At 45.6% G+C, this 66,834-nt stretch overlaps 1 protein-coding gene across 1 annotated transcript; it reads left to right on the forward strand.

Moving 5' to 3' along the window:
* The first annotated feature begins 17,357 nt into the window (after nucleotides 1-17,357).
* On the forward strand, nucleotides 17,358-48,472 carry LOC146584825 (sodium- and chloride-dependent betaine transporter-like). The gene is made up of 15 exons (XM_085324127.1): nucleotides 17,358-17,383; nucleotides 17,697-17,881; nucleotides 21,403-21,537; nucleotides 22,900-23,040; nucleotides 24,911-24,998; nucleotides 26,633-26,765; nucleotides 29,480-29,614; nucleotides 31,624-31,727; nucleotides 33,143-33,267; nucleotides 33,653-33,765; nucleotides 35,214-35,351; nucleotides 36,846-36,948; nucleotides 42,740-42,840; nucleotides 43,923-44,093; nucleotides 48,308-48,472. Exons 1-15 carry the CDS (start codon nucleotides 17,358-17,360, stop codon nucleotides 48,470-48,472), a joined length of 1,863 nt encoding a protein of 620 aa, XP_085180253.1.
* Nucleotides 48,473-66,834: the final 18,362 nt, after the last annotated feature.

Here is a 66,834-nt window from a genome sequence, read left to right on the forward strand (position 1 = left end):
GTGGGTTTGCATTTTCTTCATGCAAGTGGAGGATGATGGGAAAMTCTCCCTCTTCTCCACAGGTCTACGTCATTTTTGTGCTGACTGGCTTCTAGGTGCTTTAGAGACAGCTATTTTGTTTTTTCTGCATATGGGAGGAAGGCTGCACAGTTGAAATGGGATCTGCATGTCAAGTCAGCTCATGTAGCCACAAACAGGGCCCCTTTTTTCCAGGCTATCTGGGCAAAAATAATCAAAGACCTGATGCTTTCAGTGATGTAACCTCAGTATCTGAGGAGGGCAGCCAGAGGACGTGTAACCCTGGGAAGCTGGATAACTCTTGGGTAACCTTGAGAAAGCTGAAATCTGGGAAGAGCTAACTGACTGAACCAAGGTGCTTGGCTTTTCAGAGTACACATGGACCCTGGTGGACGCTGGTGTGCGGCTCAATCTTCTGGGACTGCTGAGAGCATCTAGTACAGGGAAATTAAAGAAGAAATTAAAACAATCCATGCAATTAACCACAAGGTGGCCTCAGGAATTCACCTACCGCTAGGAGCTCGGCAGCAAGGTGCAAGGCAAATTCCTCCCTTGGATTTGCAGCTGGATGGCAGAGGGACACAGGGCACTTGTGAGCTGTGAGGGTGGTCCAGTCTGCCTGCCATCCACCTGCCCCCCTGCATCTTGGCGCAGGGAATTGCTGAACATCTAGCTTCCTGCCTTGCCGGGTAGCCAGGGCTGGGATGCGTAGATATTTAGATCTAAGTCTGATTGGTAGGTGGTATGAGTTGCTGTAAGAAAGGGTTCAAGAAAGGTTAGTGAAGCCCCTTTTCTCCACTGTGGTGTCAGCTCTTACTTTTCCCRAATGGAGTTTAACAGAAGTTTTTCTGTTGGCTTTTTGAGTGCATCATATCAGAAGTTTCAGTAGCAGATATTTTTATCTATATAATTCTGATCTTAAACAAAGCCATACTTTCATTTTCCAGTAGTATCTATAGGATGTTATCACCATCAAGAATGTATTTAAAATGTAGTGGAAAACAGTGATTGTCCCCAGTCACCTCTAAAATATGGGTGGTGTAGAAAGTCCTCTGGACTGCTTTTAGGCAAAATGGGAGTTATGCCTTACTTTACTTCAGAACAGTTTTGTGTCCAGTTGGCTGCACGGTTGATCTGACTATATATGAGACAGGAAAACTCTCAAGCCTTGCTCCTAAATGACCTAATTTCACTGTAAAATTTAGATGAGATAGGCAAGTCAGATAAGCAAGAAAACTAAAGATTTTGTAGGACATTCTTAAAGAACTGTATCTTATTTGTAATAGAAGTTTAGGACAAAGTATTGGACCTCTGATGCCTGGCTTGAAATATGAGTCAAATATATTCTGTGTTATTCACTGAGCATATTGAAGTGCTATATTCAAAATGAATCGGAAACTTTCAGACATGACTTTTTTTCATAGCATTTTTTAAGATCCTATGGTTAGATCACAGCAGTAGCATTCACCAGTGTAGAGTCAGGAATTTTCATTGCATGAAACATCAGTAATACTGCTCTCTTTGCAGTCTATGGAGTTTACTATTACTCATACCTTCTCCATCTGGGGTGGCTCTGACATCACTTTAGCTAGGAGAAATGCAGTTCTTGAAAATATCCTAYCTTCAGAATTCAAAATCTGCTACTTAACTTGAGAAGTGAATCCATTAATTTGATGAAAATGGAGATGATTTTTTCTTTATGGATTTTTTTTGTTTGTTTAAAGTGAGAAGTTTACATGGAGARTAAAAAGTCCCTGAGATTCTAACCTGGGTTGTTAGTACTTGGAAAGAATATCTGACCTTTCCATCCATCGGTTCATGAAAACCATACTGTTTTTCCCACACTGCAGCATTTGTATCAGTGGTGCTTGGGGAAGAGTCTCAGCCCTCTGACCAGTCAAAGAGACACTGGTGATACTGTCTTTGCCTTTCATGGGGGAGGTGCCCTCGTTGCTAGCAGAACCAGATCTTGGAAATGGACCTATGATTCCATGGACCAGGCTACATCTGCTCCACTGGGAAGCAGCCCGAACCCTGGCGTTCCCAGAGWTTCTGAATGGATGACATCTGCTTGCCACAAGGAATAAGAAATATCTTTCTGAGGCTGTTGAGAATCATGCCGTGTTAATAATATTGCAAGTTGAGATGATAAGAAAGGTGAATGCATGGGGAGAAGGCAGGGAATGGTACGTAAGTGGAGAAAACACGGTAAGATTAACATCCTACATGTGGGATATTTAATCTTATGAAGCAGAGATCCCCATATAATCTGTCCTACAAGCCAGTGCAAATAAGCATATCACCCAGAGCAGGGTATTTGAAGTTAATGTGGTTAACAGTCTGTGCTATGGGGATCTACATAGCGCAGATAAGAGGAGTATATGTGGGGAAGCACAAGAAAGGGTTCAAAAAGTAATTGCYTCAGAGAAGTCACCTAATGACTTGGTACCATCCTTTTCCCATCTCCCCTGTCCAGAGTTGCATCATTTGACCAGCAACATGTTCTTGTCAGTTCTCACAGATCACTCTTGTTATTTGCATCCCTGTGAGTTCTGAATCATAGATGTTTGCTGTCACAGCACACATCTTACTGCAACTGGCTCAGCAACCCAGAGAGGAAAAGAGGAAGCAAGCGAGTATGTACTTGTATGTCTTCTCTCTGCCACTTTACTGAGCTGGTCTTGGTCTCTGATCAGCAGTGAGTGTTGCTGTTTTACTCAAAGAGGATGTTAGACAGCAGACATCCTCCAACATTTGTAATTCTCCATGTAGACCACTTGTATTGCCACCTCTGACCACTTGTCATTGCCTTGCCCTCTCCTTCTGTCYGTAGATGCTGTGGAACAGGAGATGTCTCACCTCCACATATTTCTGAAGGTAGAAGCATTTGGCAGGTTCCTCTTCTGCACTCAAACAAGAGGCAGGTGATGAACACCATGCTAATAAGAGGCACGGCTGACCCCCAGTTGCGGGTGGCTCGTGTTGACTGTCGGAGCAGATTAAGGTTCTAGATGGCCTAATTAGCACTTGTTACTTTGGTTGTGTTCGCTTGTGATTAGTTGTGGTGAAATTGTTGTAGAAAGTCACAGGCTTACTTAAGCAGAAATTAGCTATAAACATTAAATTATAAAAATGCCTAGGGGAAACTCTTCTGGTTCTTCTAAAAATATAGCATTCAGTTGGCTAGGCAAATTCCTGATTAAGCAAGCAGCTGTGCTGTGTCCACAGGGGAATTAGCATTCCTCCAGTTTCATTAACAAAGGTGTCAAAACATGGGATTATTCTAGATAAGTGAGGACAGCAGTGGCTTCTCCCACAACTAGGAGCTGGCTGCTGGAAAGCATTCCCTGTTTCTCCTGGACGCTGGCCAAAGAGGGTGCCTGTAGGTGTCTTTAGGATGCAGCAGGGACACAGCTGGGTAGAGATGCAGAGACCAAGCCATAACAAATATTTGCAGCAAAATACCCTGGCACCATTGTTAGGGCAACCCTTCCAATCCTGTAAACTCTCATTTGCATGGGAACTCTCTCAGCATCACCCTTAGCAACTCAAAAAGCAGCTTGAAGGAGAGGTAACACCTGGAGTACATGCCATTTCCTGGCTTGGGCAGCAGGAGCTGCTGTCCATGATGAGCAGAGTGTGGGGGACCAGGAAAGGTCCTAGTTGCTTGCAGTGCTGGGGAGAGGTTGTGTGGTCACTGCGGGGCTCCTGCAGTGCAGTGCAGGTGTGAAAGGGTGTCATGTGCATGCGTGGGTGGAGGAAAGTGGTGAGTCTGTTGCAGAGACTGTGATGACAGTATATGACCAAATGCCTTTTAACAACTGCCTCTTGGTTGTTAGAGATGCTGAGATGCCAGGCGCAAATGCAGCCAGGAGCCGAGGGGCRACACTGCAAGTCCAAGTGGTGCTGCTCTATTAGCTGAGCCCCCAAAAGTCACTGAACTGATCATCAGAGAGGGGAGATGCACTGTACAGCCTGTGACGTATCAGTGACCCAGGGGTGATCTGTGGGGCTGTGGGCAGCACAGTCATGGTGAGGGCTGGTGGTGGCAGGCAGCCATCAGGACCACTCCAGGAGGGCTTCTAGGAAGATGTGTCAGAGCCAGCCAAATGGGAGGAAAAGGYGGGGAGACCCAAGTAATGGAAAAAGCATGTGGGAAGAAAGATTAAGGAAGAAAAGGATGTTAAGGTGCACTGCTAGCTGTCGGGCAGTGAACAGAGCAGGGATGAGAAGGTCTTTGCTGAGATGCAAGACTTTTCTGAGGCCGGGGTTAGCAGTCAAGGCAAATGCAGCTTGGGSTAATCTGGCTGAATTGCAGCCTGCAGCCATCTCTGAACAGCGCCAGGGTTTGTGTCAGTGGGCTGCAAGCAACACTGTGGGCTGACAAGCTGAAGCAAATCATTTCTGAGGGGAGAGAAGTCCCCCCCCCCGTGCTGATAGAAGAGGATGGAAACCRGTAGGAAATGTTCTAGATGGGCAGCTGCAGGGAGTAGATTCCTCTGTGCAATGGGGACAACAGCKTTTTTCCACTTGTTATGCTGCCATGTTCTTGTGCACCTTGTGTTCGCTCTGAATCAGTAGTGTCCTGCAACAGCTMGCTCTGTTTTGATCTCTTGGGATGGCCTCCAGGGAGCTCAGTGGCACAAGTAAACCTGTCTCAATAGATTTGATCCACAGGGCAGTGGGGTTAATACGGCTAAAAATGGCAAGCATAGCCAAACTTTAGTCACCGGGCAGGCTGGGATCTGCCATGTGGTGAGTCTATTTACACCAAGGCAGGGAAATACCTATACCTTGAGGCTGTGTGCAGAGTTATTGGTATGATCTACTCGCTAGAACTGTGCTGGATCTTGGGTTTGGCACAACTCTTCCCTCAGTTTTCCTGACTGTAAAATGGAATGCTGAAATCCCTTCATCCGTAAAGCCCTTGGAGATGCACCAGGCTGGGCACTGCCTCTGCATCAGAGTTATGTACCTAGAGGGCCTTTCAGCTCYCACCTGAGACAGGTTTGTGTGGGTAGCCCATGGGAGATGCCAGCGGTGTATCTGACTGTGTTTCTTGGCCTCTGCAGCCATGGCTCAAATAGCTAACATATCCTGTTGTAACCCTCTGGATCTTGCTTTTTATCATTCAAGAAACATGTTCAGAAACAGCAGAGAGCATCAGAGGGACAGCAAGACCATGACCCTAGCTTTCCTCCAGCCTAGGACAGGAGCAGACCGAGGGCTTGTCCCAAGGAAACCTTGCAAAAGCAAGGGCAGGACCTGCCCATTATGGGAGCCAGTGGCCTAAGCACCTCCTGAGCTATTGCATTGCCCCCTTTCAGGGAGCCCACTGCAACCTGGCTAGCTCTGAAGGCCCAGAGGGGTGATTTAGATGCTGTCATGATGACTACCCCTCAGCTTGTGTGAGAAGGAAACCGGAGAAGATGGGTCCAGCAGCTTGCTGGAAGCAACCTCATGTTGTAGGACTTGCTTATGCGATAGCAGAGCTCGTCTGCCAGCCCTCAAGCAATGGAGGAGGCAATATCAGAGCTGAGCCCACTGCTGCCTGGTTGAGGGGATCTGAGAGGGTTTTGAATGTTTCTTGAATTTGTTATAAGCAGCTCTCCCATTTTGGTTCTGGAGCACTCACGAATAGCCTTACCCACATCCTCCCTGAATTGTGCTGCTAGCAGGGCTGCAGCCCACATCTTCCCTAGGCTCCCTGGATAACCTTATTTCAGGATGCCCTTCTCCAGATTTGCATTTATTCCCCATGTGGGATCTCTTTGGGCTATTTCTTACCTGTATTCTGACCTCTGGGCTTGCCTGTGACTGAGCCTATATCTCTTCTCTTAGGTTTGCTTGCAAATTGTGTCCTACTGGGTGATTCCTCTGCTGTCCAGTGTGGGAAGCTGCTTTTGCCTACCGCAACGGCAGAGGTGGAGTCTGACACGGGAAAACCTGCTTGTTGTTGCTGAGTGTTCATCTTCCTTGGGGATCTCTGCTGCAGAAGTCAGATTGCCACTTGCTTTAACAGGCCTTTTCTCTAYCTGCACAGTAGTACATCCCCAAATACCTGACCAAGGGCTGTCTCTTTCAGCAAACATGGCAACTGGTAATCAGGGAGTGCATTACCCCTTCTCTTGTACTTTCCCAGGACTAGGCTAAACAGGATCTTCACATCCCTGCAGCTGAGCTGATCAGAAAATGATTTCTTTTTTTAAAATCTRGGCAGGTACACTAGTGCCTCCAAAAATGGAGGCTGCCATGGCAGGATAAAGATGCCTCATGCCTGTAGCAGGATTAAAACCATAGCAAATTATTGACTGGTAAGAAACTCTAAAATTTGAATTTTGTATCTTCCGGGCTGAAAAGTAGAAATCGCAGCCTTTTTCTGTGATTGAGAATGATCCTTGCATATTTTGTTGAGATAAAGATTTCATTTAGGTCTTTCTTGTTTTACCTCAATGTGGCAGGTCATTTCCCATCAACAGTTTTGAAAAAACTGTGGTGTACCCACATCTTCAGTGCAGATAAATTGAGTTTTTAGGTCAGCTCTGCTTACCTGGTCTTATCTCAGTCCTTGTTTCATACGCGGACAACCTATATTGCACCTTTTCACCAACTACACTGGTTCATACTGGTATCCCTGGCAGGATGGTCAGCAGTCCTGTCCTTCATCTGTAGGGACTGCAGCAGTATGATACTTGTGCATAGCCAGCATGTGACATTCATGATTTAGTCTTTCAGTATGTAAGAAAAGCCCCCAAGCCAAAAGACATTATCCTTTGGACATTGACTCTGGTCCATGCAAGATAAGGAGGCTTGCCAAGGAAGAGTCATAGTCTGTCTGATCTGTTACCCCAGTCCTGCTGCCCTTACAGCTGTGCTCCCAGACTCAGGCTGCTGGGATGGGGTTGGTTCATTCAGARCTCTCTGGTCCCCGGAGGCAATACCCAGTACTTGCCCTCAGCTGATCTGCCTGCTCTTTGGGCTTCCCAACAAGACAGGCTCGGAGACCAGGCTCCTTAAAATTTTAGCTGAAGTAGTAAATAAAGGCACCCCAGAGTATAATATTTTCTCCTACTTCTTGAAATTCTTACCTCAGTGATTTATCCTGATGGAAGTGCCAGCTGTAAGTGTTGACTCTCTCAGTGTTCCCACATGTCKCTGGCATCATTCGTCCCTGGGACAAACTAGCGTGCTCTAATATGACCTGGTTTGCTTACTGTTGGTGCCTATGGAAGATTTTACTGAGAAGCAACATTACAAATGACCTCTRTATAGTGTGCAGGCACATGAACCTGCTGCCTCCCCCTATAAGGTGGTGAAAGCTTTTGTCAGCTCTCAGGTTCTGCCTGACAGGCTTTCTACTATGGAGACCGGGAGGTGCTCATCTGGTGAGCTCGGACATAGACAAGCAGATCAGAGCATGTACGGGATATGTCCTAACTCTGATCTTGTGTGCTGCTTTGATTTAACCATACGGGTCCATGAAAAGGTCAGTAGGAGTTTGGCAAACATGTTATTAGACAAGGCAGTAGATGAAACAGCTATTTAAAAAAAGTTACTGAGCTGAACTGTCTTGAGAAAAGTGGCAGAACTGGAATGTCTGTTGCTAGTATTGGTTGTGAACAGCCTTGGAAAAGTGCACCTGGGGCTGRCACATGCATACCAACAAAGCCTCTGGGGCAGAGGGGTGGCTGTAAAGGTGCACAAGAATGCTTCCTTCTAGCAAATACGACCACCCTGTCAAAACAAACACTCAGACAGTGTCTCTTCTGGCTGACAGAGCTCTTGAAGGAACCAGGTTTGCATTTGCAGTGTATGGTACAGATGGGGAGCATGAGCCTAGGACAAGCTTTAGCCTCACCACTTATTTACTACCTTTCACTGTGTCTGCCTGATGGCACCTGGGATCTTTGAGCTTGACCACTAAAGCAGGTTTAGTGTAACTGTCCCAGGAGCTGGAGATTGTTYGTTCTGTAGGTTCCCAGAATCTTTTAAGGGATTCCACTGTCTCATTAGGATATTTCACTATCTCATTGAAGTGCTGATGGGGTGTGTGGCCGGTAGGTTGGGCAGAGCCATGGGGTCTGCAAGGCAGGATCTCCTGCAGATCTGGAGTCTCTCTGCTGACTGCCATCACTGCTTTCTACAAACTTTGGACTTTTGCCCTGTCTACCTGTGGCAACTTTCTTTTCTTGCCTTCCAGTCATGGCCACAGTTCAAGTTCTGGTGAAGTGTATGTTGTAAGGGAGCTGGGGAGAAAGTTCTCCCTTCMCAGTGCACCTCCCAGTCTGCCGTCCCACCACCCAGATGTAAACTGAATGATAATTTGGCAGGGAGAGCTGATGGAAGGGGAGGGACCAGAGGAGGAGAGACGCAAATCTTTATGCTATCTCTTACTGTCTTTCTGAGGTTAGAGGCACCTCAGCGTGCCTTTTGCACATTCAGTAGATTCCCTGCCTGGACTCTTGTGGGACAAGGTTGCCTGAGGGGTACCTGTGCTGGATTCAGGTGAGTTGGGTGCTTGCTTGTTGAGCAGGTCTGGCTGGATGTGCATGTCAGGCTGGGAGTGCTGGTGTCTCTGGCTCTCTCTTGGGCAGCTGCCGCACGTCAGTTGCCTGCAGTGCTTGGGGAAGCAAGTCACCAAATCTGCAAGTGGAAAAGCTTCACAAAGTGAAGCAAAGGATGAGTGAGCTAGAGGATGGGGAGCAAATTATCTGTCTGGATCAGCCCAGGGAAGAGGTTTTTCAATTATGGTTCCTATTAGATAGGTCAGGCAGCAACACAGCCGGGGAGTGCCAAAAAGCTAAAGAGGAAAGGGATGCCCGAAAGATAGGTAGTTGGTACTGGAGGTTGCAGCAGCTGAGAGAGGGAATGCCTAGGAAGCAGAAAGATTGGGAAGAGAGATAAGAGGGGATCAGGTAGGGATGGAGACAAACAACAGCACTGGGTAGATGAGAATATGTGAAGAAGGAAAGACATAGGGCATGAAGTAGGCTGTCAGCATTTCGTCCCCTGAGATCAATAGGCAGTGACTCCCCCAACCCTGTATTGATCTGTGGAGGGACTGGCTCAGCCCTGATGTATGGGCTTGGGGGCTGCAGCAATGTGAAATATGTCCGGGGTCAATTCTCTGTTCATCTTGCCCTAGTGGCTTCTTCAAAGTTGTTCCAGTTAGGAAKGAAGGACTGACCTGGGGAAGCGAAGTAAAGGGAAGGGAAACAGTGTGGCTCGTGCATGTCCTAACCTCTGGGGATCTGCAGGCCTTACTTGTGTACAATCCCAGGCAGGTCACGTAGGGATTTCATAACACCTGATTCATGTCTCCTTAAATCAACAACGCTTTTTAAGTAATCACTGCTAATCAGGGCTTTCATCCAATCTCATTGGAAATGCCATTACCCCAGCTTCTCCTTTTTGACAGCCGCTGATATGAGGGGCTGAACTTTAGACCTCACCTTCCCAGCCTTGCAACAGCCTAGTTTTGGGGCTCGGTGAGGCAGACGAGGTCCTTGCTGAGGGCAGGCTCAGGARCCCTGTCTCTCCCTGCTGGTGCTCTCAGGAAGGGCTGTAAGAAAAAAAAAAAAAAGCGTTGATGTCAATGTCTAGGGGCAGGTACAGCTCCTCTCAGAGGGTGAAGCTGTCCCACAGTCCCTGTTGCATGCAGTGAACGGGATTGCACATGTGTTGCAGCAGGCACTTTTAGTGGGGGCTTACAAAACCCTTAGGCACATAGTCAGCATGTGCCTCTGCCTGTCCCAATCTTATACGACATATCTGCCCTGTGCAATACCAGGAGATGGCTGAGTCWGCCCAGGGCTCAGCAGCAGTACAGGTAGTTGCAGAGCTGGGCACTGAGCAGGATCCCATGGTGCCATGCACCCTGAATCAGGCTGAACGATAGCCTGGAGGCAGGCAGTGGGCTCAGCTTGGGCTGCTGGTTGATGGTCCTGAGCTGTAGGGAGCCCTGCTTGAGGAGAAGAAGGCTGCTCTGCGATGGCTGCATGTGCAAGTGTGCTGAGAGGTGCTGGGCTCTGCCAAACAGGCAGATGGCTCCTTTAGCTCTCCATACTGAGAGGAGTAAGACACATTTTTGTGCCACTACCTTGCGGGCTTTTTGGAAGACTTTTACTCGAGTACTTTTCCCCTTCTTGTCTCTCTGTGTGCATCCTCTGGGCTGTGGTTTCAGGATGTTACATAGGGCATGCCTGCGTGGGAGAGTTTAGCTAGAAGCATCTACAGCAGTGTGAAGCCAAAGCCTCTGTGCTGCCCTCGTGCTTCTGGGTCTGAGGCGTTGGCTCCGTACAGCACTGGCTCCTCTGCCCACCTGCCCCAAAGTGACAGCTTTGGTGAAGGGAGGGTGACATTCAGCTTTTAGGCACTGCAGAGGTTAGGGATTTCCTTTGGGCCCATGTTCACCTGCACAGGGTAGCTGCTTTGCTCTCCGTGCTCCCTTCATCCTGCAGCCTCCAGGCTCAGGCTGGCCTGGGTCAGCAGCAGGCAGCTGAGCCAGGGCTGATGTGGGCCAGAATCCTCCCTCCTGTCACCTGTTGGCCTGCATTCAGGGATTTTGCTGCCTCAATGCAGTAGCAGCCCCATTGGCCACCATTTCCTCTTCTCTGGACTCTACCCCTTCTCTGGGGTGCCTCGGGGCCATCCAGTGGGTCACTGCTCCCCCGTGCTTTTCTGTGTGGGTCACTGGAGGTAGCCTYGCCCCTTTCTGTGCCTGTTTGTTCAGCGGGTCACTGGAGCAATGTCACTTTCAGCCTCTGTGTCATTCACCTGGCTCTGCTCTTTTGGCAAGAGGCTGTGCAGGCCCCYGTGCTTCAGCTGGGTGCCAGGGCATCTCAGCACACCAGACACAACCACAGGACCTCAGCAAGATGTGTCTGGCCATCCGGTCTTGTCTCAGGAGGGTCCTGGCTAACAGGGACCTGCCAGGGCTGGGCTGGCAGCTCTGTATCTGTAAGACATGTACTAGGGGACCTGTCATCATGGTGCTCTGAAAGAAGGATGTATCCTGCTACCATTGCATGCTATGGGACCTAGTGCTATGTGATAGTGGATATGGCCAGGATATGGCTGAGTGAAGATCTTGAGCTTATTAGTTTGATGCAAAGGCTGAAGTGGGAGCCAGTTCATATTYACCTCCCCTTTAAAGACCTCGTTAGCTAGTCTTGATTTTTTTTTCTAGGCTAAAGTAAGAAACCTCCTCTGTATCTCTGTAGCCTACAGCAGGGCTGGCAAGCCATCGACACTGACAGAGATTGAACTAGCACAGAGAATAAGCTGCACTGCATTTAGTGAGTAATTTGGTGCGGGCCATCAGAAAAGACCAACCTCCGTTAGGTACGTGGGAGGCTCTCCTGCTTTGTTAGCAAAAGACAGGAGCCATTTGGTCCCCTTCTCAGCTGGCTGTGTATGCTCTAAAGGATGAGGCTCTGTAATCTTTGCAGCTTGTATCACAGATGTACATGTCATTACCATATTTACAATTGCTCCTTATCTCACTCTTTCTGGCACCAGTAAGCAGTAAACTGACTGACTGCAGGAGTGTTGCTCTTATTTCTTCCTCAAGAAAATGTAAGCAGGATCTGATCCTTTTTTACAGCCTCCTGTGCCCCATGAACCTTGCTGAACAGATGCTTTGAAAATGCCCTATAGCCCACACAACTTGCAAGTTAATTAGAAGSTGTAAAGAAACCATCTAGCTTTCATCAGTTTGAAATTAAAGGCATTTTAGTTTTGAATGCTGTCCAGGATCTGATCAGTTTTTCTCTTGCAACATGTTTCTTTGCCCTTTTCCTTTTAGCAGTTGGAGTGAGCTGTTCTGCTAGCAGTGTTTGGGTTTGGAAATGGCTGTGGTTAAAGCAGCCAGCCCCATTCACCTAGCTGTTCTTAGACTAGCTGAAAAGTATTTATTCTTACTKCTAATATTTTTCTGTCCATCCTGCAGATATGACCTGTTCTGGAGGCAACCCTCATGCACTAATCTAACTAGGTTTATTCCTTAAGCTGTTCTCCAGCACTGCTGTTCCTCACACAGTCTTTATTTTCTCTTTCTCCTCCCTTAGCGGCCCCTCCTCATGCCATCAAAATGCAGTGCAAGATTTCAGCTGCCGACTAACTGCTGGCTCATATCATGCGTGGAGAGGACTGGAGAATTTTTCATGTCCTCCTGCTCCTTCTTTTGTAACACAGCACAGCCTGTTTTCCTTCTGATTCCTCCCTTCCCACCTTAAATCACAGGTTACATGCATGGCTGCTGCTTGTTCTAAAATAAAACAAAACATATAAACATAGTTCAGCTGTCTGCAGCATCACCTGCAATCCTGCCTTGTGGTTCCTGCAGCACCTACAAGCGTCCAAAGGTGCTTTAAATTGTGTTTCCTGTGATAAGCATTACCTTGTGCTTTTTAACGATGTCTCAATTGCTGTCTCATTGTTCGCTTCGGAGATTTGTCTTCCTCTCATTATCTTGAGATAAAAYAGCAGAAGAGGTCAAACGGAGGATGTTAATTTCCCAGCAGTAGGAGCTCTTGTGTGACAGCAGGCGCAGTCAGATGGCTCGCGGGAAGAAACACGGCAGGTGAATCTCTAGCGGCTTCTTTCTCCAGTGCCAAAATCCCAGGCAGCTGCTTTCTCTTCTTTCTCTGGTCCGTTGTCTCACCTGAGTAGCCAGCCATAAGCCCTGGATAAGCCCTTTTCACTTGGGGGGGGGGTTGAGGATACCACTGCTTTCGTTCTCCTTCAGGGTCCTCTCTTTCTAGTTCCTACTTCCCCTCTTTAATGGTAGCTGTTCCCAAATAAAACCATAAAATATTATTCTCCTGCATTTCTACACGGTGCTTTCTGCACATCAGACTGAACTTATGAGTACACAAAGCGCTTTAGATGCATCCTCAGTCTCCCTTGCCTTCTGCGGCCCTACCTGAAGGATCCTTCAGTGGCAGGTGCTGAACTGACATAGCAAAAAATCATGAGCAAGGGAAGACCTGACTAGTCCATTCAAGTGTTGAAGAAGAGAACTTGTTGGTGTAGACAGTGCTTCTGGCTGGCTGCAAGTTATGTGCTCATGTTTTAGTGGCTGCGAAAATCTGTGTGGATTCTTAGTTTCTCAGCATTAAATATCAAGAGTTAAAAATTGTGACTGGATCCACACAGCATATTCCACACCAACTCAGTTACTTTCACACTGAGTTGCCTGTTACACTGGGCAGGAAAGAAGCTCTCATTTTCTCTGTGTCAAGACAACAGGCTAGTTTTTATACTTGCAAAGGATGGGAGCAGGAGAAGGGGTAGGACTGAAGGACAATGTCAGATTTATCAGTGGGGAAAAATATCTGAGACTGGAGGAGTCAAAGGAGCGGGGTCCCTCCCTGTCTTTTTCTCCAAACTTAGGTGAAGASACAGCAGAAAAAGTGCAGACAGGCAATGAGGGGCAAAGCTTTTTCTTCAAACTCACATGTAAAGARCAGGAGAATGGGAGAAGAAAATGTCTTTGAGGGTTAGGAATGATGTAACACAGTGGGTGGCTGTAGCTGCCGTGGGAGAGTCAAATTGTTCCTAGCTGGAAACAAGAAGTTATCTGAGTCCCCATCTGGCCTGAGAACATATAGGGCAGGGGCACAGTAAGCTTAGATGTTTAGGAATAGAGTCAGAAGGTGTGTGAATAGGTTTGTTCTTAGAAACAGCAGGCAAACAGTGGAGGGAAATACTGGAGATGTGTAATGCTGTGTGTCGCTTGGCCTGGGAAGGGAGAAGGTGGAGCTCGTGGCATAAAGTGCTAAGACTTAGGGCACTGGCTTAGTTTCACCTCTACCATTTGTATCAGTCAGGATGGCTCAGTTCCACAGGCAGAATGCTTTTTCCTGTTTTAAAATAGGGAAATAAAGCCATGAATGCAGTTTCTCCCCTGCCTATCAGTTTGTCCCAAGGTTATTCTTCAGTGCAGCACCCCAACTTCTGTGCTTTCTGTTGACCTACATAGGTCAGAGAATAAATGCAAAGTCCAAGTCSTGGCCCAGATATCTCTAAGGTTACAGGACTGAAGCCATGGGCTGGCACTTGGGGCATTCCTTCCCTGGGGCTAAGTGAGAGGAGCTGGCTCTATGTTTGTGATCCTCCACTGCCCCTGTATAAAACAGGTATAGCACAAAAACATGTAAAACACAAGCATTAGTAGAAATAGACTGGCTCTTGTATCCACCTTGCATTSAAAGAATAAAAGTAAAGAAATTAGCTAATTCCTCTCTTGTCAGCTTCTCATGACATCCTCAATAAGCCCAGACTTAAGCACCATCGTACTTGATAATGTGCCCTGGACTGCAGCAAATTGGAATGTGCCAAGGACTGTGACAGATCAAACATGTTTCATTAAGTATGTGKTTTTTTTTCTTTCTCCCATTTGACTGTGCGTGGAGCTCTGCTCCTCTCAAAGACGAAGAGGCTGTGCTGCAGCATCTGAATGAACTGATTAGCCAGCTGGCAGGCTGTGTTGCAGAAAGAGAGCGGGGAAAGGGGCCTTGATCCTGGGTTTCAGGAGCTGCAAAAAGACTGGCTGGAGGAGGCCATATTTCCATCTCCCAATCAACCCAGCAGGTGATCTAAGTGGAGAGGGCAAAGCTGGGACCAGGAGGATTACCACACCAGTGAGCCATCGGTGCCCTGGTAGGACTGCACCAGCCAGCATTTGAGGTGCATGACAYGAGTTCTGGATTACAYCACCTTCTCTAAATGTGCGGTTAGMGTATGATCCTGTTGGAGGACTGATCCAGCATGACACTCGAGTGCAGGTCCAAACATGCTATAGAGTATGATGAGTTWGGGGCTGTGTGAATGGTACCTGAAAAGTGCCTGTAAATTGATGCTTGCAGCATATGAGCCATAAAGGGCAAAGGCTGGGCAAGGRAGAGAGGGAGGTTGTTTTCTTAGTGCCCTGGTGCATTTTTATTTGGCACTTATGTTGATTGTGCCACAGGCATTGCCCATGTATAAATCCTTATGAGAAGTAACTCTAAAAACCACTCAAATTTGAGAAGGGGCCAGAATTTTCCTGTAGTATTTTTGAATAGGCATCTATGAGGTGAGCAGCCTTCACTGACCTCTGCCTGCCCTTCTTCATGTTTTATGGTCCCCCACTCATACTGCAGCCCTTCTTACTGAAGGCAGTGTTAGTGCTTTGTGTGGGATTCAGTCCTCTGCACCCCTAGAAATCTGTTGCTGATTTCAAAGGGAATATGATGGGCCCTTCAGCACCAGAGCAAATGGGGAAACAAAGACTGTTGTTGCCTTGAGCATTTCCAGAGCAATTGATGTATAACACTGGGAGGTTTGTTTTCATTTCTTTATTTTAACGACAGAGGGAGGAAATACGCCTTGTGCCAAACACTGTCTGCTTCACTATGAATGTTCAGTAAAAGTTGGCTTTTCATATGCCTGTGCCTTTCTGTATCCCTTGGCCTGATATATCTAGAGGGTCAGGATTTATTAAATCATTTGATTTGCATTGGGCAATTTACAGAAGCAAATGAGATGCCATGGTAACAACACTGTCTTCCGTATATTAAGAAGTGCAAGCATGGCCAGCCTGCTCCTGCTCATACTTCCTCCTTGCCCTGCTGAACATTGCACCAAAAGAAATGCCATGATGTTTGTAGGCTACGGGATCAGTTTGATATTAAGACCATACTTTCATTCCCAGTTGGCTGAGCCYCTTAATAGTCCCTACTGTGTTGGCTCCTACCGTAATGCTGGCCTGAAGTGACACAACTAGAGAGAAATTATGCATGAGGAGAGAGGGAATGGTTTCCATCCTATCTGAGGATGCAAAAGTTGTTGGATAGGTTTGGAGATCCTGTAGTGGGAGGAAGCCAAGTGTGGTGAGAACTTGCTCATTCTGCTTTTTAGGAGTAGTCCCTGGACTGGACATCATCCAGACCTTTACTGGGACCTTGCCTGGGAGAGAGCTGACTGAAGGGGTCAGAAAAGATCCAGGGGCAGAGGCAGAGTTGAGCAGTGTGGATGGTGCAGATCCCTGTCCCTGTTTGCTCCCTAGAAATGGAGACGTTCCCTCAGGAGACTCAGAGAGAGGTACTAAAAAAACCTACCAAACCACCAGGAAATTGTATCTCTAAGTTAATGCTAAAGGACAAACCCCTGATTTCTTAGCACTCAGAGCTGGTGGAAATGAAAACCTTGAATAGAGGGAGGACCTCTCCTTGCCATAGAGAGGATTAGTTCTGGTTCAGTTTCCCAGTCCCGGCATGGGAATGCATATCCCCTGCTGATGCCAATTACACCATCAGAACTTCTGTTCAGTAGTGCTGTTGGTGGCTATGGCTAGGAATTCCTCAGTACCGTTCACCAGCTACACTGCTCACGTAAGGTCTGTGCTCTCYGTACATGCAGCTGTACCTCAAGTAACTTGCTGGAACAATCTTTTGATGAGAATTTTTTAGCTAAGTCAAAGGGAACTCTTTCTCTTTACATTTTAGTTTCCTCTCAGACGCCTGTAATCAATGTGAAAACGTCAACAAGAACACTTAGTCTAGTCTGTGCAAAGTTTGCCTAGATTTAAACTGACTAGCCAATTAAAAAGAGTTTGCGTATGATGGAAAATTTTATCTTGTAACAAGAGGCCTCTAACTTTGCTTAATTAAGATGATACTAAACACAATTCAGGATTTAGTATAGACAGGGAGAATGTCTTCCCTGTACCACTCTACAGGCCCAGTCACATTCAATGTGCTTTGTCAGACAGTGAATTCCCTCTGTGTTTGCATGGCTGGGCTTTTTCCTAGTAATGTTTCCACTGCAATAATTGAGCTTGTCTTTTCTTAGCAAATCCTTGCCCAGCTCTGAAACACCTGAGCACTTCACAAATTGGAGGGCTTTTTGCTAATCTCAGGGGCTTTGTTTCCTTGCTTTGTTTTTCTTTGCAGTTTTGGGCAATGAGGTGGAGGCCTGTTATTCATGACTGTTTGTTGTTAAGGGGAGCCTGGGTCAAATCAGTGTGTGCGTGTTTTGCTCGGATGGTGTGCTGTATTGTAGTAGAACGTGGTGGCCAGTAGGTCAAAGATAGTAATTCAGCACCCCYAGCAGTGCCTCAAAATAAATGACAGGTCTTCCATTCTTATTCAGACTAATAATCCATAATATCTTCAYCTGCCCTCTGAAGCCATTTCAGAAAAAGACAGTAACTACATACTGGGAAGAGGAATTTCTTCYGTCCTTATGCCCCCACTTTAGCTCCAAGTCCTTTTCTCTTCCTCAGAATTGTTGTTTCCAAAGTCACAGCCTAGTTATCAGCAGCTGGGAAAAGGCAGACCACTGGGGCTAGGGGTATGGCAGATGGGCTAGGAGGGCCTAGGTAGGGGGCTGTGGGAAGGAAAGTTGAATGAGGGAGTGAATCCAGAGTAATTCAGGCAGGTYCATCTCACCAGTGCCTTCTGTGCCTTCAAATAAATTTTTTTGGTGGGGCAGAAATTCTCCCAGRATGTATCCTGGGGAAAATGCTTTGTACTGACTTTAAAGAAGCTGTTTTCCAAAAGGTGAGGGGGACCTGATGGTAACACTATGAATGCATTTGTTCTGGTGGCCTGGGCCCCTTTTCTCCTCCTTCCACCAGAGTGCCCTACAGCAGCCTTCTACAATCTGTGCTCTGCTTTTCCTCTGTCCTACAGAGCCATGAGGAAAACTGCAGAGCSCAGTGGAGCCATKGCAGGGCCTGAAGAGCTAARAGAGGAGGAAATGGAAGAAAGAGGCCAGTGGAGTAACAAAGCGGAGTTTTTCTTGTCTGTGGCTGGGGAGATCATTGGTCTGGGAAATGTGTGGCGATTCCCATATCTCTGCTACAAGAATGGAGGCGGTAAGTTCACAGTATGCATGAGTTGTCCTAGGCATGTAGGCACTACAAAAGATACCCTCATGCCTGGATCCAATACTCCTACCCCTTACAACCCCTGTCTCTCTCTCTCATACTCCTTTATTTTCCCTTCCAGTAAGTTAGTTCCTGCCAAMACCATAAGGAATAGCACCGGGAAGTGAATTTAGCCCCCCAGCAGGTCCTATGTCTCAAAGCAGCTCCTAAGTCTGGATGATGAAATGAACTTTTTAGGAGGAGAGCCCTTCCAGTAATTCTTCAAGGCTCTTGGGCATTTACAGAGACAGACGGTCTTCCAAAATGATGAGAAAGCCATGAGGGGTCAGAAGGCCAGCAGAAATCTTAGTGCCTGTTTTCTGTTTCTAGCATAACTCCCTGGATTTCTTTTCCCAACAAAACTGCAGCAAGATCATCATATGGTTAAAAGTTAAATTTTCTCATGACAATAAAATGAAACTTTGGAAGAGATGAAGGAATAATTGATTGTCACTAGCTTTTCTTAGTAAATCAAAGTCTAACCTTTTTATAAGGAAAAAGGAGGAATAATACATTACATGTATTAAAGCAATAAGCTCTCTTGCTCTTRTTTGATATGATCACCTTGAGATAACATTCTGGGCTGTGTATGTTCCCCCATTTTTAAAATTCCTTTCTCTGCAGACCATATCGCAAAGGCCTTCCTTTCCCCAGCGCAGCTTACACATCTATTAATGATTCAGTGTTATTTGTCCCTGGACCACCAAACTCTTATCCTCTGTTCTGTCCCTGTGTGATAATGGACTTTATCTGAACCAAGCTGGAGTCAATACATCTGAACCAAATGGGCTTTGGGGCAGTTAAAAGAACAGTTAAGAAAGAATGGTAGGAGTTTTTCTTGAGCTTGAGATGGTTTTCACCAGACCTTTTGTTTTCCTCTGAGATTTTGATGATATCCAATGAGGCAACAAATACAAGTCWGAACTGCATAGGATGGAAAACACTGACCGGGTAGCTGATTTAATAGGCCATTCTGCAATGACATTTTGAAAGGAGGGGTAGAAATGTCATGGTTTTTGCATGGAAAATTCTTTCTTGAGCTCAGATGATATCTCTAAATAGTTTATGCCTATGGTATCCGGTTCAGTAGTCTTTGCAATTTATATGCTAATTAGTGCAAGTGAAAAGGCACTTTTTTCATTTTAGATGTTTATTGAATAACTTTTATTTTTTTAACTAAACTATCCTGGAATATCTCAGGGCGTATTCAGAGGCCAGCACGGCTAGGCTTGGCAAAGATTATGATGAGAGAGTTCTCTCCTCACARCTTGCACATTACCACTGCAGAAAGAATGCAGCTATTGCAGAAGGTACATTTCTCCCTCTAACTCAATAGGGAACCAAATGGCCAACAAGGCACTGTCTTTCCCATGACACTAAAAGATAAAGTCCTTGAAGTTGTTGTAAAAAAGATATTTGCCACTTATATAAGCTCCTCAAATCCCAAACTGGAGAATGCTATCCTGTCACTTTTATGCAGCTCCAGATGTAGTAAGACAGTTGTAAAGCTGTAAAAGTGGATGTAGTAAAGACAGTTATGCTGACTTGCTGTAAAGCAACTGAGTKTAAACTTAACAGTAGCTGCACTTCCAAATTTGATCCAGTTACTCGGCATCCTGAAGCTGTTATTGACTTGTGAGRAAAGAGGGTCTATAGCTGGGGCCCCCTCTCAGGACCTCATGTCCTTAGGGGAAGCAGCAAACTGAGGAGGAGATCACAACTGGAGTTAGAGTTAGTAACTGCTCTGGGAACATTAAGAGAGACAAACCAGTAAAGGTGTAACGAAGCMTCTCGTTACTCAGTGGTGAAAATGGGTCAATCTCTGGGGCAAATAGTATCAAAAAAACAGGATCTTGGACCTTCTGAAAGGTTAATCATCTATGTATAGGATAATAAAGCTCTATTATGGACACTGCTTAAAGCAGTCTTTTATCATGAAATGGAGCAGCTGCCTCTGGCTTAACACACACAGCTCATGTCCCCAGCTCTGCAAACCTGGACTGGCGCTGTGATCCACCCTCCCTCAGGTCCCCTGCAGCTATGGCACAGCTGTGTTTAGGGGAAATCTGCATGTTGCTTGTTATTGTAACATTGTTGGCTTAAAGACTAGAGAAAGTGTTCCTAATTGTTAATTTTCTGTCATGGGAAAGAATTTCAGTGTGGATGACTGCACTGGCACGAGAGAAGTGGGCCTGGGGGACAAGGTTTGTTTCTGCTGAGGGAAAGAGCCCACAGCTCTACTGCAAACATCCAGCTGCTCTCCTGGCACCGGTGGTAGAAGACGCTCATTACCAAAAGCTCACTAGATGATGGTGAGACCTTGACAGTWGTTGTTCCAGCTAGGAAGGAAGTTGCCTTGGCGTGCTTTGCTTTTGATGTCTGTGTTTGGAGGGGATAGAAAGCATGAAATTCCTATGTCTATGATGGGGAGAAAGATTATGAGATGATAGGAGGAAGTCAAGGAATGAAATCGAGATCTCAGGAGCAGTTTGGAGCAGAATAAGGAAAGAACTGGGTATTTTGGTTTGGTAGCAGAACCAAAATGATGGAAAATAAATTCAAACCTGGCTGAGCAGGGTGTAAACCTTGGTGAGTTTTTTTTTTTTTTTTTTTTTTTTTTTTTTTTTTTTTTTTTTTTTTTTTTTTTTTTTTTTTTTTTTTTTTTTTTTTCTGGGAAAACAATCGCTTTCTTTCTCCGTCCTCTTCCATTTCATCAAGGGTTAATCTAAAATATTTTATTTTATTTAAATTTAGCTGAATATTTATTCCATTCTTGGATTATTTTAACTCCTGGTTTCATTTTGACTTCTCTTAAGACTTCTGTGTTTTAATAAAAAATGGAATTTGAAGAGAGAAGTTAAACTTTTTCATTTYGGAAATGCTGGAAGATACTCTTATGCCATTCCTTTCAACCTCTATATCCATTCCTTTGGTGAAAACTACTTGGCAAATTTGACATACAGTATGCAAATAAAATCTCAAGCATATAATTCACAGCAAATTTATTATTTACCAAGAAATGTCAATAATCTCTAGATTTGTATCTTCTGGGCAAGCAGGACTTTTACAACTTTTGTTGTAGCTCCTGGAAAGGAAGAACAAATGTGATTGTGTAACCAAGAATATCTTTTGCTTTGCCTGACTTCTGCTGGAAGCTTGAATGTGAGGGTTGTGACAAYGGGGGCAAATTCTCCAGTAGTATCTTTTGCTTTGCTTCATTTGGCTACTCCTTACTTCTAGATTGTGGCTCAGAAGCACTGCAGTAGCACAGGACAGACCACTCTAGCAAYTTTTTCCAAGAAAAGAAAGAGTTAAAAACCCTGTTCTTCTGCACAGGCTGCACARTTAGTTCAGAGAAATGTTAGTGTTTGTGTAGCTGATTCCAGCTGCAGCCCYGTGTACCTGGAAAGGGGTGGCAGGGATAAGGTTTTAAAGAGGTTTCTGAGGTAGCATCTCCCCTCCCTCCACAGGAGCTTTCCTCATCCCCTACCTCATCTTCCTCTTCACCTGTGGGATCCCAGTGTTCTTCCTGGAGATTGCACTGGGGCAGTACACGAGCCAGGGAGGGCTGACAGCCTGGAGGAAGATCTGCCCAATCCTCGAAGGTGAGTCAAAGGGGAATTACTGGTGGCAGCTTCTAATTACTGATTCAGAGACTTTTTGGAAGMACTTTTTGTTTGTTTGTTTTCTTTTATTCTTTCTCCCTCTCCCAACATTATTTTCCCCGGTCACTGTTGCATGTGCGGGGGACGTGCATTGCCTGACACCATGTGGGTGACTAAGGGTTTGCCATGCTGGCTGGGGCTGTACTGGGGTGGTGCAAACCACAGTCTCTGCTTTGCGGTGCTCAAAGTCTGAGAGAGATGAGTGTGGTAAACAAACAGGAGGAGAAAGAGTGAAGTGTTGACAAACAGATACCTGTACATAGGCCAGGACAGGTATCGAGGAGAGGAGACGATGAGGAAGGCTAGCTGGCTTGCAGTACTCTATACAGCTCTTTCCATGCCAGGTGCTGTCCTCATGGTATTTGTAGGCTGATGTCCACCTCTGCTGAGCAGGAATCACACTGCAAGTACTAGTTCGACAGTTCAGAGACAAGTAGTGTTTGGTTAAGGCATAGGGGTAAGAACTGGGACTCCTACTGCCCTTATTTTCTCCTGCAGAAAGCTTATTTAATGATTTTAAGATGTTAATGAATTCARCATTCACAATTCTCCTGTTCCTTTCACAGACAAGGAAGTCTGTGCTCATGTAGATTAAAGGCCTGGTCTATCTGCCTAAACACAAGCATTCAGTGCCATTTAAAATGCCCTGGGGAGTCCGGGACATCCATGCAAGACCCACAGGAGACCTGTGCCCACTGGAAGGTGGACAGGAAAGGCATCTCAGAGGACACTGACAGCTGTTTTTAAACAACTGAATTGGGCCTTCAGTGGCCTTTCTGACMTCTCAGTGAGTGATGGGCCCAGCTAGGACATGAGGCCAGAGCTCTTGACTCCTAGGCTTGTACTTTTGCCCTAACACCATACTTTATGTATATCAGCAATGTATATCATGGTGTATATCAGCAGTAAAAATCTTTCTGCTTGAGTCTTTTCACAAACATGAAACTCACCTTCATTTCTTTTCTTTTTTGGCTACAGCTGGCTTTCCTACAGGAGATGTAGTGCAACACAGTGGCACAGCTCTGTTAAGAAAAATATTTTTCTGTCAGCTAAAGGTTTTCTCTCTCTGATCAGAAATTCTTCCATAGGCCCATCTAGAGATACCAATAACATGTTTCCTGTCTGCATGCACAAAGTTATGAAATCCTTTCTCTTTCCCTGAGGTGAGTCTTGCACCATTCTCTAGTGAGTAAAGTTGTTGGCATTGCACCCTTCTTCCCAGGATATGACCTAGGACTTCATCTGAGGCTATGCCTGACAAGTTGGCAGTGTTATCTTCACCTCTATTGTTTTCATTCACAGGAATTGGATATGCATCACAAGTCATCGAGGCCTATCTGGTTGTTTACTACATTGTCATCCTGGCCTGGGCATTCTTTTACCTGTTCAGCTCCTTCACTGCCGTGCTGCCATGGACTAGTTGCAGTAAGCCCTGGAACTCAGGTACACCTTCATGTGGCCCACTCCTGGAAAGTGGAAATGGGAGAAGAAAAATTTCTATCAAAACTAATTCCTCTTTGCTTTTGCTAATTCACAGAAATTCTTTTAGTTTTGTAGAGAATATTTCATACTGATAGAAAAATGTTTTGATTATAGATGAACTTTGGTTTCCAACATAATTTTGCAGTTGTACTGTTGTTGTCACAGTGTGATGTCAAGAAGGGTAGATCTCATGAGATGCTTTATGGTCAGGGACTCCAGTGAATGCAGCTTTCTTCATTTACCATGGACAAGTGTCAGGAAGGGTATATGATCTGAACCTATGCCTAGCCACATGGCAGAGTAAGACTACTTCTTAATGAAGAAATTTGGGGACTTTACAGAAAATTCTACATTTCTTGCAAAGTGGGGGAGTTGTGTTGGTATAATTTGCAAGGCAATCCAAACCCCTCTCCACATAACAGGAAATTTTTGTTGGATCAGGTACAATAATTTATCTCACAACTCCCGTTTGCTATMCCACTCCTTTAGAATTAATGAGAGAGCTGCTGTCAAGTACTGAGATGTTTTCCTTTGAACACTCAGCTTTTGGCTAAACTGAAAGACTAGGCCTATAGACCAGGCCTGCAATGGAGGATTTTGCCAGTACAGGTCTCCCATAGCAGGAAAAAGTAGTATAGAATTCTTTATAGAAGAGTTTTGTTATTTCTTTATTAGAAGAGTTTCTCTTTATTTCTTTGATAGAAGAGTTTTCTTTATAGAAATTTTCTTCTATAGAAGAATTTTCTTACAGAAAAGGCATCCTTTTCTCCTCTAATTGCACCTATACAAGCCTCTATATTGATATCTTGGCCAGGGGTCTCATCTCCTCCACCCACAGTTTTCATAATTGTGCTGAACACAAAGGCATGGTTTTGGTTTTATTCAGCGCACTTGTGCAGTGTCTGGGAAGGTGGAGTTGATGAGAGATAACCCTCATGGGTCAGATGTCCTGACAAGCTTATTTTACTGTATTGGAATGGGTTTTGTTTTTAGTGGAAAGTCAGGYTGGAAAGGGCTTTGGCAGCAGCTTGTTTTTTCCCTTTCTCTCTTGTGTCAGGTGATTCAATTCCATCATGTGTTAATTTTGCACACTCACAACTTCCCTTGCCCCTTGATCCCAGTAGAGGTAACTGTCCTTTTAAAGAGTGGTTCTGATTCCTTTAGCTCTCCYAGCATGGACTTGTTTGCAAGGAAAGCCACAGATATTCTGTTAACATGCAGAAGCATCCCAGCCATAGCTAGGCTTCATCTGTTTTCCTGTGGATCATCTTCTGCTTTCCAGATGAATRATGAGGTGCATTTCTTGGATGCAAGGCATCTCCTCCATTTTTAGGATTTTCACACTTTGTGACAGGATTGGGTAAGGGGGTGTGGAATATAAAGGCAACTATGACGTGCAAACACATACATGAATGTATGTGTTGATACGGAATGATGTGTATTGCTGAGAATGAGATTTTGTATCCTGGTGACTCATATTGGCTATCTCACARTAATCTACATTTTGCAGCCATCTGGTTTCTATGTGACAGGGAATCACTCTCCCACTCTCCCTTCCCCATTTCTCTCCCTCCTATCCCCCAAAGATCCAAGCCAATCCTCTGGCTGCTCTTGAATGGGAATTCATTTGGGGCTGGGGAGARCAAGAGTTTAAATGAGATGTTTAATGAGATGCAAGAGTTGCTTGATGAYGATGAGATGCTCTACAGCACAGTGTGAAGGGTCTGTCTGCAGCCACAGTGAGGTTTAGGGTACAGAGGAGAAGGAGTATCCCTCACGGAGGGGCCTCCGAGAACTTCTCTGGCTCATCAGCTTCCTTTTCTTTTGGTAGATCTGTGTGTGGACTTTCTGAATAGCTCCAGCTTGGACAACAGGACGGTGCCTGCGAACGCCACTTCCCCRGTGATTGAGTTTTGGGAGTATGTGATCACTTTCCCTATGTTCAGGCTCCTCTTTCATCCAAAGGCGACAGCCACAGGAATATCCTGGGGGGGTGTCTCTGTAAGACCAAGTGAGCAGCTATGTGTCAGACCCAAACATGGGGAACACAATGCACTGAACTGCTGAGGAGATCAGCACAGAGCCCAGAGGTCTGTGCAGCACAGCTAAGGGGCATGAATACTTGATACATGCCAAGGACTGCTTGCATCGTGCCTACATGTGGGTGCTCATGTACACACATTCACAAGCATGTTCCCTTTCTGGCATGGCAGTATCTACACACGGGTGCTTGGGTGAGTGTGGTCACAGAAAGGACAAATGAGGACTTGTTGTAAGTAGAAGGTATATATGTTAGGTATTACAGGCTACTGTTGGCAGACAGGTGTGAGATAACCAGGGCAGAGCATGAAGAGTCCTTTACAGTGAAACAGAGAGGTACAAAACTGCCATTTCCCTTTTTCTGACGTTGTCTTGTTTTGTGCAAAAGAGAAGCAGCCCATCTAATCATTCAGGTTGCTGAGGCTGATGSCTGGGGAACACCCCTGGGACAGTTAGGTGAGATCCTTGAGAGGGCATGTGGGAGGTTTGGCTGTGGAGCTGGGGGTAATTTAACACCCGTGAAGGAGAGATCCTGCACTGGGCTAAACATTGTCCCAGAGGGGCTCTAGGTTGCAGCCCAAGGAGTTTGAAATAGATGAGGTGTCACACTTCCTCCCAACACTCAACTGAGGAAGGTTGCATAAAGGATGGGAATRCTGGGAGCTTGACTTCACCAACAGTTTTTTCATCCATGAAAAATGAAATGTCTCTATTGATGACGAGTGTTCTTCATCCTTTATAGCCACTGCAAGGCACAGAAGATGAGGAGATGTGCACATTAGTGCAGAATGAGTCTGCACCGTGCCAGATGCCCCTCTCCTGCCCCATTCCTTACACAAAGTGTACGTGAGGGCTGTGATCCCTCTGAAATGGTTTTGTGGGGGTTCTGCACAGGTTGCAAGGRCAAGGAGGCCTTGAGGAGTTTAGTTTGGAGGAAGGATCCAAAGCAATGGTATGCATGGGTTTGGGCTGCTGGGATCATGTGAACTGCAGTGCTCAGTTCTTGTGTGGCCCACCTTGGGTGATGGGAGGATCCAAGGAATGAGGCTGAAGGAAAGGCATGGGAATCACAAAAAGCTGTTTATGCCTGTATATAGGGTGTCCATAGTGTATGGGGGGGCAGAAGAAGAATGGTGATTGTGGGGTGATGATGACATTGGTGGCCTACTTTGGATTGAACAGGGTTTGCTGGGCAGCTGTCAGGGTTAGGGGAGCAATGTAGGGCTGGTGATGATTTTTTACTGTGCAAGTCTGGAGTGCATAGTGCCATGGGTTTTTTTGAGAGCAGGAAGGCTTAGGCTGACTACAGGGCACAGTGGAGTGGCATGAGCAAAAGTGAAAGAGAAGCGAGTTTGTAGGAAGCGCTGGGGTAATTTGTGTGTTTGAGCGCCCTGGGCARTTGTATTATGGATAGTCTGTTAGGTCTTTGGATGGGGTAATATGGGACAGGGGTGTATGGATGAATGGAGTCTGGGGTGTTAATGTTTTTCTCCCTGTCCCTGGACACCGGCAGGAAGCGAGTGCTGGGGCTCACGGATGGTATTCACAAACTGGGCACTGTGCGCTGGGAGCTGGCTCTGTGTCTCCTGCTCGCATGGATCATCTGCTACTTCTGCGTCTGGAAAGGGGTCAAGTCCACAGGCAAAGTAGGAACAGAGATTGTCCTCCTGGTCCCTAAACCTCCTTATAGCCCTCTTGTTTTCCTTCTCAATTTCTTTTCCTTTTTCATAAAGTAAAGAGGCAGGAGACACACAGCACCAAAGTAAAACCTTAACCCCAGTGAGGCCATACTGATTTACACTGGTTGTGAGTTCAACTCAAAAAAGAAAGAGCAAAAGAGTAGTTCAAATAGCTAGGGAAGTAAAGGGAAAGACCCGGGAACTTGGGAKAGTCTTAGGTCACCTTTTCCCTTGGAGAAGCCCACAGAGGATGACAGATACTCCACAAGTGCCCTTGTCAACCAGCCAGTCAGCAACATGTGTGGCTTGAGCTGGTTATTCTTCTGGACGGAATGAGTGTGTTGCATCTTGGGGCGGGTCTTGGGGAGCTGCTGTGGCCTTGACTTGCTCAGGACCCTTTTCCTTCCTGAAGCTGTGATGATAGGGCAGGTTCTTAACACAATGATTGGCTCTCATGTGATCTTCCAGGGAACATCTGACCAACAATGAAGAGAGATGAACTAACTTCTGCAATAGTCCTCTTCCTCCAAATCACTCTCTCTAATATTGGTAGATGTGCCCTGTAATACTGAAAAACTTGTGTTTCGGTGTCAGAGCCAATTTCCCATCTTAAAACCATGTGGATCAGCCATTTTAACAGAGCAAGACAATGTCTTTCTCTGCTCTCTAGGTTTTACCAGTCTCTGCTGGTGCCTCTGCTCTTGCTGTTACTGACCTGCTGTCTGCTGCTTCTCATTCAAGACTGCCAGCAATGCGTCTCTGGCTGGGGCAGACTGGGAGGGAACATAACATTTTGGAGAGAGGGAGGAGCTGCCACCATAGTGCCAGCAGTGCACTGAGAAAACACTGCAGGGAAAAAGGAAGGAGAGCCAGATTCAACATGTATGGGGAGAGGGAATATTCTGTATTTTAAATTGAAATCTCTGAAGCTCCCTATGGGTTGAGTCAAACACCACAGTGCCATCTTCACAAGAGGGTCATTCTGTTCTGAAAGGCTGTTTGCCCTGCGTGGAAACATTTGAGCTTTCCCAGCTTCCCTTCAGCTCTTCGTCCTCTTTCCACCAAGTCTCTCCTTTGCTCAGTGCTTYCCAGCCATGGAGAATTTGCTATGTATAGAAGAAGGCTAAAGTTCAGTCRGGCTAGCTGGGCCAATTTGGTTAGGCAAAGTCAGACTGAAAGTAAGGGGAAATGTTGAGTGCYGGTAATGGTTGGAATGGCTTTCCCAGGACCACAGAAGCTTTTTTCATCACAGCTTTTAGGATAAAGAGCTTATTTTTTGCTAGTTAGATGTTATGAGCATGATGCAGCAGTGCAAGGTGGGCATTTCTGGCCTGAGACATGCCAGACAGAGTAGCTGTCTTCTCTGCAGATTTTTTTTTTTTTGAGATTTACAAGGGCAAAAAAATCTAGATCCTTTCTTCTTTTTCCTTACTGACTACATTTGAGGATAGGATAAACAGTAGGGAGGTGTCACAGAAATTCTGAATAGGCACATAATTGTGTTTAACAGCTACAGAGTAAACAGGACATTGTGCTTGACTGAAAGCCTGAACTAATCAGATAGGCTAAGATGGCCCTTTCAGACCCTTGTGTTTATGTTTCTGTGATTTAAGCAGTCTAAATGTAAAGAAACAATAGTAATGTTGGGAAAGTAATTTCAGATTACTCCGTGAAGACTCATTTTCTTCAAAAGCCTTTTTCTTCTATTCATTTTGCCCACTCTTGTGCCTTTTCCATGTTTCCTTTCCTTATGCATTCAGTTGATCTCTTTAAATGTTCCCCAGARGTGATTTCTGAAGGTAAATTTCAGTACTGGTGCCAAAAGTGCTCATATTTTCATTCAGTCAGGGAACAGCAAAAATGCCACATACTGTGACTTATTCAACCAATTATCACTAAGCAGTAACAGCTTCATTTTAGACTCCTCATCATGAATCCATAGAGTAAACAAGCATYCATATTACTTGGATGGATTTTAATAATGAATACATGTAAGGAAGTTGAAATTCGCTCATGGATATTTTGCAAACAGAAAAARTGCTAAATTAAGCAATGGATTAGAAATGATTACTTTTCTCTAATATTAGTTTACATTACACATAAGAGAAATGAAAATAAGCTTTTACAAAAACAATGGTCTACATTTTCTTTAAGGGCCTTAAGATTCCTGGTGGCCCCATTTTTTCATCTGTGAGCTTCAGAGGCACTGAAGAGATGTGAGACTGCATGAGCATCCTCTGGAAATGAGGCCCCTCAGAGTTGTCTCAAATTGGGCAGCAAAAGTTGCTATTTAATTTGGAAAACTCCTGCTGCGAACAGGACCATTTTAATAACTTCTCATTAAAACTCAGTGACAGGAAGAGATTGGGGTTTCTTTTGCAGCTCCAGAAAGATGAAGAGAACAGCTTGAGAGCAGRGAAATGACAATGACTGGAAACAAACAATAAGGCAGAACAACCAGTGGCACAGTCTGGGTGAGGAACAAAAAGTAGATTAACTAAATCACCAGTGAGATGTAACCTTGATTAATTTTTTTCCCATCCCACTTCTGTGCTAGCAGTAGCAATGGTAGTCATCAGGAGAGTCAYGGGACTTTTGTCCAGGGTGGGTGCCTGTGGATAAAATGCCTGCATCCCCTTCCCTGCTTAACCTCCTGCCTCTTGTTTCTCCTGCATCTGCAGGTTGTTTACTTCACTGCCACCTTCCCTTATGTGATGCTGGTGGTCCTACTAGTGCGAGGAGTCACTCTACCAGGCGCTACTGAGGGCATCCTCTTCTACCTGAAGCCAGACATTACCAGGCTTGCAGACCCACAGGTGGGTGAGGGATGGATGAGTGCTTTGATCTGTCCCTAGCAGAGGATCTAGTTGGCTTCTCTCAAGGGACGAGCACACTAGTGAGACCTAAAAATAGCTAGGAGGGGTCTAGTCCCACTGTGTAGCACAGCCTTTTTGCTGATGTGTTTGCAGCATATGGGCATATTAGTTGATTTCCACTTACGGGTTCAGCAAAAACAGAAGACTATATGAAATATTCAGCATGTAACAGATGGTTTTGCTGCATCTTAAATGCAAATAATTAAGGGAAGGTGAGGAGAGAATAATCTAGCAATTTTCCTTTTTTATCTGGCCCTGTTACAGCTTTTTTTGGCTCCAGTGGGACCCTCCCAGGGAGCATAGCGCTTCACATTAGCAGCTAGCCAGCAGCTTTGCCTCCCCTTCCCTGGGTGCTGGTCCCCACTCATCAGATCAGAGGTTGGCCAGAAGGTATGTGCCAGCCTTGTCTGCCCACTCACCTATGCCTCCTGCTCCCTCAAACAAACCCTGGTGTGACAGATGCAGTGTACCCCAGGCCCCAGAATTTGGACAGGGCATGCAGCCAGCGCCTGGGTGGCAGGACCCCCAAGGAGCCTGGCATGAGTCTGCTCCAGGCATCTTTATCTATCAGTGGGGTTTGTCCCTTTCCCATGCCTGCTCAGTGCTGGGCAGGCTGCCTCCTTCTGCCCGGGGAGGTGCTGGTGCTGACCACCTCCCTAGGGAAGAGTGTTTAAACGGCTCTGCTGCTAATTATTGCACTGCTGAATGTTTTTGTGGAGGCAGCCAGCAATATGCTTTGCCCACAGTCTAAGCTTACCTCCGGTGTCTTCCCAGATGGCCAAAGCCCAAACTGCTCCCAAACCAGCTGCCAAACACTCTGTCTCCCCCCAAATGGCTTTCAGATGCAATTATGTGTTGTCAATACAAAATCTGTGGTGTGCTGAAAACTCAGAGCCAGCTGAACATAAATGACATTTTAATATCAAAATAAATAACAGGGGAGTGACTGAGGCCAAGTGTGTTTTATTCATGGTCATAGCTAAATCACTGAAAACCTCCCTATCCTTTGAAGCCTGGATAAAGCTGACATGGACTTTCCAGGATGCTGCAATCCTGCGTAGCAGGACTAAGAGGTCCTTCTACTGAGTTTAGGCAAAGCTTGGGACTTTTCTGTATAACAGGATGTGTGTGTGTGCGCCCACGTTTGGTGGGCTCCGACGTGCGCATATATCTGTGAGAGAGCCATGTGAATTTAAAAACAGCAGTGCCTGGCTGGGATTTTCTGAGGGCTGCCAAATTGCAGCTGCCTTGATATTTGCAGCTGAGGGCTGCTTGCAGGAAAAAGAGTGAGAAGAAACAAGCAAACAAACAAGGAGGTGTGTTGTTTTCCTTCCTGCCTGCTGACTGTCAGATAAAGGCATTCCCTGGAAGAGCATGAGAGCTGTGATTAAGTTTAGCCCATAACATACTGAGTGCAAAAAAGACTCTTCCATGGAGAAAGGGAGGTTACAGCAGATGTGAGCCATCTGACTGAGCTCTTTTTAATGGGAAACCAGATTTGGGAGCAGAAAGTTGTCATGCGAAGGACTCACCGTCCCTAGTTTGGGATGACTAAAGAGAGTGTTTGCTGAACACTGAGCTGTGGAGGGACCATGGATAAGACCCGCTTGTAGTGACAACTTCAGCTGGAGCCACGTTATCAGGATGCTCTCTCTACCCAGAGTGCAGTGACATGGGGTGGTGGGGTGGTGTCTGGAACTGACCAGCACTGCCTGCATCACTTTGAGTGGGACATGCAAATTCAGTCCTTTTGGGAGCTTTTTTCTAGAGGACCTCCCATCCAATTACCTGGGTTTTCCCAGAGAGGTATCCTACTTTCTGTAGGAGTTGTGCCTTCTCTGTCTCATGCAATTCATTCTGCTTTGATGGAGGGGTGGTTGCTGGAGAGGACCCAGTCATTTGTTTATTTTGTTGCCTGCTCTGGAAACCATTGTCCTTCTCTGTTCCAGGTCTGGATGGATGCAGGCACTCAGATCTTCTTCTCTTATGCCATTTGCCAGGGATGTCTGACAGCTTTGGGCAGCTATAACAAATACAAGAACAACTGTTACAAGTAAGAGGAGCTAGGACTTTTCACACCTTTACACAAATTTGCTCAGAAGCRAACAGCACAGAGATACTTCTGAGGCAGGCTCTGTCTCCAGGGGAGGCCCTTGGTCACACTGTTTTGTATAGTATAGACCTGCTTAAGAGTTTCCAAGCTGCAGAGGACTCATCATAGGGATGCAGGGTCACCAGGGTAACGTGCGAGCTCCTGAAAATGATATTAGTAATGTTCTCCTGCATGAGTCAGCTTGGAAATGGGAGAGCAGCACTGTGGAGGTAACACCAGCTATTGTGTGTGTGAGGGGAGCATGGCACCCCAATGCTTTCCTAAAATCAGAGTAACATGCCCTCAACAATATTTTGATCCTATCAAGGAGATTAATCAAGTCTGTCTGGACTGCATTTCTTTTCCCTCTGCAATCTTAGATTACAGATCTATTTTTTCCATGGCCTGACAGTGAAGTAAGTCATCAGGACTATTACTGCTAACTTCTACAGAATCCCAAAGAGCAAGACTTTGTTATTCTTTCATGTATTACTCCAGCAAGGTTAGAAGCATTTAATGGTGCTTCRGAGTTAAGAGTCAGCTCTCGTTTTCTTCCACTCACAAACAGATGCTGCCATGGCTGCTGGTCAGGCAGTTAATACTTTTCCATGGCTTTCCTGAAATGTATCTGTCACCAATGGCTGCTATGCTGAAGCCTTCCTCTAATACTTTAGGCACCTCTGACCGCCAGCTTAGCTCTGGACAGGTGCTCCAGCCCAAATGTGCTAGGTGTTCATATCGCCATAGCAGCATATGCTGTAAGCTGGGTCTGGCCATCTGCCTGCCCAGRCAGGAGCCCAAGGCATGGGGTTTCCAGCCCAGCCAGCCCAGACTGGTGCCTTTTTTGCCTCAGCRCACAAATACTTCAAGACAAGTGCCATAGCACTCTCAAGTCTCCACGTGAGCGTAGTTAATAAAGGCAGTGTAGACACAGACTTTGTCAGGTGACATTTTTTGTTAAACCATTAGTACCTATCTCGATAGACTTACTTGATCATGTTTACTTTTGCAAATTCTTCTTTATTTTCTGATTTGCTGTCTTCCTCATTTTTCTCTGCTGTTTTGCTATTTCTCTTGACTCCTGTCAGCTCTTTTGTTGCCACGTCCCTGTGAAAATCATTGTGGCATCCTGCTCATAAGCCATTGGTGTCTCTGTCCTGTTTCATGCCACATATAATCCTATAGCTCTTTAACACTGGAATACAAAGTAGTAGACTGATTTTTGGGTCTGTCCTGTTTCGAGCTGTTGACTTYAGAAGGAGTTCAAGAGCAATATTGACATTCCTTGACCCATGTTGTCAGATTCAGGAAGCTGAGTATAGATGTGACCAAAAAGGGGCTCATTCTGCTCTCACTCTTATCTTACCCTCTTCCAGGGACTGTATTATGCTGTGTCTCCTGAACAGTGCCACCAGCTTTGTTGCTGGCTTTGCCATTTTCTCTGTGCTGGGCTTCATGGCTCGAGAGCAGGGTGTACCCATTGCAGAAGTGGCTGAATCAGGTAGGTTTTCTTAGGAGACTTCAGGGCCAAAGCACAACAGAAAGCTTGAAGTGGAAGGAATTTTTTATGAATCAATCTATGAAGTAAAGCCCAGGATGTTATCTACATCCTCTGTTGCTGTGGGTGCTTGCAGCCAGATTTGAAGGATCTATGCTCCCAGACYGGGCTTTCAGGAAGAGCCATTCTCATCTTCCCTGCTGTCATGACCTCTCCCAGCTCTGGTGCTCTGATCACTGCTTTTATGTCCCGACCAAATTTTAGGGCAAGGAGCCATGGCAAGACAGGTGTTAAAGCAGGACATTAAATCACTCTCTGAGTTGCTGGGTGTGGGGTGGCAGGCAGTGGTGTGTGGGGTGCCCTTGATCATGCTGCAATTTGTTGGCAGGTCCTGGCCTAGCTTTCATTGCATATCCAACAGCAGTAACAATGATGCCTGTGTCTCAGCTCTGGTCCTGCCTCTTCTTCCTCATGTTGATCTTTTTGGGACTGGACAGCCAGGTACAGCAAACACCCCTTCTCTGTCTAGCTCCAARGTGCTTGTTCCCTCTTTGAGCATCTTCTGAGGCCCCTGGGAATGGGGAGAGTGGTTATGTGCTTTGCTGATACCTCTAGTACTTTCCCCACATTGTCCATATCACTTTCATGGTGCAGATGCTGAGAACCTGGGCCTCGGGTCAGGGTGGTAGCACTTCCGTTTGACATCCTTCTCTGCACATGTCCATGAGGGTGTCCCGGCTGTATCACCTCCCGCCTCAGTGCCAGCACCAAAACCTTGCACACTGTGTGAGAGTGTGACCTGTAACAGGGCAGGGGCCTTCTAGTAAGGAAGCAATGCTCCCTGGCATTGTGGTGCTGTCCCCCACTGGCTGTGTCCCCCCAGAGTGATCTCCAGTGTGCTCCATTTGACAGCGCGCCCTTCTCTTCCCTTCCCGTACCTCCATTACACCAGGAGCCAAACCCAGTGGAGCAGCCCTGGCACACCGGCATGAGGGCAGAGGAGGGTCTCCCATACACCTGCCAGGTGGACGCTCTGCTCCAGGCTCTGCTCTGCAGCACTCAGCCTCTGATCCTGCAAAACCAGCCGCGGGTTTCTGTTTCTCTTTTGGTCCAAGGGTCAAGGTTCCCTCTTGTTTCATCTTGCTGACAGCTCTGCTTTAAGCTGGCAAGGCCACCTCAGTAGCTGCTGATGTTCTTAGTTTTACCCTTGTGGGTGCTGGGTGCTGAAGGACTGGCAATCAGGTAGGCATGCTTTGCTTCATCCTGCCCCATGGTCAGCTGCTGAAAGCCAGCATGATTGCTAGTGGTTCCCAGGGCTCCCACTGCACTTAGGTTGTTACAGACAGTTGTGGTATATTTTGCAGTCAGTCTTGCTGTGTGCTTGATTTCAAGGCTGAGTTGTGCCCTCACAGTCACCTGGCTCCACTTAATTTCCCAGTGGTAGGCGAYCTACTCTCTGTCACAACAGTTTCTTGTGCCTTCTCAGACACTCTCTTGCCATGATCAATAGGTGCAGTAAGTCACTTGCATCCATATGCTCTCTGTGTTCCTGCTGTGCAACAACATGCTCTGTTGGGTCTGAGGCAATTCCTCATGCATTTCACAGCTCCTCTCCTCCAGATGTGGCTGTATTTTAACACTTCTGGCTTGCAGCTCCGGAAGTGACCCCACTGATACCAAGCAGTGTTTGGGTCCCCAGCCGTTGCAACTGCCCTTTGATGAAAACAAGGAAGATGAAAGGAGAAAATCACATGGGCAGAGCAGCACATACAGCTGTGCCCCTCCTCCTGTATTGGCTTCTCCTTTCTCAGTCTTGTTTGTTGCTGCTTCTTTGTCAAGCAGATCATGTCATGAAAAAAAAGGGGACTGGGTGGTTAAAGGAAAAAATGACCGTGAGAGAATGTGTATTTGAGGAACCACTGGGTTTTCTGACCTGATTTCTTCTGTAGTTTGTCTGTGTGGAAAGCATGGTGACAGCTATTATTGACATGTTTCCGGAAGTATTTCGGAAGAAAGGGCGTCGAGAGCTGCTGATCCTGGCCATTGCGGTTGTATGCTACTTCCTGGGCTTATTGCTGGTCACTGAGGTAAGGAAGGAATAGCTGTGGTGCAGATGAGCACTAGAAATCCTGGAAGACTAACCTGGAAGAACATTCAGAGACAGCAAGCTTGTCTTTGATGCTGTTAATTATCCTTCATTTCTAACGCATTAGCTGATGTCTCTCACAGCCAGTGCTTCTTTGCTAGTGTGCAAGCGATCAAGCTGCATAACTGAGCCTTCCACAGGAATGGTCTCACACCTGTGAGAGGCCATGTGACATGCAGTTTTATCCAAATACCAAGCCTGATGGTTAAAACAAACTGAGCTGCATGTGTAGAAGGTCATGTAAAGGCARTGATTGTTTGCTGGCTACTGTCCACAAGAGGCTGGGCTGAGGGAGGGAAGACCAGGGCTGATGAGTGCACCCTAACCTTGCTTGGGTTAGTAGAAGGAGGTCTCTACGCATGTTCACGCAAAGCAGTGGAGGGAAGTTGGCTGGGATGAACTGTGGTCCCTGGGAGCAGAAGTAGCCAAGGTGCATCAGTATATTGCTATGCACATGGAATTTTCCCTACAGCAGCCAACTATGTCCTTGTGCATGGTAGTGTGCTGTGCTGTGTGTGCACCACACACCTTGGCTGGGCTCCTAGCACTCCTCTGCATTGACTCCATGCACTGTGTGGTGACAGCTAATTCCCACAAAACCTCTTAGCCAGTTTTGAATGATACTCCAGCAAGATCCTGGCTAAGAATTTGTTTCAGTTCCCACTGAGATGAAGAGAGCTTTGGCTGTGTGAAACTAAATTAAAGGTTTCCWTGGCTTTTTTATGCTGCTTTGCATGGAGGCATCTATTCCCATTGCTGTAGGACATCACATCTGCATGTGGTGTGATGAAGGGGTAAATGCTCCGTTATTCTGCCAGAGTGTTGAGTACCACTGGAAAGTATTTGCTTGACTTATGTTTGAAAGGCTTTTCCTTAGGAAAAAAACATGAAAATATGAGAATGAGAATCAAATAAGCTGTACCAGTAACTGATTAAAATTAAACAGGGGTCAACTCAAAGGTAAAGACAGTAGGAGAGCCACATGCCTCTACCACCACAGAGCTTAGACCCTTTGCATGCAAAGATGGATGCAGACTAAAAGGAGGTATCTCAACATCCTGATTGTCATGTGCCTTGGGATCCCAATTTTTTGRGGTGCAAAGATCAGCACAGCCACATGGTATTTTGAAATAGTGCTATAAACTTGCTACATGATTTTAAAAAAGACCACTCTGATTCCTGCTCCTGTGGACAYGGAAAGCAGCCCATACCAGCAGTGTCAAAAAAAATGGGTCTGAAACATTCTCCTGGCACCATTCTGACTGTCCTTTGGGACAAGGTTACTGCTACTGTGGTCAGCTCCAAGAGAAAGCTATTCTTCTCCCACATGCTCTGAACGCCATCTTCCTGTTGCTATTCCCCTGCTTGTCTTAGTCATTTTTCTCCCATATGGAATAGTCCTGCCATGATTCCCTCTTCTTTAACTCTTCCACAGGGAGGGATGTACATCTTCCAGCTCTTTGATTATTATGCTGCCAGTGGTACCTGCCTGCTCTTCCTGGCCATTTTCGAAGTCATCAGTGTAGGATGGGTGTATGGTAAGTRGGACACAAAGACCTTTTCTTGTTGCTCCTTTTTAAGGGAAAGATCGGGATTGGAAAAGAGGAGGTGGATGGAAAAGACCTATCCTCTCCCTGAAGGGGCACGTATTTGCCTTTCTTCTTGTCTGGTTTCTGATGTGTTTGCTCATGATGTTTCTTCACTACTCCACATTTAGAGTCGGAATAGTTTTTCCCTCTCTGAAGCTTCCTCCTATTGCCTTACATTGTTGCCCTTCCCATCCTGCCTTTTAATTAGAAAATAAGCTATGGAGAAGTGACTGCTGTTCTTCAGTCTATCTGTTACAATCTCTTTAAATTGCTTCCTTAGTTTAGTCCTGTCAGTTCATTCAGCACAAAAAGCTGAGATGCAGGTTTGCTACATATTACTGCTGTTCACGTAGGCTGTGAGAACAGTCCTMAAAGAAACAGGTGCAACTGATTTTGGCTTTTGGTGAAGACTGTAACTAAAGTACTGAACTGTTCGGAAGAAGGGTTCAAACTGACTTTTGTGAACTATCAGAAGAAAATCAAATGCTTATTAGAGAGTGTAGTAAGAAGAATATCCTGTGATATCCTCTGGGAGATCTCTGGCATGCTCAGCAGAGCCTGGGCAAAGAGACTGCTGTTCATCTTACTGAAGCATGTATCAAGACTGTGAGGTCGCAGGTATCGTCCTGCCTGATGCAGAGTAGCTGCCCTCTCCCTGGCCTCCTGGAGCCACAGGAGCTCCATATGTGTAAGGACTGTACAAAACTCTAGTGGCTGCCAGATTAGATCAGACTGTCGATCCACCAGTCCAGCCCCTGCTGGCTCCTAGCTATGCCAGGCAGTTTATCCATCCTAACCTAAAAAAAAAAGACTGCAGACAAGAACTCCATGCTTGGTCTCTTTCAATCGTGAGCAAYGGCTGCTCAGGGAAGAGTGCAAGAGTAGAGGAAGTTAGCAGTGATASATTTACAGAACATTCTTCCAGCTGCTAGCAACTTGAGGCCCAGGGATTTCCAGAGCCAGAAGAAAGATCTTTGTTTCTCTCCTGTGAATTTGTCCAACTGACTCAGATAAATATTTGCCATCTACAAAATCCTGCAGCAAGCAGTTTCACAGCTTTTTTTTTATTTTTTTTTCTTTCTTTTTTTTTTAATAGAGGATGTGAATAGTCACTTTTCTTTTGCTTATCTTGAACCTGGCCCCTGCTAATTTCATTTCGTGTTGCCTACGTCTTGCATTAGTAGAGATATTGAGCAATCAATTCCTGAAGGCACTCCTTGCCACTTAGAGTTTTAAAGAGGGTACAATGGCTGTAGCACAGCTGTTGATGAAGGAGGTATCATGTTCTCCAAATGCTTTRTGTACATCAGGAACCAATTGCTAGCCTATATGGCCTTCTCTCTTACTGAAATGCAGATGCAGCTGCTTTGGAGTGACCTCCATGGAATGCAATAGAAGCATCTCTGTAAGGAGATGTATCCAAGAGAGCTTCTCCTGGAAGCGGAGCTCCCCTGGGCGCTTGTGATATCAGACATATGTAAACTGAGAGTCTCCTTCTGTGCATTCTCCACAGGATTTCTAGGGAGATGGAGATCCTCTTCCCTCTGTGGCAGGKCTTCAGTTTCACCACACTGGATTATAGTTTAATGTACAGAACATGCCCTRCCCTTGTTACAGTTGCACAGACCTCATTCCTTCCCCACTGACCATCATGGATAAAAAAAAAAAATAAGGCAGAGAATTAGCAGCAAGAGGGATAAACTGCCTTAGCAGCCTGGAAGGGGGACGGAGCAACTAGGGGCTGAGAAATGAGCCATTACCTCACCAGCTCATTTGCCCCACTCTGCACAGTGGGATTTTGCCATCTTGACATTCTGCTTTGCATTCATTTTGACCTGATGCTGGGTTGAAATGTCATCACTAGGCCAAGGAGGGGCATTTTAGTGGAAAAAATATCCCTGGTGCCACCTAATGGGTTTTCTCCAGCCTCAGAATTGGCAGGACTGAGTCTCTTGCTTACGCTGTGAAGAATTACAGTGTTCTTGCAAACACAAATACACGTTTTGAATTTCCCCTCTCCCAGCACATACGGCAAACACCCACTGCTTGGCAGCTTCCTTCTGCCTGTTAGGCAGCTGCAGTTACARAGATCTGAGGATTTCCTCACAAAATCCTCACATACTGCTCTCCTGCGAAAGGATCACGCAGCATCAAACCTGCTGATCACGTTTGCCAGAGGGAAGTGCTGGCGGTTTTTGATTTTTCCCCCCTCCTCTTCCCTTCCGCTTGGGAAGACTCAGCCCTCACATAAGCAGGTACTCTTTTTGAGCACCAGGATCTGCAGCATGACACTACCGAGATGTGCTGCGGGGAGGATGTTTTCCAGGTGGTCRCAGCGTGCACATTAGGACTAGCTGTTCTGTGAGGAAGCTGATTTCCCCACCACTGCAGGAGGGCTGAGGCTGAAGTCATTAGGCCTGTATAGAAAGCTGGAGAAAACTGATGCCAGTGGGTACCAGTGGGTGGCCCTAGGGCAAATCCATGTTGAGCTGGTATAAATCTTTTTCTCATACTCACATGCAGAGTRGCTTCTAGGAGCTTTGGTCTCCAAACTGGATCCTTCCAGTCAAGCTTGCCCAAGCTGTGTGTGCATTATCCTTTCTGATGCAGCTACTGTAGGTGATTTTACACCCTTATTTATGGATCATAAGGGGCCAATTCTGTGCACCTGGTACCCGACGGGTGCATGGTTGTTGCAATGCCATAATCCCTCTGCTGGTAGCATTTTACACAGATTTGGCACAGGTGTTGATGCTGTGTATTTGGGATGRTGAGGGAGCAGGTACAGGCTTAGCGCTAAGGCAAAAAGCCAAGGTCATTACCTATTGAAATCCTGTGGATGAAATTCAGTACAGATGAATGCAAATAAATGCAGCTTGGGAAGCATGATCTGAAAGGCAGAGAGTTTTAGGTTCCAAAATAACAGTTCAAACAGATTATATGGAGAAGTATTTCCTCCAGTGTATTAAAAAAGAAGAAGAAATATCTTGGTCCCTTTCAGCGTAACACTTGCAGTTATTATAAGCTGCCTAGAATGAGAAGGGCTCTGTAAGGACAAGACATAAGGACATAAGCAAATCCCAAGCTGGGTTAGTGCAAAATTTGTTCCCATGAGTTTATGTTCAAAAATTCAATGATTTACCAGAAAAGGATATGACATCTTTGAGAGTGTACAGAATTAGTCAGCAGATGAGAGGTGATACTAGCATTCATGGATAACTGCCCTTATAGCAACTTTTGCATCTTGGGAATACCCTAGATGACAGCAAACCTATTTATTTGTTCCAATAGAAATCTTTTGGGGGAGGGCATTCCCTGTGGTAGCTTTATCTAATCCCTCTAATGTTGTGCAGGAAAGGAATAAGGAGTACATGAATCTTCTGGTTTCTAATTTGCTCAAAAAGCCAATGCTGACTGATTGAACTGATGACTTCTTAAGCTTGATTACTTTTTCATCTGCCTGTGAAATGCAGAACATGTAAAAACTTCCTGTTTGTATACTCTTTGAGTCCATTTATGTCACGTCCCATTGTATTTCACTACATCATCTGCTGCCTAAAACCCTGGTGAGGGAACAGCAGGTCAYGGTGGTTATACTGCAGCAAGCAGGGATAAGGACAGATGGAGGCTACCGCACACTGTAACAAATAATGTATTTTTTTTTTTTTTTGGTGCAGGATGGATGTCTGCTGTGTCCCCCTTTTTGTTTGATCTCTTTGTATTTTCCTTTACTGTTATATCTCTTCCACTAGATCCTAAATCCAAAATTTGTGATGTTTGACTTCAGCAGCATTGCATTGTGAATGAATTTTTCCATCATGTATTTAACATCATAGTGTCTTTTTCTGGAAACACTGTGCAGCATAACAGACTGTGCAATGCTCATATTCTAAACTACAAGTCATATCATTTATACCTCTCTTTTTTTTCCCCCCTCTATCCAACGGAATATTTTGGCCTTTTTGGCAAAATAAATTTATATCATCCCTCCTTATCACCAATATTTTCAGAAATGTTATCTGAGGCTTCATGGGATTTATAGCTTGGTAGTTTTAGGATTTTGTTCTCTGGCAAAAGCTGAGTTCTCTCACAAGGTTGTATTTCACTTGATGTGCTACAGCTTGTATTTTCCTGGAGGCTACTTGTTCACTTACAGGCTCAAGATAGAAACCATGAAGTATTCTAGAAATCTATCCTTCCAAACCTAAATACATCAAAAAGTGGTTTTAAAAGAGCTTTTCTGAAAATGTTAGATGTGAGATCCAGAAAATAATGCAAAAAATTACAAAAAAGAAAGGCAAACATAATATGCTTTTATAGAATTCACACATTTAAAGGAAATATAATCCTGGGACTTAATTCTAAGATGTAAAGAAGGAAAACAAAATAAAATCCACCAAACCCCAAACACTAGCAAGTGTGGCTAGTCTGGTAGGCCTATATTTTGCCCAGCTATCAGATGTTAGGGGTCTCATTACACTTGCAGGTAGGAACTTTGGCAAGACCATGAGTTCAACACCAGAGGAATACCCTCGAGGGCAGAGCTCTTATTTGTCAGTTAAGTACTCTGATAAAACTGTGATAGGAAAGACATGCCAATATTTGATGCTAGAGGTAATTAGCTAGTAACTTTTTCTCTCAACACAGTAGCTCCAGGTTTTTGTCAGTTGTTACCCTATTTTGCCTCAGTGATCTGTTCTTTTACCTCTGGTTAGCTCTAGTTAGAGTGGAGATGTTTTGCCATCTTATGAATGAATCTTTGATTCTTTGTCATTTTACGTCTCCTTTTGGCCAACCTTAGGTTTTTATTCCTAGAGGACATCCTAGAGCTTACTTAAAGGTCTGCTGCAGYCCATTTGCATTACATTGTCTCCTCTATGTATCATTGCATGCATTTCCTGCTCGTGCTTTGGGTTGGGAACAGTTTGTGCTTAGCACAGATAGGGTTTGGTCAGCGGCAGGTCTTTCAGGTGCTCTTCAGAGGTATTTCCCACCTAGGTGCGTTATGAGATTCAGGTTGATGGAGCATATGTAATCTAGTGAGTGAAGCTAAYGGGAAGAGAAAGAGGAGATCAGATTCCTGCAAGACAACTTCCATTGGGCAAGACAGGAACACTTGCAGACAGAACATTTGGTTACCAAGAGTGTTTGGATTGCCAGATCTTTTGTGCTAGGCAGGAAGTGAAACGGTCTTCRGAAATTAAACTCTCGATGACAAGGAAAATGTCTAATTCAGTGGGAGTACTTGACCTGAAATTCCCTGCTGTGCCAGTCTTGTTACAGGAGGAGATTTTATTTGGTGTCCTCTGCTTTCTTTCTTCATTTCAACATTTTGGACTCATGCATTTGCATGTGGTCAGCCTGTGAGAGATTTCCCTTACTGACCTGTACGTCAGATGTACCTGCTTGCCTTGTGCCAGGGCTTAGTTCCAGATGTTAGTGGTACAACAKCTACATCCTCTCTCTTACAGCTGCTGTCGTCTGGGGGACAAGATATTTCTTTTATGTCAAACTTTTTGAAAAGTTATGGATAAAGTCAAACACCGTCATCTGTATTTAGACATTTAAATGTCAGAAAAGCCAATCACCTGCTGTCATATTGTTAGAACAGTCACTTTTTTTTGCAGGGAAGAAAGATTAAGGATAATAAACATTGGGATCTGATGTTAGTGGTTGTTGAAAAAAAAACAAAGAAAATCTCACCTGCTCATCTCTGTCTCTTTGCTGGTTGGTGGCCAAGGTGCGGACCGCTTCTATGACAACATTGAGGATATGATTGGTTTCCGGCCATGGCCCTTGATTAAGATATGCTGGTTGGTGTTCACCCCGGGCATGTGCCTGGTAAGTACGTGCAATTACAACAGCATGGCRTATTTATATTGGGTTCCTGGATTTGCAGTAGAAAAGGTTGATTTGTTTTCAAAGTGCTACYGTAATTTTATCAAATTGCTATGGAGAAACAGAAGTTGGTCTGTAGTTGAGGCTGCAATTTGTTTCCTATGTAAAGCCCTATCTTTTCTGGAAAATTGTTTGAGCCTGAAAGCCCTCTTGTTCACTCTGAAGGCAAAGGAAAATGCACCCTCAAAGTCTGAAGAGGTTTGGTCAAATTACTTCTGAATAGAAGACCAGTGACAATTATCCTTTTCTGAAATACTTGCTTCAACTCGTGTTTCTGTGACCTGCTGTGGCTCAGAAATATCTTGCTATGGCCATTTGCTTTATGTATTGTTAAGCCTCTTTGAAAACGTTTCTGACAACTTTATTTAAAGAAAGTGCACCTAAGTCAGGCAAGTTCTTCTGTATTTTGAATTTATGTTCAGTCTTGCTCCACTGACTTTTACATGATCTCTGAGCCAAATTCTGCTCTTCTGTCTGGTGTGGATGGTTGTTTTCTCTGACCTCAGTGGGAACATAGATGGGATCTATGGCTACAGTTTACAAAAGATTTCCGGTCCTTTGTCCATGGGCTTCAGCAGGAGTTGAATCTCTGGGGAGTTTTCAAAGCTAGTGCCTGATCCATCCCAAATTGTCTGAGACCTCTGTAGTCAGAAGGCCCCAAGAATGGGATATCTGTGCCCAGGTGGTACTTCCGGAGAGCTTCTGAGAATGCCAATGCAAAGTCCTGACTTTGATATGACTCAGTTGCTGCCTCAGAGTTGCTGGACCCTCAGAGTTGCTGCCAACTTTGTTTAGTTTGATCCCATAGGAAACCTGAATGCTGTACATGGTGCGCAGCCTGACTCCGAGATAACTCCTTGAGCAGTCAGTGTGCCATTCCCTGCCCTGCTGCAGCTAGCAAGGCCCATGCTAGCTCTTGCAAGACAACACAGTCATTGCTATCTAGACTGCGCTTCCAGTATGGCCAGACTACCTGCCTCCTTTTGCCCCCTTTGCTCTGGCTATGTCTGTGTTTTCCTCCTCAGGCAATCTTCCTGTTTTCCCTGATCAAGTATACACCCTTGAAATACAATAATGTCTACGTGTACCCACCCTGGGGCTATGTGGTGGGCTGGCTGATGGCACTCTCCTCCATGGTCTGTATTCCTCTCTACGCCGTCTTCATCCTCCTGAAAACCAAGGGACCCCTGAAGCAGGTACTGAGATCATTGTCAGCAAGCAAGTTACTTGTACAGTGTACTAAGCTTCTTCCAGATAACTTGTGAGAAGGGCTCCAGAGAAAATATACATAATGCATTTCTTTGAGAAGGCAAATTATGGGYGTAGCCCTTCCCTAGAATGCCCTATAGCTCTTGCTGGTAATCTGGAAGATTTGGGGAGTCTCAGCACAGCTCCCAGGAAGATCATCAAACATCCAGTGTCTTCTGGGAGACATCAGACCACCACATATGGTGCAATATGTAGATATATGCAGAACATCTCTAACGCTCACTCCACTGGGTAGCAGAGTACCCCCTAAGTGTGTGCAATGCCAGAGTGGCTGACAGAGGTCATGGCTGTGTTTATCTCTGCTCAGCTCACCCCAATGTGGGGAAAGTCCTAGCATTTGGAGCTTGAGCTGGGCATTTCTAGCTCCAGTCAGCTATAGCTCCCCAAAAGGCTGCTTGAGACCACAGGCTGATTGTCTTGACTTATAGTCTGGTTGGTCTCACTGGCCAYGCAAGTAAAGCTGGCATAACATCATCTTTGCTTCCTCTTCCTTTACTGATTTGTACCAGTGCAAACTAGATGCAAAACTAGGTACTGTTTTACCTTTACCTCTTGTCTTTTGTCCCTGCTCCCCCTTTCATCTTGGATCAGGACTGTGTTACCTTCTCTGAAGAAATTGCACATGGCTATTAAGGAGGAGATGCTCACATATCTACAAAAGTCTGTGCCTTTCAAAAGGCCTGTGACTCTCTTTACCTGTAGGCATCTTGGCCTTGTCAGAGCTCTGGGCTAGATCCTAGGAACAATTGTGGCTGAAAAAATGGGGTCATGGAGGAGTAACCCATGATCCACAGAGGAGGACTGGAGTTACATGCAGCGCATATAACTTTCAGCACAGTTTCTCTCCCTCTACCTCTGGCTTCCCCTGCACTGATTGCAAGCTTGATCGCAGCTGAGTGATGGTCTGCAGGTGAGTGGGAAACAGGAATGTCTCTGTGGACATGGTGAAGGTGTCCCACTGGGAGACATGTGGAGAGGAGGCGCCTGCACTGCTAATGCAGGCAGGAATGGGCTGTATGTGGGACATCCTCTTCGGCTCTGCCTCCCCGTGGAAGCTAGTGCTGAATCTGTGCCAGTGAGGGCTCTTATTTACTGTTTGAGAACGGTGACTTAACAAGAAGTGACAGGCTCTGTGGAAAAGCAAGATAATGCCCATCTCGAATTCAGAAGAAGTAATGAGGCAATGCCCAGACAGAGGCAGAAGAGACGGAAAAGCCTTCAGAGAAGTAGTGAAAGAGGCATAAATGTTGCAGACAGGGGTACRGAGGAGAAAGACAACACAGTGAAATGGGCTCGTAACTCCTTTTGACCATTCAGCCTCCTGGTTACCACTGGTGTCTTTGATGCGCTTAGGTCTTTGCAGAGGAGCCCAGAGCCATGCACTCCAGGAGTGATGCAGCCACCTCTGCTGGGAGCAGCACGGAGTGGCCAGAGCTCTGCCCTGGTGTCTTCCTCAGTGACTCCTGGCCTCCTTGGCTAGTGGCTTGGCCTTGCTTGCCRTCTATGAGGGTGTGGATAGCAAAGGCACCCTAACACTTGAATTAGCTTAATGCTGACAGAGAGGACCTTACAGCCTGCTGTAGGTTTTGGACCAACTCATTTCAGCTCAGAATGGGACTTTAAAAAGACCCTGGAATAGTAACTTTGGTGTACAAACAAGTACAAAGCAGTGTTAGCCAAAAAGGGTCTTTGGCAGAAGACGTATAGAGATATTGAATCCCTTGAAAAAAGGGCTTAGTGTTAGACTGTGCTAAGGTATTGGCACCCTGGAAAATAAATTACAATTCCTTTGGCAATTGAACATAGCTTTAAGGAAATCTAAGTACTTCTGCTTCTATGATTCTTTCAATTTGGAAATGTAACCTTCTAATATGAGAAAGTCTGGGTGAATGTTTTGCCTGTGTTCTGTGATRCAATTTGCTCCAAAAAAAGAGAGTCCTGTCTCTTATAGCCCTCTCCTGYGCTCAAGACCATTTAGTGGTAATGCATCTTCCCTTTCCCATGGTCAGTTTGAAGAGTTTGACCATGCAGTGGGTAACATGTTGGACTCTCYGCAGCTCAGAGATTTCATGAGGGCTCAGAGCTGTCAGTGAAGTAATGGTCCTAGTGTCCCACCTGTTAACCAAGCAATGTGTTTTATCTATGGCAAATTGCTTTGAGTCCCTGGAGTGAAATATTACTGTGAATGCTTATTTTATGGCGCATCCAAGGGACTGATTTGGCCAATTTCAGATTGGGATTTTTTCTGTTTTTCCTGGTTTAGATGAAATTAGATGTAACTTCCAGGGATTTCTCAGTTACATTATTATTAAGACACTTACATGGACATACTTTAAGAAAGCAACCTGGGCTGATTCAGAGGAGGATCAAAGTAAACCACACAATGTGTTTTGGAATATTTACTCCAGTTTTGAAAACTGTTTTTCTCAAAATTTACCTGTTGCTTTTTTCCAGTTATGCCTCACAAATATAATAAGTTAATTTGCTGACACAAGTGCTTCCAGGTACAGTGCATTTCAACTGAATATTGCAAACCATTCACTGAAAGCAAGATTGTAATTGGTAATTATGATCAGTCACTGCAACAAACTGATTCCTCTTGTTACACTTGGCTGACCAAGAAACACAAATGTTGTTTCTTAATGTGTCTGCTTAAGACAGCTCAAGAGCAAAACATGCAATGAACTACTCACAGAGAAGCTTTAGGCCAAGACTGATTTCAGAAATTATGAGGTAAATACTTCAGAATAAATGAGAGAAATCCTGAATTCTGGCAGGTGTTTTGCAATTAGTGGAAGTATTTGAAATTAATCAAAYGAGTCATGGATGAATAGCCTGCTCTGCTTGTGGTGTGCTCTGTTAAGTGAGGAGTATACACTGGCTTTAACAGGCTGTGAAGGGAAAAATTAGTAACTGCAAAAGTCAGTATTTATCAGGGAAATGATATGCCTCCCATGAAGCTGGGCAGGTGGCTGCAGGACACATCAGGTTACTGGGTTGTGGCAAGGAGCTCAGGGTCTTGGGAAGATTCGTGGTAACAAAGGAGCTTCAAAAACACAATCGGAAAGGTCAGGAAATCACAGCTGCTGGTTGAGAAAGGTAACTCAACACATTTCACCCAAACAGCTCCAWTTTTTTTGCACCTTTTTTAACAATAAACTGCCCCAAAGGCCCGAAAGCTGGGACTACACTAGGGGACACCTTCAGGGCACCCCTCTGCAGCAAGGAGGACAGCATTGCAGAGGACAGGGACAACTCTGAACACCTTGTCCAATGTAACCTTGCCCAGGAGGCATGGTGGGAGCYGGTGTGGGGCAGGACAAGTGGGTAACCCACCAGAACAACATCTGTGATCCTTTTTCCTCCTGGGGAGAGGTGGTGAGGGGTTGAGCTCTGTGATGGCCCCAGCGAAGCATGGGTGGCTGCCACTGAGCCCTGCCCGCCCCACTATGGTTTGTTGGGCTGTCAGAGGGGAGCTGAGCCGATGTCATGGCGCAGGAGCTCCTCACTGTTGGGAAGCCAATGCCGTACCAGAGGAGGGCTGCTGAGGCAGGTATCACCATATGACCTGTTTTATGGGAACTGAAATGAAGGGGAGAGCTGTTTGAGATCTTGACTTTTCTATTGCTTCCAGCCAGAGCAGTGGATCCAGGTCTTTGTATGGGCCAGACCGTTTTGAAAGTTCCACAGTTCCATCAAAGCAGTGGGAAGCACTACTGCTCAGCATAAGAAAACAAATTGGGATTTACACAGACTTTTTCCACAACCACAGAAAATGTCTATGGTGAAATCAGGGGACTAGAGGCCATGTTACATAACCAGTAGCATCCTTCCTCCCAGAAACATGTCTGTGAGAAGCCGTGTGTGTTTGGTCATCACACAGCACAGCTGTAAAATGGTCATCAGTCCATGGTGTGAGTTTGAGCCTAGAGGTGAAATAATTGCCACTGAGAAAACCTAAAGGTAGGAAAGCAAGCCTGCTCTCTGGTACAGCTATTCAGTGGGAAAGGAGCAGGAATTTGGGAGCATTAGCTCTCCAGATGCCTTTGCCCCCAGCAATTGTTGTGGATTGCTATTGGGTGTCACTTTGTTTATCAGCTTAATTAACAGAGACTTCCTCTATCTGCCTGCATCTCTGCAGCGGCTAAAGCAGCTCATTTCCCCTGCGGAGGATCTGCCCCAGCCGAAGAAGCAGCATGTGGCTGGAGAGTCCGAGCCCTGGGATGGCTTTCAGGCAGAGCACAGAGCACTGTCCCCTCCCGTCAAGGAGGTACTTGGCACCACAGAGGGAGAAACCCACTTGTAAAGCACCAGGGATGTCTCCTTCATATTCTGGATTGATTCTCTCTCTTCTTCCTGAAGTGGTTTCCTTTCTCTCCTGGACTCTTCCCTTCTCTCCTTCACATCAGAGACATAAGCATCTGGGACACCCTTTCCTTCTGGCTGSTTGGTGGCATGGACTGGGTCAGCATTTCTTTTGGCACTTTGGGGATGGATCTCCCTGTCAGCCCCTGGGAAGAGAGCAAAATGATTTTGTCAGAGGCGTCCTCCAGCACTCACACTGAGGAAAAAGAGAAAAGCAAAAAAGCAGCATGTTAACCAAAAAGAARAAAATGTGGTAATGCTAGGAGGGAGGAAAGGAAACCATAGTGGTAAGAAAGAGCAGAGCATAAAGGTATGCAGGAGTAAAGTCAGGGATGCAGTGGCACAAAACGATGGGGCGTTAGCACAGGAAATAAGTGAGTTGGTTCAGAAGTACATAAGAAGCTGGAGGATGACAAAGGAAAGTGCATTGCTAGGTCACCTACATGCAAGGGAGAGGGAGCCTGGAACATATCATAGGCAATGATAAAAGGAGACTGCAGCATTAGTAGTTACAGCTTCGGTTGTCACTAAAAAGGAAGAGAGTGACCATGCTTAATGTAATCATAGTTATTGATGAAGGATCTCAAGACAATCTCAGAATGGAAAGGGATGAAGAACAGGTATCTAGGTGACTTGCTTTATTCAAATTTACATGGTCCAGTGAAAATGCATCCAAGAATGAAATAGCTGAACCTTTGACCATTCTTTCGGAAAAATCATGGAGTGCAGGAAAAGTCCCAGACCAGTCAATTAAAAATGAACTGCCGCACAGAAGGGAGAAATGAAACCCCAGGGACTGCACACCCACAAATTTAACTGCACTGCCAGGGCATTTTATAGAGGAATTAATAAAGGAGTTGATGGGCCTGATTCATGCTGTAGAGTAGCTTTAGGACAAGGGTGGGAGAAGGATTGTTCTCCCGTGGCTTTGCTGCAGCTGACTGCTCCAGGGATAAGGAAGACAGATAATCGAGCACAATGATCATAAGCTCAGGAAAGATAAAGGGATAATTAATAGGTAAGATGGGTTCACTGGAAACAGATTGTGTCAAATTAAAGGTCTCTAGTTGCTAGGGTAGTCATGAACATGACGCAATGGCTGGGAGGTATTTCACTTGAATGCAGCATTTGGTACAGTTTTATACAACATCGACCTGTGGAGACTGGGACTTTACACAGCACAGCTGTAAAATGCAGTGCCAAAGCCTATCTGAGCACATATCAGAATTTCACAGTTAAAATCACAGGAAAAGCCAATGGTAGGATCTCCTCAGGAGCATTAACGTGGTCTGTGGAACACATGCCGGTGGAAGGCTATGTTGCAAAAATGGTGTATCAAACCATGCAGGAGAATTGCCATTAAAAAGAATCACAGATGCCACAGGTTCCTGTCCTTTACCTTGTTCCTTGTTCCAAGTAATTACTTGTCCCTGTGCTATGTGGAGATAAACCACCAGTGCTGAATATAAGTGGGAAATTCAGGCCTCCTCTGTGCAATGCAGTGCCTTTTCCAATTGCTATGGGAACCTTATCTTTTGCAATTTTATGTGCATTTAACTCATGAATTAACATAGGGCAATTTYCCCACTTTTAATTTCCTTTTCCTTAAAAATTAAAATTAAAAATTGCTGCTGAAATGAACACYGAAAGGCAAGTATCAAAGTTCATACCTCTCTGGGATGTTGTAATTTTATTGGAGATTATTTACAATAAAGATAGAGATAGCTGGCAAACCTCATTCTTAATTCCCTGCAAAGGACTGCAGCATCACATAAGACACTATTTTATTTTTTAAAGAGCTAAATATCATGTTTCAGCAAAAGTCATAGGAAGAGCTTAAAATCCAAGGGCTTGCAGTCAGGCCTCATGGTAAGTATTTTGTGTTTTTTTTTCCTGTCTTCCTCCTAGAGGCTTTGCTCTGTTGGGTATTTGATGAGGTTGCCCACGATTTGGTGGGCTGAGCGACTCCCTGTGGAGTGGCTCCTCACGCAGCCAGAACAGAAGCCAGTAGCTGCCACAGCTGGGGCCAGGAAGGGTGCTGGTTTTGARAAACAAAAACTCTTCTATTTTTCACACAAGAAAGAGAAGTTAAGGAGCAGGATAAGGACTTGGTGTCCGGAGTCAGTCTTAGACCTTCACATGGATTTCCTGTATGACTCTTAGCAGGACATTTAACCCCTTTGATCCTGTTACCATGCCTTTAAGGTATATGGTAGTGCCATACTCCCAGCGTGAGTGGGGAGACGTGTGCAGTCCTTTTTCTGAGGTAATCTCGTAGCACTGTGAAAATCCTAGATAAAAGTAAACCATTTCACACTTTTTGATGCAAATTGTGTGGTTGTATTGTTGAAAATAACTACTGTATGAACTGGTTCCTCTATTGCTTATATATATAACTTGACAGTGGTGTCCTACCCCTGCTAGAAAGCAGCTTGTTTGAATGAAGCCAGAAGGGGCACTACTGTCCTCATTGAAAGCAATTACAAAGTTCCCAGGGTAAGGAAATTCATCCAGCCCCTTTGGATGGGGTCGACAGAATCATGAGAAGTTTGCGAAGCTCAGTGACCAAGCACATCCAGCTTGGGGAGCAGAGAAAAAAAGAAATCAGTAATGGCCATTTTTTTTCATACAAAACCCCTAGCATGTAGGCATAGATAGAGACCAAATAATAGTTTACTAAACTCGCATAAATATCTCTGTGGGCATTGCTAGAGCTCTCCAAATCTATCTGAAGAGAAAGTGCTTCTTTTCTACACACCTCCAACTTGCAAATGTGCTATTAGAAGCAATGGTATTGAAAGAAGACAGAGAGAWTTTTTCTGATTATTGATACCAGGCCAAAAAGTAAAGCATTTAAAGCTGAAGTAGAAGGGAAATTATGAGGTAGCTGTTCTCTGCTGTTCCTGGTGGTCAGACAAAAGCCACTGTCCAGAGTAGAAAGGACAGAAATTCTCCAAGCACCTAATTATCAGTGGGGTTTAAAACCTTTCAAAATTAAGGTGGTTCATGGTCCTGGCCAGACKAGTCTCTCCTGCTCTTGGGCAAGGAAAAGAGAAGCTGTGGCATCCCTCAGGCACCCCCGGGGCTGAGCTGGCCCGGGATCCTCCTSGTGAGCCTCCTTGTCCTGTGCAGGCCACGGAGGGCTGCCTCCACGCCCTGGAGGACCAAACAAAGCCCTTTTCTTTCCTGTTYGGAGAAGGAGACCCTGTTCAGCTCTTCGGGCCAGGTGCCAAGGCTGGGTCATATTAGCCAGCAAAGGTGCTACAAGCCAGGCCTGGCGTCTACAGTGTGGGGATTTTTCATAGTTTTTATAGAAATTCTTGTATTTCTACCTTTGCCCAGCACAAAATAATACATATTTGTTCTCATTTGCAGGTTATCTTCMTGACTCCAGCCCTCAATACAGTTTTTTGGGTGGAAGAGACATGCATTGGCGTATGATTATGGAAAGGGCTCAGCTCTTGATCCCTACCCCTGCCCCTAATGACCGTTGTAGCCTGAAGGCAGAGGACAGTGACCTGCTGCAGCTCCCAGTGAGCTAAGGATGCAGCTATGCCCTACTCCAGCCTCAGCTCCTCTTGGTTTTCTGGGTGAACAGAAACTGTGTCCTATATAGCCATAGCACAGTGGATAGTTACTTTTCTTAGTTACCAAAGGGTYGGAGCTGTAGGTCTGTCTTGGTTAAAGCTCTTGATTTTCCATTGTTTCTGTGAATGTATTGCACCTTGCAGAGGGCTAGCAGAGGACAAAGGACAGTAGGGACTGAGCTGGAGTAAATGGGGCATTTTTGTTTGTGGAAAACCTATGGGAGAGCAGGATCCCTCAAATGCCAGTGATCTCGGCTTGTGTTTATGCTGTGTGAGTTACAAGCGCTCTGTCTGCAGCCACTGTGTGGTTTGTGTTTGAGTTTGGGAGTTTGTTGGGGCTGCCACTAGTGTTTGCTATTCTAGATATGTGAAAGGAGCATTTGGTTTTGAAATGAGCTGGGCCTTGTCCCAGTAGCAGTAAGAGACAGTAGTCAAATGACTTGAGTGTGCACCAAGGGTCAGCAAATAGGGCAATCTGCATTCATGAAGGTGTCGAGAGGTTTGGGTCATCTTTGTTCTTTGTTTTAGTAGTTTACATGCATTTAAGTATAGTTCACCTCTAACTACTTAGCTTAGAAGGGATTGAACAGAGTAGGAGGAGACGAATATTAATCAAAGGAGAAGATAAAATAATGCAAAAAGTAAAAATCATTAAGTGCTGGACTCAGGATGGTGCACAGTAGCGCAGGAGCTCCCGAGTTTTTTGAACAGGTTGTAGTGTGCAAGGTTGCCTGTGCTCACTGAGGGCATAGGCTCTGCGTGTGTACACGCAGAGCAAGCAGCAAATCGGTTTGCTCTGACTAATAGAGTGGCTGAAATGGAGCAACTGAGAGGATTGGGGGTGTTCATAGGTGAGTGCCGTGGGAGCTGTTTTGGAGCTGCCACCATGGCAGCCCATGTCCCACTGAGGGCCCCCAGCTGAGAAAGAGTCCTGCTTGGGAGGAGGGCTTTGGTAAGAGCCATCAGMCAGCTGACATCCGACTGTCCCCTTGTGCTGAGGATACTCCTGCAGCAAAGGTCATCTCCAAGGGCAGGAAGATGGTAGTTGATTCTGCTATTGGATATATAGATAGCTGGGTTTTGCTGTCCAAGGGGACTCTGCAGTAACCTGCCTGCTGGGCATCAAAGCAGGGCTGGGCAGCTGAGCTTTAGGTTGCTTGCAGATATAGGGGAGGACCTGGTCATTGTGGTCCACATTGGTACCAAGGATGGAGGGAAGGGTGAGAGGGATGTTCTGGAGGCTAAATGCAGATGACTAGACAGGATGCTGAAGATTAGGATTTGAGACCTGAGGGGCTGAAGAGATGTGTATACACTAACATTCAGTTCCCTCCACAGGCTTTAGAAAAGAGATGAGGCATCAAAGTCTTTATTACCGAATCTGTTGCTGGGGTAGAGAAGAAACTGTTCTAACAATGCTTGCTCTTTTTGGTTTGGTTTGGTTTGTGTTTTTTGTTTTTTGTTGTTTTTGTTTTGTTTTGTTTTTATCTCACAATCGCCTGACCCGAGTTGAATGCTCTTGGAATATGTCTGGATCTGTTTTAAATCTATGACCAGTGATCTGTCTGCAAAGGAGGACATATATTTTCAGAACTGTCTGTTCCAATTTTGTCAAGGCCGGGTTTGGAAAGTCGTGTAGAAAGGAAAGGGATTCTCAGGGATTCTCTGCTTTCAGAAGCTGTGGAAAGATGATTATTGGTCTTGCTTTTGGTGACATGCCAAGACTATGGTGTAAAATGCAGTCTCTCAATTGTTTGCTTTGCTTTCTACAGGCTGTATAATACTTTCCTGCCCAGTTTGGGTTATGGCCAGGACAAGGAGCTTTATCAGGACAGAGATGGCTGTTCTGGATCAGAAGAGTAGTCACACTTGTTCTTTCTCTGCCAGTGGCCACTAGACTTTTCCAAAATAAAGTTTATCAAGCATGAGGTTTGTGTTGTGCTGTGGAGTAGATGATGGTCTATTGGAAAGGCCTGACTAGAGGCAATCTGGTGGCTTTCTCAAGCTCATATTTCATCAGTAGTTCTTTTTCTCATGGAGAAATAAACTCACTCTCACCCCCTCAAACAAGAAATAATCCGTAATTTTCCTACATCCTGGAGAACAACCAGCACTGTGTCTTCCAAAGTGTGTGTTCCCTCCCTGTGTACAGATATCTCTAGATTTTGAATGGGGATGAGCTAATTACATTAAGCATGAGACTGGTGTTTCTTGGCAAGTCTCCCAGAGATCTGGAGTGCTGTGCACTGGGACACTGCCAGCAACTCACATTTGCCCCCTAAAGCTGCTAAACACAAATCCCACTCAGTGGCAATGCAAAGTGCCTTAAACTGGGAACTGTGGGTTAGCCTCTCCGGTGAGAGTCAGCAGGCAGACTGTCAACTGGAAGTGGCCCAGTGCTGGGGTTTAATACCATAACTTAAGGGAAAAGTGTCCAGACATTCCTATTTTCTGGGTTACTCTTTTGTATGAGGTATGCTTTCTCAGGAGGGACCAAGGGGACTATAGYTCTTATTTGCAGTGTTTTGTCAGTTACATAATAGGGAATGGCCACAGAGCCCTCCCTGCCCATCCCCTCGTGCAATCCTGTCTCACTAGTTGTGCCAAAGCAATGAGTACCAGGCACAAGTATCTGTCCTTTTGCCAGCACTGGGCTTTCCAGTTCCTGGCTGCTTTTGTAGAGCTCAGATTTAAACCTGATGCTTAACTAAAAAATAAACTGCTGGCTAAGTAAACTTGGAGCTCATGGACAGCTTTAGTTATCCCATCTCATAAACTTTCCCTTCCTGGAGCCCAAGAATGGGAATGTGTTTCTATATTTGGGAGATCAGTACAGGTCAGGCCTATTCAATTTCCTTTCAGAGTCTGTGGGTGGAGGATATTCACACTTTGAGAACATGTTGGTTTTGCAGCAGCAAGATGGGAAATGGCAGATTAGAATTAAATTTTCTTTTTCACTTTTTGATGAGTTAGCTGCCTTACCAGTGGCTAAAAGAACCAGCTTTTTAAAGATATTTGGTGCCTAAAGTTTCTAAAGTTTTACATAACATAATTTTCTATATAAAACAAAGGACCTCCACCCTGGCCTCCTCTGCAGTTCAAGACAGGAGTAGCATTTCCATTGTATTTGGGGTGGGAGAACTCAGGACCACTTTCCAGCTTCCCCGGCCTCCAGGCAGTTGGAGTTGGACTTTATCAATAACGAGGGTGGCTCCTCCGAACACCTCCCTTCTCCCATTCATCTCCCAAGTCACTCAAATATTTTTAAATCTGAGTCCTAARTGTAAGCCAGGTTGCCCTGTTATGTGCAACTAATCCTGCCTCAAGAGGSATGACAGTAACCTAGAAGTGGGGGACAGTGCCAAACAAGAATGTCCTATAGACCAACATGCTCTGTGACTGGACCCTAACCTGTAAACTTTATGGTTGGTGGCTGSGGATGTATGCTGCTTTTCCCGAAGGGAAACTTGAATATACCTCTATTCTGTTGATGCTGATAGAAGCTGCTCAGCTACTTCTGTGGTGTTTCTTCAAGCCAGCTGTCACAGCCTATAATTAGTGGCAGACAGTAGCAAAATGTTTGCTTGTCTGTCCTTGGGCTCCCACAGGAGCCTGTCTCCTGTAATGACAGAAAAGCTGAAATKGGATTCCTTTCAGAAAGTTTAAGATATTGATTTGAGAAGCTGCATATCTCTCTGTGCGTGCATGCATGTTAGGGTATCTGACGGGGRATTTTGCTTTGGTATTTTCTGCATCTTAATTGCACCAAACTGATGTACACACTGTGACAGAGCCCTGGTAAGTAAATATATCTCTGATGGTGTTTTAAGTTTRTGAGCCTGTAGACCCCAACTATAAATAGAGGTGCTTTGTAATCTTGGTAAACCTTTCTGAAATTTCTTCCCTCTCTAGAAGATAGGGAAGGGCATTTTATTCTCCCTGGGCTGAGGTGTCAGCAGCAACTTTGGGTTGTTCTGGCCCAAGTCCCACCAATAGGGTGACGTATGGACCATCGAGCGACGGCAAAGCAATTTCCCACTGTCCAATTCTATTGATGGAAACACGTCTTCCCTGGGGGATGAAGTATGATTACTGAACACAAGAGCTCATTTTGCTTCTGTGCATCACATGAGCAACAGCAGCAAGGCTCCAGGCTGGAGATGTTTTCTCTCACCCAGGCCCCATTTTGCCACTTCTCCCATTTGTGCCCATGCAGCCATACCCATGCATAGAGGTGCATGCACAGTCTCTTTCTAGGTACTCCRCTGATGTAAATTGGATTCTCTCTGCATGGGACTTTGCAGAGGGTTCAAGCCTTTGCTTTGTCTTGGGGTATTCCTAGTCTTTTCTCCTCTGCTTATTCATTCACAATTTGCTCAAAGAACCAGTCCTGGAAGGTCCAATCCTGTAGCCTTGAAACAAAAACTTCTCCTTTCTTCATCCTTCTTTTAAAATGTTGTTTTCTGGATGATCAACTTGTTTGCAAGTCATTTATGATCCATTAACATCAAAGTGTTCCAGTGATGATCTACAGGGCTCCCACAATACCTGTAAYGTTCGTCCTCTGCTTCTTGATGTGGTCAAGACCTTGTCTGTTGTCCCCGCAGAGGGGAGACCTGTGTCTGAGATCCTGAAGTGGCTATGGATCTTCATCCTCTGCCATCTCCCCTCTTCCTCTTCTCTCCAAGTCTTTGCACTTGCCCTGGTGAATGTGATTCCTGAAGTGGACAGTGATTATACCATCTGTTGTTAACATCTACTTTGTTTCCTGGCTTGGTAGGTATCTCCCCATACCTACRGCATCTTTTTTTCCCACACCTGTGGGCTCTGGAGATGCATAGCACTGAGCACAGCAGCACAAGTGMTTTGCAATATGGTTTTCTCTCCCTGTGGGAAGGTGTTGGCATGTGATTGTACTGGGAATTGACTTAAGCTATACCAGTATAACTGAATTTCAGCTGATTTAAATCATCTACCTTTGAGCTTTTATCTACATAAGCCTCTTAGTAAAGAGGGAAAAAAGTCATACTCTCTCCTGGCAGAGCTATACTAATGATGTGGCTAGACCTAAGGGCACATTTATATTTGAAGTTTGGATGGTTTACTGAGTATGTGATTTCAGTTAAATCTTCCAAAGTATGTGTGGACACTTCTATTTATGTTCCTTTTACACTAATTTCTATTTATGTTAAGTCCATCAGGATCAAGTTTAAGCTAAGTTGAACACAGTGCTACTTTTCACACAGTTTCTGGATGGATTAGAAGCAAAAGAGCTAAATCATCATTCCTTRGTGGAAGCAGTTTCACTGATAGAAAGATGTTCCATTTTTTAAGTACACTTAATGAAACAAACTTTAACCACAGGAGTTCTTGCCTATATGTGACTGTGTCCACCTATTACTTCAGATGGTCTTTATACTGCGGCAAGCAGGCTTACMAAGTGGGCGGTTCTGGTTTAATCTAGACTAACTGATTCTGTTTTAGATGGACTACATGGGTGGCTTCTGTGCGTACAAGACAAGACCTAACAGAGCTCCCTGCACTTTCTGTCAGTAGATAGGTACCATAGCCCTTGGGTCAGCACCTGTTAGAAGCCTCTTTCCCTGCAAAATCATGAGGCTGGTGTCTGTGATAACTCTCACTTCTTCATTATTATCATGATCAGACAAATATGTCAGGTCACCCACGTGCACCAATCATCTTCACATACCACTGCCAGCATTATTGCAATTGAAGAAGGGAACATTATGATGGTATAGCAGTCTGAGCTTTCAGWGTTCCTTACCAGCTAACAAAAGCCACAGGTATGCTACTCTATGTGAAGCAGTATGTTTTTGTCTTCTCAGAAACATCCATATTTATATTCCTGTTTATTTCTACTGCACGCAAAATTTGATCACATACCTAGAATTATCCCACTGAAACAAACTAGGGGTGAAGGCTCTTCATTTAGAGAAAGGGTAGGAAAAGTGCTACTGTGACTTTTGAATAAATGTGTTTTCTTTCAGTGGACTTTTTTTCTCTAATCCCTAGTATCTCCCCTTCTCCCATAACACATCTCATGACTTGTCAGATTGATCTTTATTTTGTGCTGGAGTGCTTAGTCCTTCCAGCGTGGACCATGAAAGGTCTTACCTGCTAACTGAGAGCATGATGATAATGAATTGTTAGCAGAGATAGCTTTTTTTCTAAACATTTCTCAGCCATATGAGTTAAGCTGATGTACACAAGAGAAACAGCAGAAAAAAAGCTRAGCTTCAGAAAACTTGGTTGTTTTTCTCAGCTGGTGAAGTCTTACTTACCATATCTCCAGCGACATTCTCTTACTTGTTCTCCATGTCTCTAGGGGAAAAACTGAACAGGAAAGTCCTGAATAAAAGTGTTCCAACCAGATTTATTTGTTTTTTTTTTTTTTTTTTTTTTTTTTTTTTTTTTTTTTTTTTGCAGGTCACCTTTAATCTCTACCACAAAGGAAATTCCTTTTCTTTTCTTGTTTTTATTTTCAATTTTGTTCTTGGTATATTTCTTTGTGTTTTTACTTCCTCCACCATGTTCTGCTTTGTTTTTGTTGCTGGCAATGAAGTGCTTGAAAAACATTCAGTCTTTGAAACAAGTAAACTTCAAATGAAATTGTTCCCAAGGGCTCCTAGCAGCTGCAGGGGCAAGTGGCATAAATGTAGTTTTAAGAGCAATGGGTGAAGGCAGCTGTAAACAAACTGCTGGTTGTGGAACTTACTGGCTAGATTTCCAGAGGAGCGATGTTTTGAAGCTCAGTGCCCTGGGAGCCTTGGTAGCTTTCATGGGGAGAAGAGGTCAGCAAGGGCTGGGAGACTATTATTTTACTGAATATTAGCAGCCTGACTGCTACTGACAAAACAACTGTAGGACACAGTCCCCCAAGGGAGTTTAACTATGCCTTCTAAGTTGGCAATTCTCTATTGCGCTTGTGGGCTGAAGCTTGGAGGATTCAGCATAGGAATTTTCATACTTTACCTACCCTTTTCTTACAGGTTCTCCCTAAATTTACTCTACTCAGCACTGTTTTAGTGAGGGTATCTTGGGTGGCTTGACTTTGCCTCTCCGACCAGACATAGCCCTGAGCTCAGCCAGTCAGGGAGGAGGGAAGGAAGTGAGCTTGGCCCACAGGGCAGGTTGGCAGGATTGCTGTGGTTGCCTAAGAGAAGACCATGCTTTAGCACTAGCTCAAGAAAGCAGTGCCTGCCAGACCTACAGCACCAGCCAGCTTAGCTTCGCTTTGGAGCTGGTGGGAATCTTAGTCAGAGCCAGGCAGCCTAAGAGGCGGTAGCAGCTCTTTTCAGTGACTGTAGCCCTCTTACTCTTTGCAAATGACCCTTGAGTGATTATACCTTTGCCTATTTTACAGTGATTGTGCTAATGATTTTTGCAAATGAATTTTAAACCAAGAGATAGCTAGTCTGATTATTTCTCTGCTTTTTCTGCTGCCATCACATCCAGTATCTGCTATTCAGAAAACAGTCTTTGCACTTGTGTTTACTCACCCAGATTATATGGTGGGGTTGGGCTCTTTTGCTGGAGACTTCCCAAACCACTGAAAGCTTTGGAGGTGGCAGCTCAAATGCTTCAAATGCAAATACTCAAGCCAATATGTATTTGTCTGAATATCTGCCAAGCTCCCATTTTCTGTGAACACTCCAGTGAATCCAAATTCAGTCTCATGAATGTTTACGAACAACAACCAACAGAACAGTTCCAAATCCCACCTTTTCAAACAAATTCTGCTTCTCTTCTAAGGCACATTGCCAAATTCATTTGGGTTTACTGATCCATATCTAGTTCTAGCCAAGCATGAAACATTGCCATCCTCTCTTCTTTTCTTGGTTCTTCTCTGGGTTCTTTCTTCTGGAAAAGTGAAGGGTTGTGTCAGAGCAATGCTGAGAGGAATCCTTGTTCCCCTGTGCCTTCAATATCCACTGCATAGTTCTGTTTCTAACTCACAGAAGTGTTTTACAAAGAACATCTGTTGCTCTTAAACTCATTTTTTTACTCCTTCAAGTGGAAATTGCTCTCTTGTGACCTACTCTCTGTCCAGGGCAGCAGGGTATGAGGTAGAGAGGTGTTCTGTGATGTTTCCAAAGAAAGGACTGGATGACTTTGCCTAATGAGCCTGGTGTTTCCATTTGAAGTACTGCAGTTCTTCCCTCAGTTAAGACTGTGTGAGGCACTATAAAAATGCATATAAAAGGCTAGTTCTTGACTATTATTTCAAATCTGATTTCTCCAAGAAACTTAAGTGTTTATGTATAACCAGTTGCCCAGATTTCAGAAGGACAAGTCGTGGGTCTAAAGGCTGGTCTCTGACCAACCCAAAACGAGAAAGAGCACATCCCAGCAATGGCACCTGGTTCATGTACACAGGAGGGCATCTGCATTTACAAGGATAGTGTGACCAGGAGCAGTACCTGGCAACTGCTCGCCTGCTCTGCAAGCAAACTGCTACAGTCTCTCAAGTCTCTCACTTTTTTTTTTTTAAGTAGGTGTCACAACAGCAACAGGGCTTGATGAGAGACCTAAATACCAAGGGGGAACAGCGATGAACCAGTACCAAATGTGAAGTGGTCAGAAAGCAGTAAGCTGTGAAATGTCCATAGCTGAATTTTCATTGCTTTCTGCAAATGGAAGCCAGAGGCTTTTCTATAGCTCCATACCAAAACTACCGTTTGCAAATAGCTATTCTAATTTGGTTTGTTTGGATGAAATAAATCTGACCTAGTAACACTGTGTTACACTCAAGAAAGCCCGGGGCCTGCATGACTGCTACTAAGCAAGCCTACCAGCACAGAGAGAGCTAAGCTGCCTAAACAGTCTAGCACATCTCAGTGCTGTACCCTTGCATTCCCTGGGAAATGGGACAACCACACCACCACAAGTCTTGCTTTCCCCTAGATTTGTCAAGAAGCTCTCTGAAATGCTGCGAGTCTTGAATCACAGGGCAAAGACTTAATCTCACTTCTGTGAGACTCAGCTGGGAGTAATTCCAGCAGTGATCCATCGCTGTGACGGGTGATAATTGTTTTCCTGTTCCGTGCTACCTCCTCCATGTGCTCRCAGGCCTGTCCGGGGCTGGCTGCACTCACTTAAATGCAGGATAGGTTTTTGCAGGGAGCAGGGACAGTGCAGCATCTTCACTGGCTGTTTTCTAGCCCAGACGTGAGTCTAAAGGAAAGATTTTTGAGACAAATGCAGTTTAACTCTCTTTTAACTTTACTAAGTGCTAAATAAAAGGTACTCGAGATCACAGAGTTCTCTGGTAGAGGATCAGGGAGTCTCTGTCAGTGTCCACAGCTTGCTCTCAGAAGAGACTCTCACCTACAGTGTTTGTTCCAACTCAGAGCAGATGCCTTCTTATCAGGATGCCTTCAGCCTGTTTGTGGTCCTCCTTTTCTGCATTCAGTCCCTCCTAAATTTACCTGGCAGAAGGAATTTTTTCTCTCTGTTCTTCCTCTCTCCAGCCTTGCTTGCCCTTCTGGCACCAACATCTTCTTCCTTTGTCTGATGGCCAAAATATCTTATGGGGGTTTACTCTCTTATCCATACTCCTCTATTRCCTGCTTAGCCTGAAACATGATTTTTAAACATAGTTCATTGGAAAGATACTAGCACAAGGAAAGATGGGAATATGCACAGCAGCCCAACTCTGCAAATATTTAAGCTAGTATATTCTCCTTCCCATCCAGATGGTTTAAGGGCTTCTACAGATGAGCTGTGGTAGRTTTAACTGTGATGGGTTACGATGTGTGATTCTCTGCTCTGAGGGGGCATGTGGGATCCATTAAAGAGGGTGCATTTTGCTCATTCCCTGGGGGCTGTGTGATGTGGTTGAGGAAGAGGCAACYCTTCCTGTCGGTGACTGCTTCGGCAGTGGCAACCTGTGGCAGWGAGAAGGACAGGCAAGAAGGACGGGCATGTTTTTCATCTCTGCCTGGGTACGTACAAGTCAGAGCTAACCCTCCCCCCAAGGTCGTCTTCCCTTGTGAGTAATAAAAAGTGTGGGAGTGCTATGGTGCCCTCCAGCCCACCTGAGCACCCAGAGAGCTGGTGCAAGTGCAAGTAAACACTTCTCTGAGGGGGGCAGGTGGATGAAGAAAATCCAGGTCACTGGTTGTATTGTCTCTGCAGCGTTGAAGGCCGCCAAATGTATTTTTGTCACTAATTTAGGCATACCTAACTCTGCATTCACACAAAGAGAGGAGCTGTTAAGTGAGAAGGTGTCATTTTTTCAGGTGATCTCTCAGCAGAATTATTCTTTAATTCTCTTGTGCTCCTTCCCTAGTACCTCTGAAAATACTGCTGCTAACGAGGAGGTGTTTGCAGAGTAGTCAGTTCCCTTGCACTTGCTTTGAGAAAGACTTCTTAGAGCTCCCAGTGGATGCAGATTGTCCTGAGCCCTGGAAAGACAGGAAAAGCAAAATAAAGACAACCCCTTTTAGAGCCAGGAATAGGATTTACATATTAGATATCTGCTTTTTCACATTTGACTCCTTTCTTTGGCTAATGGCCAGGACCTGGCACTTCAAACAAAACATATGCCTCTGCCTCTGCCTTCCCCCTCTCACCCCAAAAGCCTGAGCTATAGCCTATAATCCATCTGACTGGGACGCCACAGTGTCCTTCAGGATGAGTTCTCCGAAGACGGTTTGCCCTTAGCAGGGCTGAGCTGTCTCAAGCCTGGGCCTGTCTAATTGCTGTGTGAGAAAGGGCTGATGTCTGAGAGCAGCAAAGGCACGTGGACAGCGACCTGTCCTGCCCCAGTGCATGGTGCACTAGACCTCTTCATCCTCTGTGAGAATATGACCAACTCTGGGTGCGGAGGAGAGGGAAACCACTGCCTAGCTGCAAATGCAGAGGGCAGGARCGCACAGCACTTTTAGCAGAGCTCCTCATATTCGGCTGCAGTTGGCCCTGCAGGCACTGCTGCAGCAGCACTGCTGCGGCCCCTTGCAGCCTGCTCACCTGCAGCCTCCTCCCCACATGACGCAGTGCCAGGCCCTGAGCCCTCAATCCCTGCCCTCCCTCTGTGCCCTTGAAGTCTTTTTTTCCTCCCAGTAACCTGTACAGGCAGCATATTTTTCCAGTGGCTGTGGAAACCTACCCCCCCACCCCCAACACACACATATCCCCCTCAACGTGCAGAGGGTTGATTTGACTGGACATGAGCTCAAAGCTCATTAAGGCCTCATCGATAAGGGCAATGAGGAGCTGTGTGGGGTGAGGTGCAGGGAGCAGGGACTGTGGCAGGAGGGGCTCATACCTCCTCTGGGCGCAGGAGCCTTTCAGTGTGTGCCTCCCTGGACTGGCAGCCCCTTGAGAAGCTCCACACATCAGGAAGACCTTGACGGGCACTAGGAGGTATGTGCGTCCTCCGGGAGTGAGTGGTCCTGGTGGCAGTGGTGGCCTGCCATGGAGACCTGAGTGCTGGGCGAGTGGCTGGAAAAGGGAGCATGAGGAGGGGGGAAGAACTACCTGCCCCCATGAGAAGCTCTGGGGCAGAACAAGAAAGGGCCCATTGCTAATAGGTCCTGTGCCCTCCTCCATCCTTGTTGAATGAGATGTAGGACTYAGCACCTCAGAAGACAAGGAAGAAAGGAGGATGACTTTTTGCTTCTCAACGGGTGTTGTAGAAGTGAGTAACCAAGTGGGCAGACTTGCCAGCCTGGTGATTGGTTTGGGTGGTATGAAGCAGGCATGTTACCCAGCATAGGAGCAAGTTTTGCCTGTATATACCCTCAGCTGTGCCACTGCTATGCCTAAATTTCTTCTGCTGTCTGCCATTGTGACTGCAATTTTAATTCCCTTGCACTTGCCAAGAAAGATGCCAGTCATCTGAGAAGGCAGGGTCTGTCTGGGCTGATAYTGCTGTGCAGAGTAAGCTTGATGCCTCTTGGTGTAAAACAGGATGCTGCAGCCATCAACCTCTGATTCAAAATGCCCCTCACATTAAGCAGTAGCCTGGGCTGGTGAGGATCGCTGTCTCTCATGGTGGAGAACCTATACCATTGGCAAACATGTGGCTAAGACATAGTGAAGAGCCTGGGCAGCAGGAGTGCGGCTGGACCGAAAGGGAAAAGGATTTGGGGAGATGCTGAGAGAAGGCTAAATTTCTTATTGAGTGGTGCAGGCCTTTCCTCAGCTCTGTTTCGGTTGTAGCAAACCTGCTAAGGTCTTTGTTACCTTCTGGTCTGTCAGAAAGCCCCTGAGGTGCTCAGGACTAATCCCCGGGTTCATTCAGTCAGAGGGGCTCAAGGTCACTCAAAGTCCAAAGGGCTCAATCCACCACATTGTGCCTGGTGCACCAGGGGTGGCTGAGAAGGTCCCTGCTCCCTGCCCTCCTGTGTGCTGCAGCCACTTCTGCTCCCTGCAGGAAGCCAATATTGCCAGGCAGGGAGAGGGAGAGGAGAGAGGCTCTGGAGCAGCACCAACAAATGGTATTGACGCACCTAAACGTGGAAATCTTGCTGGTCACAATCCTTGCTGTGATTCTGCTGGTGTCTGGTGGAGCTCTCAGGTATGTTTTAATTTCATTATTTCTCTTTCTCTTTTCCACTTTCCCCTTCCAAGAGATATTCTGCTACAATTTGGGATTGTGTGGCAGGGAGAACAAGAATCAGACCTAAGGTATTTAGCTGCAAATGTGTTTTCTTCTTGGACAACTTAATGGCAACAAGGAACAAATGACTGACATTCTTGTACTTAGGACGGATGATGGTGCTGGGTCCCACTCATGGGGGAAACAGCATCCCAGGCTACAGGTGACAGCTGTGTCCATAGGGTCMACAAATGGGACACTGCAGTGCTTTGTGCAGCCCAGTGATGCTCATGCAGGAGGAGCAGTGCTGGGCCCTGGAAACCCCCCGCAGCTCAACGCCAGGTCGCTGTGGCTCAGCTCCCCAGCTGAGACATGGAGACAAGAGTGTTTCTGTCGCCTGCCTTGTCTACCGATATCACAAGCCCTGAGGGAAGAGCTCGTCCTTCAGTGCCACTGTATAGCACTTATCACAGTATCAGTAGGGGGAGGAGAAGGAAGCTCAAGGTGCTAAAGCAGTAGAAAAGATAATACCTGGTTAGTTGCAGGCTGATCCTAGACAGCGGGGGAAGTTGTCCTAACTAAGTAATAAGCACATTTCCTGGAATATTTCCAGGGACATCTGAGCCAAGGGGCTGCCAGATAACAACGCTTGTGCGTGGTTCCTGCAGAGTTGCTGGCTCTGGCATATTGTATTTTTCACCCCCAAAAAGCCCTCATGAACAAATGGAGCCTCACAGCACCCTCAAGGCCCTGGGGTGTCATTAAGTCTCCATTTGCACAGAGAAGGAGAACAAAGAGTTTAGAATCTGAAAGTGGGACACATTTTCTTTCTGCCTTGCCTGTGCTACAGCAGGAAAACCTTGCTGTCCTCTTTGCAGTGAGACTCTGGTCTTTCTTGGAGCTGAATATRTGTGCTCGAGTGATGCCAGGCAGCTTCAGAGGTGCTGTCCTCTCAAAGAGCACCTGGTCTAGACTGAGATGGTTGAAGACACCCTGAGACTTGATGCATTCAGTGGCTGCTATAACCTTGTCTAGGAGGGGCAGCCGGAAGGACTTTTTTTTTTTTTTTTTTTTTCCTCCTTCCTCTTTTGCCTGTTTGTCTCTTTGTGATTTCAGCTGACTACAGGAGCAGAGATTTTTGAACCAGTGCAAGAATTTCACCTGCTCCTCTCACTTGAGCAGCAGTGGATACCAGGGCCGGCGTGGAGCAGTCTCGACCTGCCTGTGCTCTGCAACCGGGCCGTGCCCTGGCAGATGCTCAGCAGCTTCCTCTGCTCAGTAGCGGGCAAAGCCACCCCCAGCTCTACGCTCCCAGGCCACGGGGGACGCACACCGTGGCTAGTCCTCTGCTAAGAAAGGTGAGGAGAGACCAATTCCCTGGCAGGTGGGAAACTTCAGTTTCTGGATCATTCTCACACCTGTTTCCATTTTTGTTCCTTGTCATTTTTTTTCCTTTATTCACTTTTTCATTAATAACATATGGCAAAAAGTCCAAGGTGACTTTCTTGGGTGAAGGATATCATTTTCCTTTGCAAGGCCAATTTTGCCTAGATCTCTGTTCTGTGACTTCATTAAAAAAAAAGCAACCTAGCAAATAACCACTGAAATGCCTCTGGAGATGCATCAAATCTAGCTCTACATAYATAAAACTACTACTTCTCCCTCCCTCGTAGCACAGCCGTGCCTTATGTACAGCACTTCTAATTCCCAGCTGATAGGGAAACTCATCTCTGTGAGTGCCAGATCCTGCCGAGGCTACTGCTGAAGCCCAGTGGTTGAGCTAAAAATCTCAGCTCAGGGGCCCTGAATCGGCTAAGGAAAAGGCCAGTGAGAGCTGTAAATCACACTGCMTCATATATAGCTGAATTGCCACCCTGCAGCTTCTTTGTGGGGAAGAACTGAGGAATCGCTGCGGCTCAGCGAGKCTGCTGGCCCAGATGGTGGTGGCAGCAACTGAACGGGATGTTTGGCTGCAATAAGAATAGAACAGAGGATATAAGGCAAGTGCAAAAATTGAGTGTCACAGTCAGTTGAATTTGCACTTAGTGTTCGTTTTTAGACATTCATGTCCTGGTGCTGTTCTCACTGAAGTCACTGGAAGTTTTTTCCATTAGCATCCCTGGAGAATGATTGTCCCTCACCAAGGAATAA

This window comes from Rhea americana, unplaced genomic scaffold, assembly GCF_003343005.1.
Source record: "Rhea americana isolate MKP2758 unplaced genomic scaffold, rheAme1 scaffold_9, whole genome shotgun sequence".
Taxonomy (NCBI): Eukaryota; Metazoa; Chordata; class Aves; order Rheiformes; family Rheidae; genus Rhea; species Rhea americana.